General features: G+C 44.9%; 2 protein-coding genes across 4 annotated transcripts; both read left to right on the plus strand.

Annotated features, from left to right (window-relative positions):
* The first annotated feature begins 45,432 nt into the window (after positions 1 to 45,432).
* On the plus strand, positions 45,433 to 47,831 carry LOC542474 (protein kinase C inhibitor). The gene is made up of 5 exons (NM_001254774.2): positions 45,433 to 45,574; positions 46,116 to 46,173; positions 47,113 to 47,202; positions 47,312 to 47,429; positions 47,522 to 47,831. Exons 1-5 carry the CDS (start codon positions 45,519 to 45,521, stop codon positions 47,587 to 47,589), a joined length of 390 nt encoding a protein of 129 aa, NP_001241703.1. The 5' UTR covers positions 45,433 to 45,518; the 3' UTR covers positions 47,590 to 47,831.
* Positions 47,832 to 48,548: 717 nt separating this feature from the next.
* Positions 48,549 to 57,801, plus strand: LOC100278566 (uncharacterized). 3 transcript variants are annotated; one of them, NM_001151802.2, is made up of 9 exons: positions 48,549 to 48,892; positions 55,237 to 55,412; positions 55,488 to 55,592; positions 55,695 to 55,751; positions 55,852 to 55,932; positions 56,571 to 56,605; positions 56,711 to 56,800; positions 56,897 to 57,053; positions 57,274 to 57,798. In NM_001151802.2, exons 1-9 carry the CDS (start codon positions 48,757 to 48,759, stop codon positions 57,397 to 57,399), a joined length of 963 nt encoding a protein of 320 aa, NP_001145274.2. In that variant the 5' UTR covers positions 48,549 to 48,756; the 3' UTR covers positions 57,400 to 57,798. The 3 variants fall into 3 exon arrangements, with proteins under 3 accessions (NP_001145274.2, XP_035821816.1, XP_035821815.1); XM_035965923.1 differs by having other exon boundaries at positions 48,597 to 48,892; positions 55,260 to 55,412; positions 57,274 to 57,801; XM_035965922.1 differs by having other exon boundaries at positions 48,598 to 48,892; positions 49,256 to 55,412; positions 57,274 to 57,801.
* Positions 57,802 to 68,777: the final 10,976 nt, after the last annotated feature.

Genomic DNA, 68,777 nt, shown 5'->3' on the forward strand with positions numbered 1-68,777 from the left:
CTATGAGAAAAACCAAGATCCCCAACGAGCTATCACATTCGGGGATGGAAATCAAGGTTTGGTCAAAGGATTAGGTAAAATTGCTATATCACCTGACCATTCCATTTCCAATGTTTTTCTTGTAGATTCATTAGATTACAATTTGCTTTCCGTTTCACAATTATGTCAAATGGGCTACAACTGTCTTTTTACTGAGGTAGGTGTAACTGTCTTTAGAAAAAGTGATGATTCAATAGCATTTAAGGGTGTGTTAGAGGGTCAACTATACTTAGTAGATTTTGATAGAGCTGAACTCGACACATGCTTAATTGCTAAGACTAACATGGGTTGGCTCTGGCACCGCCGACTAGCCCATGTTGGGATGAAGAATCTTCATAAGCTTCTAAAGGGAGAGCACATTTTAGGATTAACAAATGTTCATTTTGAGAAAGACAGGATTTGTAGCGCATGCAAAGCAAGAAAGCAAGTTGGTGCCCATCATCCACATAAGAACATCATGACGACTGACAGGCCACTGGAACTCCTACACATGGATCTATTCAGCCCGATAGCTTATATAAGCATCGGCAGGAGTAAGTATTGTCTAGTTATTGTGGATGATTATTCTCGCTTCACTTGGGTGTTCTTTTTGTAGGAAAAATCTCATACCCAAGAAACCTTAAAGGGATTCTTGAGACGGGCTCAAAACGAGTTCGGCTTAAGGATCAAGAAAATTAGAAGCGACAACGGGACGGAGTTCAAGAACTCTCAAATTGAAGGCTTCCTTGAGGAGGAGGGCATCAAGCATGAATTATCTTCTCCCTACACGCCACAACAAAATGGTGTAGTGGAGAGGAAGAATAGAACTCTATTAGACATGGCAAGAACCATGCTTGATGAGTACAAGACTTCGGATCGATTTTGGGCCGAGGCGGTCAACACTGCCTGCTATGCCATCAACCGGTTGTATCTACACCAAATCCTCAAGAAGTCATCATACGAACTCCTAACCGAGCAAGTTGATCTTGATGAGATAGGTGATGAAGAGGCTCCGTGCATCGTGCTAAGGAACATGTCCATTGGGGATGTATGTCCTAAGGAATCCGAAGAGCCTCCAAATGCACAAGATCAACCATCCTCCTCCACGCAAGCATCTCCACCAACTCAAAATGAGGATGAGGCTCAAGTTGATGAAGAAGAAGATCAAACAAATGAGCCACCTCAAGATGACGACAATGATCAAGGGGGAGATGCAAATGATCAAGAAAAGGAGGATGAAGAACCAAGGCCGCCACACCCAAGAGTCCACCAAGCAATCCAACGAGATCACCCTGTCGACACCATCCTCGGCGACATTCAATAAGGGGGTAACCACTAGATCTCGTGTTGCTCATTTTTGTGAACATTACTCTTTTGTTTCCTCTATTGAGCCACACAAGGTAGAAGAAGCACTTCAAGATTCGGATTGGGTGGTGGTGATGCAAGAGGAGCTCAACAACTTCACTAGGAACGAGGTATGGCATTTAGTTCCACGTCCTAATCAAAATGTTGTAGGAACCAAATGGGTTTTCCACAACAAGCAAGACGAGCATGGTGTGGTGACAAGGAACAAAGCTCGACTTGTGGCCAAAGGATACTCCCAAGTCGAAGGTTTGGATTTCGGTGAAACCTATGCACCCGTAGCTAGGCTTGAGTCAATTCACATATTATTAGCCTATGCTACTTACCATGGCTTCAAGCTTTACCAAATGGACGTGAAGAGTGCCTTCCTCAATGGACCGATCAAGGAAGAGGTCTATGTTGAGCAACCTCCCGGCTTTGAAGATAGTGAGTACCCTAACCATGTTTATAAACTCTCTAAGGCGCTTTATGGGCTCAAGCAAGCCCCAAGAGCATGGTATGAATGCCTTAGAGATTTCCTTATAGATAATGGCTTCAAAGTCGGAAAGGCCGATCCTACGCTCTTCACTAAAACACTTGAAAATGATTTGTTTGTATGCCAAATTTATGTTGATGAGATTATATTTGGATCTACTAACGAATCTACATGTGAAGAGTTTAGTAGGATCATGACACAAAAATTCGAGATGTCTATGATGGGGGAGTTGAAGTACTTCTTAGGATTTCAAGTGAAGCAACTCCATGAGGGCACCTTCATTAGCCAAACGAAGTATACTCAAGACATTTTAAACAAGTTTGGGATGAAGGATGCCAAACCCATCAAGACACCCATGGGAACCAATGGGCATCTCGACCTCGACACGGAAGGTAAGTCCGTGGATCAAAAGGTATATCGGTCGATGATAGGTTCTTTACTCTATTTATGTGCATCTCGACCGGATATTATGCTTTCCGTATGCATGTGTGCAAGATTCCAAGCCGACCCTAAGGAAGCTCACCTTACGGCCGTAAAACGAATCTTGAGATATTTGGTTTATACTCTAAAGTTTGGGCTTTGGTATCCTAGGGGATCCACATTTGATTTAATTGGTTATTCGGATGTCGATTGGGCGGGGTGTAAAATTAATAGAAAGAGCACATCGGGGACTTGCCTGTTCTTGGGAAGATCCTTGGTGTCTTGGGCTTCAAAGAAGCAAAATTCCGTCGCTCTTTCTACCACCGAAGCCGAGTACATTGCCGCGGGCCATTGTTGCGCGCAATTGCTTTGGATGAGGCAAACCCTTAGGGACTACGGTTACAAATTAACCAAAGTTCCTCTTCTATGTGATAATGAGAGTGCAATCCGCATGGCGGATAATCCCGTTGAGCATAGCCGCACTAAACACATAGCCATTCGGTATTATTTTCTAAGGGGTCACCAACAAAAGGGAGATATCGAGATTTCATACATTAATACTAAAGATCAATTAGCCGATATCTTTACCAAGCCTCTTGATGAACAAACTTTTAACAAACTTAGGCATGAGCTAAATATTCTTGATTCTAGGAACTTCTTTTGTTAAATTGCACACATAGCTCATTCATATACCTTTAATCATATCTCTTTTATATGCTATGACTAATGTGTCTTCAAGTAATTTTCAAACCAAGTCATAGGTGTATTGAAAGGGAATTGGAGTCTTCGGCGAAGACAAAGGCTTCCACTCCGTAACTCATCCTTCGCCGTCGCTCCGAGCAACTCTCCATCTTTGGGGTAGAGAGCATGAGTCCAAAGCAAAAAGACTCCTACTTTGGTATAATCTTCACTCATGTTTTATTTGCCATAGGGAGAAAGTAGTTAGGAAAGGGCTCTAATGATTCTGTTTTTGGCGATTTATGCCAAAGGGAGAGAGAGCATGAGCCCAAAGCAAAAGGACCACACCACCACCAATTTCAAAATTTTGGTTTTTCAATTGGTACTAATTTTAGAAAGAGTTTTTCAATTGGTATGATTTTCAAATTGGTATCTCATTGTGTTCAAAAAGGGAGAGAGTAGTATTTTCAAAATCATATCTTAAAACCCTCGTGAACACTAAGAGGAGGAATTTATTAAGGGGGAGTTTTGTTTAGTCAAAGGAAAAGCATTTGAAACAGGGGGAGAAAATTTCAAATCTTGAAAATGCTTCTCAAAATCTTATTCATTTACCTTTGACCATTTGCAAAAGGACTTTGAAAAGGATTTACAAAAGAATTTGCAAAAACAAAACATGTGGTGCAAGCGTGGTCCAAAATGTCAAAAATTAAAGAAACAATCCATGCATATCTTATAAGTATTTATATTGGCTCAATTCCAAGCAACCTTTGCACTTACATTATGCAAACTAGTTCAATTATGCACTTCTACATTTGCTTTGGTTTGTGTTGGCATCAATCACCAAAAAGGGGGAGACTGAAAGGGAATTAGGCTTACACCTATTTCCTAAATGATTTTGGTGGTTGAATTGCCCAACACAAATGATTGGACTAACTAGTTTGCTCTAGTGTATAAGTTATACAGGTGTCAAAGGTTCATATTTAGCCAATAAAAAGACCAAGAAATTGGGTTCAACAAAAAGAGCGAAGGGATAACCGAAGGCACCCTGGTCTGGCGCACCGGACTGTCCGGTGCTCCACCGGACAATGTCCGGTGCACCAGGGGACTCCAAGCTGAACTCTTCACCTTCGGGAAAATCCAGATGCGCTCAGCTATAATTCACCGAACTGTCCGGCGTACACCGGACAGTGTCCGGTGCCCCAGGGGAGAGCAACTCTAGAACTCGCCAGCTTCGGGAATTCGCTCCGCTATAATTCACCGGACATGTCCGGTGTGCACCGTACTGTTCGGTGAGCCAGCGGAGCAACGACTACTTCGCGCCAACGGTCACCTGCAGAATCATTTAATGCACGCCAGAGCGCGCAGAAGTCAGGCACGCGCGAAGTGGCGCACCGGACACTCTACAGTACATGTCTGGTGTGCCACCGGACATCCAGGCGGGCCCAGCTGTCAGAGCTCCAACGGTCAGAACCCAACGGCCTGGTGACGTGGCTGGCGCGCCGGACACTGTCCGGTGGCGCACCGGACTGTCCGGTGCGCCATGCGACAGCAGCCTCCACCAAACGGCTAGTTTGGTGGTTGGGGTTATAAATACCCCCAACCACCCACATTCAAGTCATCCAAGTTTTCACACTTCCAACCACTTACAAGAGCTAGGCATTCAATACAAGACACACCCAAGTGATCAAATCCTCTCCCAATTCCACAAAAGCTTTAGTGATAAGCGAGAGTGATTTGTTGTGTTTCTTTGAGCTCTTGCGCTTGGATCACTTTCTTCTTTCTCATTCTTTCTTGTGATCAATACTCAATTGTAACCGAGGCAAGAGACACCAATTGTGTGGTGGTCCTTGCGGGGAAGTTTTGTTCCCGGTTGATTTGAGAAGAGAAAGCTCACTCGGTCCGAGGGACCGTTTGAGAGAGGGAAAGGGTTGATAGAGACCCGGTCTTTGTGACCACCTCAACGGGGAGTAGGTTTGCAAGAACCGAATCTCGGTAAAACAAATCCGCGTGTCACACTCTTTTATTCGCTTGCGATTTGTTTTGCACCCTCTCTCGGACTCGATTATATTTCTAACGCTAACCCGGCTTGTAGTTGTGATTAATTTTGTAAATTTCAGTGTCGCCCTATTCACCCCCCCTCTAGGCGACTTTCAAGAAGACATTAGGGGGAACCGTCGTTCGTCCCGAGGCGATTTTAGCCAGCTCATCCGCGGTCTCGTTGTACCGTCGAGCAACATGGTTGAGTTCTAGCCCATAGAACTTATCCTCCAAGCACCGAACTTCGTCACAGTAGGCCTCCATTTTTTTATCACGGCAGTGAGAGTTCTTCATGACTTGGTCAATAACGAGCTGTGAGTCGCCACAAGCGTCGAGGCGCCGAACCCCTAGCTCGACGGCGATGCGCAATCCATTAACCAAGGCCTCGTACTCGGCCACGTTGTTTGACGCCGGAAAATGGAGGCGTAGTACGTAGCGCACATGTTTTCCGAGGGATGAGATGAAGAGCAAGCCAGCACTTGCTCCTGTTTTCATAAGCGACCCATCGAAGTACATGGTCCAAAGTTCGGCCTGGATTGGAGCAGTCGGCAATTGGGTGTCGACCCATTCAGCCAGGAAGTCTGCCAAGACTTGGGATTTTATGGCCTTCCGAGGAGCGAATGAAAGTGTTTCCCCCATGAGTTCCACTGCCCATTTTGCTATCCTACCCGAGGCCTCTCGGCACTGGATGATCTCCCCTAGAGGGAAAGATGACACCACAGTCACCGGATGAGACTCGAAATAGTGTCGCAGCTTTCGCCGTGTTAGAATCACTGCGTACAGTAGCTTCTGGATTTGCGGGTAGCGGATTTTGGTCTCGGATAGCACTTCGCTGATGAAGTAGACTGGCCTCTGGATGAGCAGCGCATGCCCCTCTTCTTGTCTCTCGACTACGACCGCAGCGCTGACCACCTGAGTTTCTGAGGCGGGGGGCACCAAGATGGGCGCATTAGTAAGAAGTGCCTTTAAGTTTCTGAGGGCTTCTTCGGCCTCGGGAGTCCAAGTGAAGCGCTCGGCCTTCCTTAAGAGGCGGTACAAGGGCAATCCTTTCTCGCCAAGGCGCGAGATGAAGCGGCTCAGAGCCGCAAGGCATCCCATGACCCTTTATACTCCTTTTAAATCTTTGATGGGTCCCATGTTGGTGATGGCCGCGATTTTTTCCGGGTTGGCCTCAATGCCTCGTTCGGAGACGATGAACCCCAGGAGCATGCCTCGGGGTACTCCAAAGACACACTTCTCGGGATTGAGTTTTACGCTCTTCGCTTTTAGGCACCTGAATGTCACTTCAAGGTCAGAGAGGAGGTCGGAGGCTTTCCTTGTTTTGACAACAATGTCATCGACGTAAGCCTCGACCGTTCTGCCGATGTGTTCTCCGAACACATGGTTCATGCACCTTTGGTATGTTGCACCTGCATTCCTCAAGCCAAATGGCATAGTAGTATAACAATACATGCCAAAAGGTGTGATAAAAGAAGTCACGAGCTGGTCGGATTCTTTCATCTTGATTTGGTGATAGCCTGAATAGGCATCGAGGAAAGACAGGGTTTCGCACCCAGCGGTGGAGTCCACAATTTGATCGATGCGGGGCAGAGGGTAGGTAACCTTTGGACATGCTTTGTTTAACCCAGTGTAGTCTACACACATCCTCCATTTCCCACCTTTTTCCTTACAAGTACAGGGTTAGCTAACCATTCTGGATGGAATACCTCTTTGATGAACCCTGCAGCCATTAGCTTGTGGACCTCCTCGCCTATGGCTCTGCGCTTTTCTTCATCAAAACGGTGCAGGTGTTGTTTCATGGGTCGGGCACCGGCTCGGATGTCCAGTGAGTGCTCGGTGACATCCCTCGGTATGCCTGGCATGTCCAAGGGACTCCACGCAAAAATTTCGGCGTTTGCGCGGAGAAAGTCGACGAGCACTGCTTCCTATTTGGGGTCGAGCTCGGAGCCGATCCTGACTTTCTTGCTGGCGTCGTTGCTGGGGTCAAGAGAGACGGACTTAACCGCCTCGGCAGGTTCAAAGTTGCTGGCGTGCCGCTTCGCGTCGGGCGCCTCTTTGGAGAGGCAATCCAGGTCGGCGATGAGGGCTTCGAACTCGGCGAGGGCTTCGAACTCGGTGAGGGCTTCGGTGTACTCCACGCATTCCACGTCGTACTCGTAAGCATGGCGGTATGTGGATCCGACGGTGATGGTTCCCTTGGGGCCTGGCATCTTGAGCTTGAGGTACGTGTAGTTGGGGACGACCATGAACTTGGCGTAGCACGGTCTTCCCAACACCGTGTGATAGGTCCCTCGGAACCCGACTACTTTGAAAGTGAGGGTTTCCTTTCGGAAGTTGGAGGGAGTTCTGAAGCAGACGGGCAAATCAAGCTACCCAAGGGGCAGGACATGCTTGCCTGGGACGATCCCGTGGAAAGGTGCTGCACCAGCCCGGATCGTGGACAGATCGACCCCCAAGAGCCCTAGGGTCTCGGCGTAGATGATGTTGAGGTTGCTGCCTCCGTCCATGAGGACCTTGGAGAGCCTAGCGTTGTCGATGACAGGGTCGACGACAAGTGGGTACCTTCCTGGGCTCGGTACACAGTCGGGGTGGTCGCCTTAGTCGAAGGTAATGGGCTTGTCAGACCAGTCTAGGTAGACTGGCGTCGCTACCTTCACCGAGCAGACCTCCCGCCGCTCCTGCTTGTGGTGTCGAGCCGAGGCATTCGCTACTTGCCCATCGTAGATCATGAAGCAGTTGTGGACCTCCAGGAACTCCTCTTCCTTGTTGCCCCCTTCTTGTTGTTGCCTTGGTCCTTGCCACCTTCCGCCGGGGGCCCGACCTTATTGAAGTAACGCCGGAGCATGTCGCACTCTTCAAGGGTGTGTTTGACGGGACCCCTGTGATAGGGGCACGACTCCTTGAGCATCTTGTCGAACATGTTGGCCCCCCCCCGGGAAGTTTCCGAGGATTCCTATGCTCGGCATCAGCGACGAAATCCGCGTCAATGGCGTTGCATTTTGCTTGCGCCTTCTTCCTGGTCTTCTTCTTCGTGCCACGCTGGACGGACGCCTCAGGGACGTCTTCCTTCTGTCTTCCCTGAGGCTGCTTGTCCTTTCGAAAGATGGCTTCGACCGCCTCCTGACCAGAGGCGAACTTGGTGGCTATGTCCATCAATTCGCTCGCCTTGGTGGGAGTCTTGCGTCCCAGTTTGCTTACTAGGTCCCGGTAAGTGGTGCCGGCGAGGAATGCTCCGATGACGTCCGAGTCAGTGATGTTAGGTAACTCAGTGCACTGTTTTGAAAACCGCCGGATGTACTCTCGCAGGGATTCCCCTGGCTGCTGGCGGCAGCTCCTGAGATCCCACGAGTTCCTAGGGCGCACATACGTACCTTGGAAATTTCCAGCGAAGGCCTTGACTAGGTCGTCCCAGCCAAAGATCTGCGCAGGAAGCAGATGCTCCAGCCAGGCCTGGGCAGCATCGGAGAGGAAAAGGGGGAGGTTGCAGATGATGAGGTTGTCGTCGTCCGTCCCTCCCAACTGGCACACTAGCTGGTAATCCGTGAGCCACAACTCCTGCCTCGTCTCCCCTGAGTACTTGGTAATGGTAGTCGGGGCTCGGAACCGGGCCGGGAACGGCGCCCGTCGTATGGCCCGGCTGAAGACCCGCGGACCTGGTGGTTTGGGCGAGGGGCTCTGATCCTCCTCACTGTCGTAGCGTCCCCCGCGCATGGGGTGGTAGCCTCGGTGCACCTTCTCCTCGAGGCTGGCTCGACGGTCGCGGCGGTGTTGCTCGTCGCCGAGGCGATCCCGGGCGGAAGATGTCATGTCTCCTGTGTGCTCGGTGTGGACCGAGGCCTCGCACATGCGTCGGGAGGACGCTGCGTGATGCTCCGAGGGGCTTCCGTGCCTCCGGGGGGCAGAGCTCTCGACTCGTCGGACAACGACATTTTCCAAGAGGTCCTTGAGTTCGCCCTGGATACGTTGCCCCTCGGTGGTGGATGGCTCCGGCATTGTTCGAAGTAACATCGCCTCTGTAGCTAGGTTGTGGCCGGCCCCGCTGAAGGCTGGGAGCAGCCCTGCCCTGGCATCGTCAATGATACGACGCTGGACGTCCCGGGCCCGATGACGCGCTCCTCCGGCGAGTGCTCGGCCTGCCCAATCCTGCTCGATGTTTTGTCGGAGCTGCACAAGTCGCCCCGTTTCTTCGTCGAGTTTGGCCTGCATCTCGCGGAGTTGCTCGAGCTGTGTGCCCTGACCCCCCGCAGGGACTCGAACCACAGCTAGCTCCCGCGGGATCTCAACGCCAGACGCAGGCACAGGGGCGTCGTCATTTTCTGGCATGCCGAGGTGGTTGTCTTCGTCGTGATCCCCCTGATCAATGTGGAAACACTCGTGACTTGGGCCGTAACCCTCGTCGTCAAGGTTGTGGCCATCGTCAGAGTAGCCGGAGAGGCAGTGGTCACATGCGGACATGAAGTCTCGCATGGCACTGGGATCACTGAGTCCGAAGAAATCCCAACTGAAGTCGGGGTCGTCCTCTTCCTCGGAACCCACGGGTCCGGAGGTTGAGGCGGCTGCCAACAAGTCCCAAGTTGACCACATATGATACCCCGGGAGGTCAGGATATGCCCTTGCGAAAGCGTTCGCCGAAGTGGGGTCGCTTGGTGGATCGAAGCTGAATCTAAAGGGAACATGATGGGAAATGGATGTTACCTCCTGGTTGATGGACGGTGGTGAAGTCGCATTGGGGATGGAATGCACCGTTATCTTAGGCGCGAGACTAATGCCCAACAAGTCCCTCGCAAGGGTGCTGGCGTCATTAGTCCGCCTAGGGTTGGCACGTTGCTGGGAAGCGACACCCGTCGTTGTCTCAGGTGCGAGGATAATGCCCGACATGTCTCCCGCAGGGGTGTCGGCGTCGTCGACTCGCTCTGGTCCGACAGCCGACGAGGTGCTGCCTCCTGCCTAGCCATGGTTGCTCCGTCTCCTCCTCCTCCGGTGAGGAGGGTGGCGGGGCAAACCCGGGTGTTCCTCTTCCGCCATGGGGGGAAGTCGTCGTCGAGTTCGCCTTTGCCGGGCGAGCCGATGACCGTCGTTGTTGTCGTGCTGCAGGGAGAGGAGTACCATGTCATAGCTGCCGTCGGGGGACATGAACTCGAGACTCGCAAAGCGGAGCATCGTCCTAGGCCGAAGAGGTTGCTGAAGATTATCCATCTGGAACTCAACGGGAAAGTATTGCCAACACGCAGCTGAACCCCTACCTGGCGCGCCAACTGTCGGCGTTTTGAACCCACGAGGACCCTCAACCGACCAGTGAATTTGATGATGCGTGTCCCTGCCCAGATGGGTTGATGCAAGATGAAACACAAGAGGGAGGATGAGGCTTATATTATCTTGCACCAGGGTGCTCGTAGTAGGGGTTACAAGCATCGCGAGAGAGAGGGTTTGGCCTTGGAGTGAGCCTTCTGAGTTGGCCTCCTTCGCCTCCGCCCTCCTCCTCCTCCCCTTGGGAAGGTCCTGGACATCCCTTTTTATAAATACAAGGAGATGATCCAGCTGTACATATGGGGGTGTAGCTATGTACTAACGTGGCATGCGGAGAAGTGGTTGAGCCATGTAGAAGCGTAGCTGACGGTGCGGCCCGGGGTCCTGCTGACGTTTCTTTGCCTCCGTAGGGAGTTGAGGACAATCGACGTCATGGACGCATGTAGGGAACCATCATTACCTGTGGCCGGAGTAATCTAGATGGGACACTGGTCTTGTTCCTTCGTAGGCTGAGGCAGCTAGCTAGGGGTAGGGTAATGATGTATCCCCTGTGGCGCAGTCGGTCCGAGGCCGAGGTCAGGTGAGGCGGAGATTTCTCCTGAGGCCGAGGCTGAGGTCGGGCGAGGTTGTGACTCCTCCCGAGGCCGAGGCTGAGGCTGAGGCCCGAGGTCGAGCGAGGCGGAGACCTTCTCCCGAGGCCGAGGCTGAGGCCGAGGCCTGGGGTCGGGCGAGACGGAGACCTTCTCCCGAGGTCGAGGCTGAGGCCGAGGCCTGAGGTCGGGCGAGGCGGAGCTCCCTGTTGCGCCCGAGGCTGAACTCGGGGGAGGTCGTGACTTACTGTCGTTAGCTTTACCCTGGTGGTTGGCACAGTAGTCGGAACGGGGTGAATAGTGTTGTTTTCCTGTCAGAACGGTCAGTAAAGGGGGCGAAGTGATTGCAGTCATTTCGACCTTGCCAACTAAGGCGTGCGTGTCAGGATAAGATGACAGGTGATCCCTGCATTAAATGTGCATGTGATACGGTCAGTGATAAGGCGATATGGCTGAGGTTGCTGTACGACAAAGTTTGCCCGAGCTTGGCCTCAGGCGAGCCGGGGGTGCGCCCACTGCCTGGGGAGGCCCTCGGGCGAGGTGTGAATTCGTCCAGGACTACTATTCTTGCCCGAGGCCGGGCTCGGGCGAGACCAGATCGCGTCCCTTGGTAGACGAGGCCTTGACCTGAACCGTGCTTATCAGTCTTTATGGTTTGTTCTGAAGACGCTTTTCAGCCATGCTTAGGAGTATTGGGGGTACCCCTAATTACGATACCCGACAAGTAGCATTTAATGGAGTGCTAGATGGTCAGCTATACTTAGTTAATTTTAATGATAACTAAGCTGAACTAAACACTTGCTTAATTGCTAAGACTAATATGGGCTAGCTCTGGCATCGTCGGCTTGCCCATGTTGGAATGAAGAATCTTCACAAGCTTCTAAAGGGAGAGCACATTTTAGGACTAACAAATGTTCATTTTGAGAAAGACAGGATTTGTAGCGCATGTCAAGCAGGAAAGCAGGTTGGAGTCCATCATCCACACAAAAACATCATGACGACTGACAGGCCGCTTGAGCTACTCCACATGGACCTATTCGGCTCGATCACTTATAAAAGCATCGACAGGAGTAAGTACTGTCTAGTTATCGTGGATGATTATTCTCGCTTCACCTGGGTATTCTTTTTGCAGGAAAAATCTCAAACCCAAGAGACTTTTAAGAGATTCTTAAGACGAGCTCAAAATGAGTTCGGATTGAGAATAAAAAAGATAAGAAGCGATAATGGGACGGAGTTCAAGAATTCAAAAATTGAAGGTTTTCTTGAGGATGAGGGCATCAAGCATGAGTTCTCTTCTCCTACACACCTCAACAAAATGGTGTAGTTGAGAGGAAGAATAGAACTCTATTGGACATGGCAAGGACCATGCTTGATGAGTACAAGACATCGGACCGATTCTGGGCTGAGGCGATTAACACCGCCTACTACTCCATCAACCGGTTGTATCTTCATCGAATCCTCAAGAAGACATCGTATGAACTCCTCACTGGTAAAAAGCCCAATGTTTCATATTTTAGAGTTTTGGGAGCAAATGCTTTATTCTTATCAAAAGAGGTAGAAGTTCCAAATTTGCTCCTAAAGCTGTAGAAGGCTTTTTATTAGGTTATGACTCAAATACAAGGGCATATAGAGTCTTCAACAAATCCACTGGATTAGTTGATGTTTCTTGTGACATTGTGTTTGATGAGACTAATGGCTCCCAAGTGGAGCAAGTTGATCTTAATGAACTAGATGATGAAGAGGCTCTGTGTGTTGTGCTAAGGAACATGTCCATTGGGGATGTGTGTCCTAAGGAATCCGAAGATCCTACATAAGCACAAGATCAACCATCATCTTCCATGCAAGCATCTCCACCAACTCAAGACGAGGATCAGGCTCAAGATGATGAAGATGAAGATCAAGAGGATGAGCCACCTCAAGAGGAGGACATTGATCGAGGGGGAGATGAAGATAATGAAGACAAGGAAGATGATCAGGAAATTAAGGATCAAAGGCCGCCACACCCAAGAGTCCACCAAGCAATTCAACGAGATCACCCTGTCAACTCCATCCTTGGTGACATTAATAAGGGGGTAACCACTAGATCTCGAGTTGCTCATTTCTGTGAACATTACTCTTTGTTTCCTCTATTGAGCCATACAGGATAGAGGATGCATTAAGAGATCCGGATTGGGTGGTGGCAATGCAAGAGGAGCTCAACAATTTCACAAGGAACGAGGTATAGAATTTAATTCCACATCCTAATCAAAATGTTGTATGTACCAAATGGGTATTCTGCAACAAGCAAGATGAGCATGGTGTGCTGACAAGGAACAAAGCCCGACTTGTGGCTAAAGGTTATTCACAAGTCGAAGGTTTGGACTTTGATGAAACTTATGCACCCGTAGCTAGGCTTAAGTCAATTCGAATATTATTTGCCTATGCTACTTATCATGGCTTTAAGCTTTACCAAATGGATGTGAAAAGTGCCTTCCTAAATGGACCTATCAAGGAAGAAGTTTATGTTGAGCAACCTTCCGGCTTTGAAGATAGTGAGTACCCTAACCATGTCTATAAGCTCTCAAAGGCGCTTTATGGGCACAAGCAAGCCCCAAGAACATGGTATGAATGCCTAAGAGACTTTCTTATCGCTAATGACTTCAAAGTCGGTAAAGTCGATCCTACTCTCTTTACTAAAACTGTTGTAAAAGACTTGTTTATATGCTAAATTTATGTTGATGATATTATATTTGGGTCGACTAACAAGTCAACTTGTGAAGAGTTTAGTAGGATCATGATACAGAAATTCGAGATGTCTATGATGGGGGAGTTGAAGTATTTCCTTGGATTTCAAATCAAGCAACTCCAAGAGGGCACATTCATCAGCCAAACAAAATACATACAAGATATAATTAATAAGTTTGGGATGAAGAATGGCAAACCCATCAAGACACCCATGAGAACTAATGGGCATCTCGACCTCGACACGGGAGTTAAATCCGTAGATCAAAAGGTATACCAGTCATTGATAGGATCTTTACTCTACTTATGTGCATCTCGACCGGATATTATGCTTTCTGTATGCATGTGTGCAAGGTTTCAGGAAAATCCTAAGGAAGTTCACCTTAGGGTCGTGAAAAGAATCATGAGATATTTAGTTTATACTCCTAAGTTTGGGCTTTGGTACCCCAAGGGATCTACCTTTGATCTAATTGGGTATTCCGATGATGATTATGCTGGATGTAAAATTGATAGAAAGAGCACATTAGGGACTTGTCAGTTTCTGGGGAGATCCCTGGTGTCATGGGCTTCAAAGAAACAAAACTCAGTAGCTCTTTCCACCGCCGAAGCCGAGTACATTGTCGCAGACCATTGTTGTGCGCAATTACTTTGGATGAGGCAAACCCTTAGGGACTATGGCTACAAATTGAGCAAAGTCCCTCTCCTATGTGACAATGAGAGTGCAATCCGCATGGCGGATAATCCCATTGAACACAATCACACTAAGCACATAGACATCCGGTATCACTTTTTGAGAGATCACCAACAAAAGGGGATATCGAAATAGCTTATGTGAACACTCACAACCAATTAGCCGATATCTTTACAAAGCCACTAGATGAGAAAACCTTTAGCAAACTTAGGAATGAGCTAAATATACTTGATTCTCGGAATTTTGATTGAAACATTGCACACATAGCTCATATATATACCTTTGATCATGTCTCTTTCATTTGGTGCAAATTCATATTTCTTATTCTTCTTGTGCCAAGGATACGACTAATGTGCTTTCAAGTGTAATTCTATACTTAGTCGTAGATTGAAAGGGAAATGGAGTTTTCGGCAAAGACAAGGCTTCCACTCCAACTCTGATGGTATCATTTACCCTTTGCCATTACTCATGTCACTCTCAATGGTATGAATCTTCACTCATACTTATTTTATCATTTGAGAGAAAATATTAGGCCCCAAAGGGGGGGAAAATGCTCAAGGGCTCTCAAGTTCTCTGTTTTTGGCGCTTAATGCCAAAGGGGGAGACAATATTAAGCCCAAAGCAAAAGGACTGCACCACCATTTCAAAAAAAATTCGAAATAAATTTCAATTTGTAAATTTCAATTGGTGTATTTTCAAGTGGTATCTAATTTTCAATTAATATGAGAAAATAAGATTTCAAATTGGTATCTATCTCAAAACCCCCCTTGAAAGCTAAGGGGAGAATTTCATTCAGGGGGAGCTTTCATATAGTCAAAGGAAAAGCATTTGAAACAGGGGAGGAATTTCAAATCCTAAAAATGCTTCTTGCAATCATAATTCTATACCTTTGACTATTTGCAAAAGCTTTTGAATAGATTTCCAAAAGATTTGCAAAAACAAAACTTGTGGTGCAAATGTGCTCCAAAATATTAAATAAAAGAAAGTCAAACCATTCACTCTTATTCATATGTTTAAAATCTTTCATTGGTTTAATTCTAAGTAACCTATGCACAATCATCTCAAACTACAAACTAGTTACATTCCTACGCATTTCATTTGCTTTGGTTTGTGTTGGCATCAATCACCAAAAAGGGGGAGATTGAAAGGGAAATAGGGTCAACCATTTCCTATAATTAATTTTGGTGGTTGACAACCAACACAAACACATGGACTAACTAGTTTGTATAGAATTCAATTATTATAGGTGCCTAAGTTTCAACATAAACCAAGAAAGAAATCAAGTTAGGGACACAATTTAATTGGAGCAAAAGGACTTGAGTGTGCTGAAAAAATGGCGCCCCGGACAGTGTCTGGTGTGCACACCAGGGCCGTATAGAGTTGAACCAGCCACTCTCGAAAAAATGGAGGCGCGCTCCGCTATAATTCACTGGACTGTCCGGTGAGCCAGCGGAGCAACGACTCCCTGCGCCAACGGTCGACTCTGCAAAAGGAACAGTACGCAACAGTGCCACGATAGAGTCAGAAGCGCAGAAGTCAGAAGGCACCGGACTGTCCGGGTGGCATTGGACTGTCCAATGCAGCTAGAAGACAAAGGTCTCCAACGGTCAACTGCTCAGAACCCTAACGGTTGCGCTGACGTGGCGCGCATCGGACAGTGCATAGTGGTTGTCCGGTGCGCCCGTTGCCAGCAGAATTCAGCCCACGGCTAGAAGTGGTTGGGAGGCTATAAATACCCCAACCACCTCAGTCACTCCCATCCAAGAATTCTGAATTCTACATTCATTGCAAGAGCAAAAACCCAACACTCCAAGACACAATCAAAGCAATCAATCCACTCAAAGCCCCAAAATCAACTCTAGTGCATTAGGGCTTGTGAGAGGATCACTTGTGTTCTTTGTTGCTCTTATCGCTTGGTTTGGCCTTTTTCTTTTCCCTTCTATTTCTCAAGTGACTTGTAATCGAAGCAAGAGACACCTATGTGTGTGGTGGTACTTGCGGAGTCTAAGTGACCCGGGAGATTAAGGAAAAGGCTCACTCGGTCTAAGTGACCGTTTGAGAGGGGGAAAGGGTTGAAATAGACCCAGTCTTTGTGACCACCTCAACGAGAACTAGGTTCTTTGGAACCGAACCTTGGTAAAACAAATCATCGTGTTCACTCACCTTGAATCTTGTTTGATTTGTTTTCCCCCTCTCTAATGTTTCCTTGCTAGTGTGAATTTGAGTTGGCTCCCATACGTCATCCACTATCCTTGAGCAACTCCTAGCAAGAGAGATATTCTTTTGGACTTGAATTTAATTCTAACGCTAACCCCCGGCCTTAGTGAAAGGGAAATGTGCCCTTGGGCCATTTCTAAGTATTTTGGTGATTAAGTGTCCAACACAAGTGCTTAAGTGTTAAATTGTGCCAAGGACTCAAGAAGTGCAAATCAAGATTAAAGGTATGTTTCTAGACTTAGTACATTGTTTTTAAGACTAATGTATTGTGTCTAAGTGCTAGAAACAGGAGAAACAATTTTTGGAGAAGTTGGTTGTGCACAGCCAAAAGGCTGCTCGGTCTGGGTGCACCGGACAGTGTCCGGTGGCGCACCGGACAGTGTCCGATGCGCCAGGCTGGCGGCTGTCAACTGGCTGCTCTCGGGACTTCGACGACGGTGTACAGCTATAAATCACCGGACTGTCCGGTGGTGCACCGGACTGTCCGGTGAGCCAACAGTCGACCGGGCCAACGGTCGGCCGCATAATCCGCGCGCGACGCGTGGCTAGAGCCAACGATCAGAAGGGGCACCGGATTGTCCGGTGTGCACCGGACAGTGTCCGGTGCGCCAACGGCTTCAAAGCGCTAACGGTCGGCTTCGCCAAATAAGGAAAGAAATCCACACCGGATAGTGTCCGGTGGTGCACCGGACTGTCCGGTGCGCCAAGCGACAGAAGGCAAGAATTGCCTTCTTGAAATGCTCTCAACGACTCCTAGCTGCCTTGGGCTATAAAAGGGACTCCTAGGCGCATGGAGGAGCACACCAAGCATTCCTTGAGCATTGTTGATCACTCACACTTCATTCTTGCGCACTTGTTCGACATTCTTAGTGATTTGAGCTCTGTTCTAGTGAGAACCTCGAGATATTGTCTTGAGCTCAAGTCTTGATCTTGTGTGTGTGTATTTGCTGTGGATTTGAGTGTGTTGCTTCCCTCCCTTACTCTTGTGCTTCATTGAGATTCTTATTGTAAGGGCGAGAGACTCCAAGTTGTGGAGATTCCTCGCAAACGGGAAAGAATAAAGTAAAGAAGAACACCGTGGTATTCAAGTTGATCATTGGATCACTTGAGAGGAGTTGAGTGCAACTCTCGTCCGTTGGGACGCCACAATGTGGAGTAGGCAAGTTTTGTACTTGACCGAACCACGGGATAAATCCTCGTGTCTCTTGTGCTTATCTTTATTGTGTCTATTATGCTTCACAAGAGCTCTCCTCTCTACTCACTTGATTTCATTGTTCTAACTCTTAATCAAGTCTGTGGTGTTAAGTTTTAAGTTTTATAGGATCACCTATTCACCCCCCTCTAGGTGCTCTCAATTGGTATCGGAGCCGTTCTCTTCAAGAAAGGGACTAATCGCCCGAAGAGATGGATCCTAAGGGCAAGGGGATGGTGGTCAACAATAAGGAGAAGGAGTCTTTCGTCAATGATCCAAAAGATGACAAGCCTACCGACTCGGGCTCAAGCCACAAAAGAAAAGACAGGAAGAAGAAGAAAACAAGGCGCATCAAGGAGATCGTCTACTACGACGACAGCGACGAGTCCTCTTCTTCCCAAAAGGACGACGACAACTACGAGAAAAAGAAAACGGTCAATTCAAACTTTTCTTTTGATTATTCTCGTATTCCGCAAAATACAAATGCTCATTTACTCTCCATTCCACTTGGTAAACCTCCTCACTTTGATGGAGAGGACTACGGATTTTGGAGTCACAAAATGCGTAGTCACTTGTTCTCTCTCCATCCAAGCATATGGGAGATAGTAGAGAGTGGAATGCAATTTGATAGTAGTGATAGTCCCATGTTTATCAATGAGAAAATTCACAAAAATGCACAAGCTACTACTGTTCTTCTAGCATCATTGTGCAGGGATGAATACCATAAGGTGAGCGGCTTGGATAACGCCAAGCAGATTTGGGACACCCTCAAGATCTCACATGAGGGGAACGACGTCACCATGCTCACCAAGATGGAGTTGGTGGAGGGCGAACTTGGGAGATTCGCAATGATCAGGGGCGAGGAGCCAACCCAAACGTACAACCGGCTCAAGACCCTCGTCAACAAAATAAGGAGCTATGGAAGCACGCGATGGACGGACCACGACGTCGTCCGCCTAATGCTAAGGTCGTTTACTGTTCTTGATCCACATCTTGTGAACAATATTCATGAGAATCCTAGGTACACCAAGATGACGCCCGAGGAGATCCTTGGAAAGTTCGTAAGCGGGCGGATGATGATCAAGGAGGCAAGATACGTTGACGATGCGTTGAATGGCCCAATCCAAGAGCCTCAAACCATTGCTCTCAAAGCAACGAGAAGCAAGGAGGCGATACCTAGCAAGGTGGCACAAATTGAGGCGGTTGGGCTTAATGATGAAGAAATAGCCCTCATCATCAAGCGATTCAAGACGGCACTAAGTGGTCGCAAGGAGCATCCAAACAAGACCAAGACGAAAGGGAAGCGCTCATGCTTCAAATGTGGTAAGATTGGTCATTTTATCGCTAACTGTCCCGATAATGATAGTGACCAGGAAAAAGGGAACAAGAGGGAAAAGAAGAAGGCTTACAAGAAGGCTAAGGGTGAGGCACACCTTGGAAAGGAGTGGGACTCGGATTGTTCGTCGTCCGACTCCGACAACGAAGGACTCGCCGCCACCGCCTTCAACAAGTCGTCCCTCTTCCCCAACGAGCATCACACCTGCCTCATGGCAAGGGAAAAGAAGGTAAGCACTCATAATACTAGTACTTACGCTTCATCAAGTGATGAAGAATCTAGTGATGATGAAATAGACTACTCATGTTTATTCAAAGGCCTAGATAGAACTAAGGTTGATAAGATTAATGAATTAATTGATGCATTGAATGATAAGAATAGGTTATTAGAAAAGCAAGAGGATCTTTTGTATGAAGAACATGATAAGTATGTAGAGGCACAAAAATCCCTTGCTTTAGAAATTAAAAGGAATGAAATGCTTTCTTGTGAGTTGTCTACATGCCATGACTCTATTTCTAGCCTAAAGAGCATAAATGATGATTTGAATGCTAAGTTAGAAATAGCTAATAAATCAACATCTTGTGTAGAACACGTTGCAATTTGCAATAGGTGTAAAGATTTTAAAGTTGATGCTTGTAGTGAACACCTAGTTTCAATTTCTAAATTGAATGATGAAGTGGCTAGTCTTAATGCCCAACTTAAGACTAGCAAAAATGATTTTGATAAACTAAAATTTGCAAGGGATGCCTACACGGTCGGTAGACACCCCTCAATTAAGAATGGGCTTGGCTTCAAGAGGGAAGCCAAGAACTTGACAAGTCATAAGGCTCCCATCTCCATCAAGGAGAAAGGGAAGGCCCCTATGGCAAATAGTGTGCAAAAGAACCATGCTTTCTTATACCATGATAGGAGATATTCTAGGAATGTTCATCATGATAGAAGTTGCAATGATATTGTTTCACATGCTTATGATTCAAATGCAATGTTTGCTTCAAGTTCTTCTATGATGTATGATAGAAGTTTGGCTAGGAAAAATGTCATTCATCATGTGCCTAGGAGAAATACTCATATGCCTAGGAAAACAAGTAATGAACCTTCTACAATTTATCATGCTTTAAATGCTTCCTTTGCTATTTGTAGAAAGGATAAGAAGATAGTTGCTAGAAAATTAGGGGCAAAATGCAAGGGAGATAAAACTTTCATTTGGGTCCCTAAGGCCATTTGTACTAACCTTGTAGGACCCAACAAAAGTTGGGTACCTAAGACCCAAGCCTAAATTGCCTTGCAGGTTTATGCATCCGGGGGCTCAAGCTGGATTATCGACAGCGGATGCACAAACCACATGACAGGGGAGAAGAGGATGTTCTCATCCTATGTCAAGAACAAGGATCCCCAAGATTCAATCATATTCGGTGATGGGAACCAAGGCAAGGTGAAAGGGTTAGGAAAAATTGCTATTTCATCCGAGCACTCTATTTCTAATGTGTTCTTAGTTGAGTCGCTTGGATATAACTTGTTATCTGTGAGTCAACTGTGTAATATGGGACATAACTGTTTATTCACAAATGTAGATGTGTCTGTCTTTAGAAGAAGTGATGGTTCATTACCTTTTAAGGGTGTACTAGACGGCAAACTTTATTTAGTCGATTTTGCAAAAGAGGAGGCCGGTCTAGATGCATGCTTAATTGCTAAGACTAGCATGGGCTGGCTGTGGCATCGCCGTTTAGCACATGTGGGGATGAAGAACCTTCACAAGCTTCTAAAGGGAGAACACGTGATAGGTCTAACTAATGTAACTTTCGAAAAAGATAGACCTTGTGCAGCTTGTCAAGGAGGTAAATAGGTGGGAAGCTCTCATCATGCCAAAAATGTGATGACAACATCAAGACCCCTGGAGTTACTTCATATGGACCTCTTTGGACCCGTCGCCTATCTAAGTATAGGAGGAAGTAAGTATGGTCTTGTTATAGTTGATGATTTTTCCCATTTCACTTGGGTATTCTTTTTGCAGGATAAATCTGAAACCCAAGGGACCCTCAAGCGCTTCCTAAGGAGAGCCCAAAACGAGTTTGAGCTCAAAGTGAAGAAGATAAGGAGCGACAATGGGTCCGAGTTCAAGAACCTTCAAGTGGAGGAGTACCTTGAGGAGGAAGGGATCAAGCACGAGTTCTCCGCTCCCTACACACCACAGCAAAATGGTGTGGTAGAGAGGAAGAACAGGATGCTCATAGACATGGCGAGGACGATGCTTGGAGAGTTCAAGACCCCCGAGCGGTTTTGGTCGGAAGCCGTGAACACGGCTTGCCACGCCATCAACCGGGTCTATCTTCACCGCCTCCTCAAGAAGACTTCGTATGAGCTTCTAACCGGTAACAAACCCAATGTTTCGTATTTCCGAGTTTTTGGGAGTAAATGCTACATTCTAGTGAAGAAGGGTAGGAATTCCAAATTTGCTCCCAAAGCGGTAGAAGGGTTTTTATTAGGTTATGACTCAAATACAAAGGCGTATAGAGTCTTCAACAAATCATCGGGTTTGGTTGAAGTCTCTAGCGACGTTGTATTTGATGAGACTAATGGCTCTCCAAGAGAGCAAGTTGTTGATCTTGATGATGTAGATGAAGAAGACGTTCCAACTGCCGCAATACGCACCATGGTGATTGGAGACGTGCGACCGCAGGAACTCAAGGAGCAAGATCAACCTTCTTCCTCAACAATGGTGCATCCCCCAACTCAAGACGATGAACAGGTTCATCAAGAAGAGGCGTGTGATCAAGGGGGAGCACAAGATGATCATGTAATGGAGGAAGAAGCTCAACCGGCACCTACAACTCAAGTTCGAGCAACGATTCAAAGGAATCATCCCGTCGACCAAATTTTGGGTGACATTAGCAAGGGAGTAACTACTCGCTCTAGATTAGTTAATTTTTGTGAGCATTACTCCTTTGTCTCTTTGAGAGCACCTAGAGGGGGGTGAATAGGTGATCCTGTAAAAACTTGAAACTTAATCCACAAAACTTGATTAGGAGTTAGCACGAATAAGCCAAGTGACTAGAGAGGAGAACTTGCACAACACGATAACCACAAAGAGATCAACACAGAGATGGCACAGTGGTTTATCCCGTGGTTCGGCCAAGTCCAACACTTGCCTACTCCACGTTGTGGTGTCCCAACGGACGAGGGTTGCAATCAACCCCTTTCAAGCAGTCCAAAGACCCACTTGAATACCACGGTGTTTTGCTTTCACTTTACTATATCCCGCTTGCGAGGAATCTCCACAACTTGGAGCCTCTCGCCCTTACACTTGATGTTCACAAAGAAGCATGGAGCAAGGGAGGGATGAGCAACGCACACAAGATACGAAATCAGAGTACCAACACGCACACAAGTCACAACAAGAGCTCACAACACAACCCGGCGAGTTCACAACTCAAATGGAGCTCTAGTTGCTATCACAAAGAATCAAATGCGCGGAATCGAAGTCTTGGTGCTTAGGAATGCTTAGAGAATGCTTGGTGTGCTCCTCCATGCGCCTAGGGGTCCCTTTTATAGCCCCAAGGCAGCTAGGAGCCGTTGAGAGCATTCCAGGAAGGCAATTCTTGTCTTCTGTCGCCTAGCGCACCGGACAGTCCGGTGCACCACCGGACACTGTCTGGTGCGGATCTCTTTCCTTATTTGGCGAAGCTGACCGTTGCAGTCTTGGAGCCATTGGCGCACCGGACACTGTCCGGTGCACACCGGACAGTCCGGTGCACCATCCGACCATTGGCACTTGCCACGCGTCGCGCGTGGATTCCGTGGCCGACCGTTGGCCCGGCTGACTGTTGGCTCACCAGACAGTCCGGTGCACCACCGGACAGTCCAGTGAATTTTAGCCGTACGCCGCCGACAAAGTCCCGAGAGCAGCAAGTTCGCAGATGCCAGCCTGGCGCACCGGACACTGTCCGGTGCACCACCGAACAGTCCGGTGCACCCAGACTGAGCAGACTCTTTGCTGCTTCGAGCCACGCTTTTTCAATTGCATTTTCTCTGATTCTAACACTTAGACAAACATGTTAGTATACAAAAACCAATGTACTAAGTCTAGAATCATACCTTTGTATTGATTTGCACCTTATCCATCATTTGGCATAGTTTATCACTTAAGCACTTGTGTTGGACACTAAATCACCAAAATACTTAGAAATGGCCCAAGGGCACATTTCCCTTTCAATCTCCCCCTTTTTGGTGATTTATGCCAACACAACATAAAGCAACTAAAAGAAGTGCAACATCAATTCAAATGAAAACACAAATTTGTTTTGATTCAAATTTGGCATATTTGGATCATTCTTTGCCACCACTTGGTTTGTTTTTGCAAATCAAACTCAATTTCCTATCTCTAAGTCAAACACACTTGTTGAGACATAAAGAGAGTTGTTCCAATAGAAATTGATCAAAGATTGCAAAAACTCCCCCTTTTCCCATAATCAACCATTTTCCCACAAGAGGCCAACTTTTGACAAAAGAGACAATAGGAGATTTTTGACAAATCAAAAGCTCTATTCTACTATTTTCAAAATTCAAATCAAAAGCTCTATTCTACTATTTTGAAAATTTTCAAGTGGTAGCTGATCCATTTGTTGCTTTGGCCTTATTTTCTCCCCCTTTGGCATCAAGCACCAAAATGGGATCAATCTTGGCCCTTTAACCCCATTGCCTCACCAAAATCTTCAACAAGGAGTAAAAAGGCAATAAGAGTGCAAAGATGAACTTGGAATTAGTTACTCTTTCATCGGAGTGCAGTGGAAGTGGTGCATGGTCCAAGTCCACCTTTTCCCTTTCAAACCTCTTTTAAGACTAAATTAAGCAAACTCAAGCACACAGTTAGTCGCAAAGGGTCAAGTTGTAGCACATCTCCCCTAAATTTTTTCATCACTTGCAAATGGACTTGTAAGGTCCGGGGAGTGCTTGTACAACTTGAGCACCATAATTAAACAACAAAATGCTTAAGGAACATGATCAAGGCATAAAACACACGTATGCTATAAATCAATCCAAGTTCCGTGAATCTAAGACATTTAGCTCACTACGCAGCCTGCAAAAGGTCTTCTCATCTAGAGGTTTGGTAAAGATATCGGCTAGCTGGTTCTCGGTGCTAAGATGGAACACTTCGATATCCCCCTTTTGCTTGTGGTCTCTCAAAAAGTGATGCCGGATGTCTATGTGCTTTGTGTGGCTGTGTTCAACAGGATTATCCGCTATGCGGATAGCACTCTCATTATCACATAGGAGTGGGACTTTGCTCAGATTGTAGCCAAAGTCCCTGAGGGTTTGCCTCATCCAAAGTAGTTGCACGCAACACTATCCTGCGGCAACATACTCGGCCTCAGCGGTGGATAGAGCAACGGAGGTTTGTTTCTTAGAACTCCATGACACCAGGGACCTTCCTAAGAATTGGCACGTCCCCGATGTACTCTTCCTATCGACCTTACATCCAGCATAGTCGGAGTCTGAATATCCAATCAAGTCAAAGGTAGACCCCTTTGGATACCAGATCCCGAAGCAAGGCGTAGCGACTAAATATCTAAGAATTCGCTTCACTGCCACTAAGTGACATTCCCTTGGATCGAATTGAAATCTAGCACACATGCATACGCTAAGCATAATATCCGGTCTACTAGCACATAAATAAAGTAAAGACCCTATCATAGACCGGTATGCTTTTTGATCAACGGACTTACCTCCTTTGTTGAGGTCGGTGTGTCCGTCGGTTCCCATTGGAGTCTTTGCGGGCTTGGCGTCCTTCATCCCAAACCGCTTGATCAAGTCTTGCGTGTACTTCGTTTGGGAGATGAAGGTTCCATCCTTGAGTTGCTTCACTTGGAATCCGAGGAAATAGCTTAACTCGCCCATCATCGACATCTCAAACTTTTGAGTCATTACCCTGCTAAACTCTTCACAAGACTTTTGGTTAGTAGAACCAAATATTATGTCATCGACATAAATTTGGCACACAAAAAGATCACCATCACATGTCTTAGTAAAAAGAGTTGGATCGGCTTTCCCAACCTTGAAAGCATTAGTAATTAAAAAAGTCTCTAAGGCATTCATACCATGCTCTTGGGGCTTGCTTAAGTCCATAGAGCGCCTTAGAGAGCTTACACACGTGGTCGGGGTACCGTTCATCCTCGAAGCCAGGGGGTTGCTCTACGTACACCTCCTCCTTGATTGGCCCATTGAGGAAAGCACTCTTCACATCCATTTGGAACAACCTGAAAGAATGGTGAGCGGCATATGCTAGCAAGATACGAATGGACTCTAGCCTAGCCACAGGAGCAAAAGTCGAGCCTTGTTCCTTGTCACCACCCCGTGCTCGTCTTGTTTGTTGCGGAACACCCACTTGGTTCCCACAACATTTTGCTTGGGACGAGGCACCAGTGTCCAAACTTCATTCCTCTTGAAGTTGTTTAGCTCTTCCTGCATAGCCAACACCCAATCCGGATCTAGCAAGGCCTCCTCTACCCTGAAAGGCTCAATAGAAGAGACAAAAGAGTAATGCTCACAAAAATTAACTAATCGAGAACGAGTAGTTACTCCCTTGCTTATGTCACCCAATATTTGGTCGACGGGATGATTCCTTTAAATCGTCGCTCGAACTTGGGTTGGAGGTGCCGGTTGTGCTTCTTCCTCCATTAAATAATCATCTTGTGCTCCCCCTTGATCACACGCCTCCTCTTGATGAACCTGTTCATCTTCTTGAGTTGGGGGATGCACCATTGTTGAGGAAGAGGGTTGATCTCGCTCATTTTGTTCCTGTGGTCGCACATCTCCAATCGCCATGGTGCGTATTGCGGTCGTTGGAACATCTTCTTCATCTACATCATCAAGATCAACAACTTGCTCTCTTGGAGAGCCATTAGTCTCATCAAATACAACGTCGCTAGAGACTTCAACCAAACCCGATGATTTGTTGGAGACCCTATACGCCTTTGTATTTGAGTCATAACCTAACAAAAACCCTTCTACCGCTTTGGGAGCAAATTTGGAATTCCTACCCTTCTTCACTAGAATGTAGCATTTACTCCCAAAAACTCGGAAATACGAAACATTGGGTTTGTTACCGGTTAGTAGCTCATACGAAGTCTTCTTGAGGAGGCGATGAAGGTAGACCCGGTTGATGGCGTGGCAAGCCGTGTTCACGGCTTCCGACCAAAAGCACTCGGGGGTCTTGAACTCTCCAAGCATCGTCCTCGCCATGTCTATAAGCGTCCTATTCTTCCTCTCTACCACACCATTTTGTTGTGGTGTGTAGGGAGCGGAGAACTCGTGCTTGATTCCTTCCTCCTCAAGATACTCCTCCACTTGAAGATTCTTGAACTCGGACCCATTGTCGCTCCTTATCTTATTCACCTTGAGCTCAAACTCGTTTTGAGCTCTCCTTAGGAAGCGCTTGAGGGTCCCTTGGGTTTCAGATTTATCCTGCAAAAAGAATACCCAAGTGAAGCGGGAAAAATCATCTACTATAACAAGACCATACTTACTTCCTCCTATGCTTAGATAGGCGACGGGTCTGAAGAGGTCCATATGAAGTAACTCCAGGGGTCTTGATGTTGTCATCACATTTTTAGCATGATGAGAGCTTCCCACCTGTTTCCCTGCTTGACAAGCTGCACAAGGTCTATCTTTTTCGAAAGTAACATTAGTTAGACCTATCACGTGTTCTCCTTTTAGAAGCTTGTGAAGGTTCTTCATCCCCACATGTGCTAAGCGGCGATGCCACAGCCAGCCTATGCTAGTCTTAGCAATTAAGCATGCATCTAGACCGGCCTCCTCTTTTGCAAAATCAACTAAATAGGGTTTGCCGTCTAATACACCCTTAAAAGCTAATGAACCATCACTTCTTCTAAAGACAGACACATCTACATTGGTGAATAGACAATTATATCCCATTTTACATAATTGACTTACGGATAACAAATTATATCCAAGCAACTCAACTAAGAATACATTAGAAATAGAGTGCTCATTTGAGATTGCAATCTTGCCTAAGCCTTTAATCTTGCCTTGATTCTCGTCACCGAATATGATTGAATCTTGGGAATCTTTATTCTTGACGTAGGAGGTGAACATCTTCTTCTCCCCCGTCATGTGGTTTGTGCATCCGCTGTCGATAATCCAGCTTGATCCCCCGGATGCATAAACCTGCAAGGCAATTTTAGGCTTGGGTCTTAGGTACCCAACTCTTGTTGGGTCCTACAAGGTTAGTGACAATATCCTTAGGGACCCAAATGCAAGTTTTGTCTCCCTTGCATTTTGCCCCTAATTTCCTAGCAATCACCTTTCTATCCTTTCTACAAATTGCAAAGGAAGCATTGCAAGCATGATAAATTGTATAAGGTTCATTAGTCTTCTTAGGAACATGAGCAACATTTCTCCTAGGCATGTGATTAATAACATTTTTCCTAGCTAAATTTCTATTATGCATAATAGAAGAACTAGAAGCAAACATTGCATTTGAATCATAAGCATTACAACTCCTATAAGCATTTCTAGAATGTCTCCTATCATGGTACATGAAAGCATGGTTCTTTTTAGTATTACTAGCCATAGGGGCCTTCCCTTTCTCCTTGTCGGAGATAGAGGCCTTATGGCTTGTTAAGTTCTTGACTTCCCTCTTGAAGCCAAGACCATCCTTAATTGAGGGGTGTCTACCAATCGTGTAGGCATCCCTTGCAAATTTTAGCTTGTCAAATTCACTTTTGCTAGTCTTAAGTTGGGCATTAAGACTAGCCACTTCATCATTTAATTTAGAAATGCAAACTAGATGTTCACTACAAGCATCAACATTAAAATCTTTGCACCTATTGCAGATCATAACATGTTCTACACAAGAGTTAGATTTATTTGCTACTTCTAGTTTAGCATTTAAATCATCATTAACACCTTTTAAAGTAGAAATGGTTTCATGACAAGTAGATAGTTCACAAGAAAGCATTTCATTCCTTTTAACTTCTAGAGCAAGAGAATTTTGTGCACTAACAAATTTATCATGCTCTTCATATAAAAGGTCATCTTGTTTTTCTAGTAATCTATTCTTATCATTCAAAGCATCAATCAATTCATTAATCTTATCAATCTTAGTTTTATCTAATCCCTTGAATAAGCATGAATAGTCTATTTCATCATCATCAGTAGACTCACCCTTGCTTGAAGAAGCATAAGTAGTATTGTTTCGAGTACATACCTTCTTCTCCTTTGCCATAAGGCATGTGTGATGCTCGTTGGGGAAGAGGGATGACTTGTTGAAGGCGGTGGCGGCGAGTCCTTCGTTGTCGGAGTCGGACGAGGAGCAATCCGAATCCCACTCCTTTCCAAGATGTGCCTCGCCCTTCGCCTTCTTGTAGTTCTTCTTCTTTTCCCACTTTCCACTCTTCTTTTCCTGGTCACTATCATTATCGGGACAATTAGCGATAAAATGACCAATCTTACCACATTTGAAGCAGGAGCGCTTCCCCTTCGTCTTGTTCTTGTTGGGGTGCTCCTTGCGACCCTTTAGCGCCGTTTTGAACCGCTTGATGATAAGGGCCATTTCTTCCTCATTAAGCCCGGCCGCCTCAACTTGCGCCACCTTGCCCGAATTTTTTGTATTTTAGCCCTTAAACAGAAGTAAATTCACGTTTAGACCTAAAAAAATTTTAAATGCAGTTTTGGACCCTTAGCTCGGCGCCATAGCCTGTGGCGCCGAGCTAACACAGCTCGGCGCCACAGCCTATGGCGCCGAGCTGTGACGTGGCCGCAACAGCTAGCTGCGTCCAGGGCTGACCTGGCGCTGACGTGGCGGCGGCACGGCCTCGTAGCTCGGCGCCACAGATCTTGGCGCCGAGCTACGAATTCCTATAAAAACGCCCGCGCGGCTGGCCGAGAGCAGCTCATTTCATCCCATTTCCAAACTTCGTAAAATTTCCTGGATTCAAAGATTTGAGTTGGTTCACTTCGTAGACCAAGGTATGATTTCGAACTGATTCGTTTTGTATATTAGGTTTTTAGTTTAATAATTTGTATACACCTATTATATTATCATTTCGATTATTAGTTTGTGTAAACTTATTATAAAGCATAATAGGTACAAGTGATAATTATAATCGTTTATTAGATGAAAGACATGTACCGAGAGGCCTTGTGGCAGAAGAGAGGTCGTCCTCGGGAGTTATATCCGGACGTATCTAGTAAGGATGCTCCTGTTCCTCCTGAACTCCCCGTGCCTAACTGTGACTGTGGCAGACTGGCTTGGGTACATCAATCACAACATCCAGACACGGCTGCTCGCTGCTACTACCTTTGTGGCACTTTGGACGTACGTAGCTTATGACTTATCACTTAATTTTGTTCGCATTCATTTTTTTGTAGATATGTAATAGTGCATCTTTCCATTATTTTAGGGACATCAGAAGTGTTTCTTTTTCCAGTGGATCGATGGTCCTGATAAATTTGACCCGCGATATCTTCTTTTCGTTAATTGGTTGAGTGGAAAGACCAGTCATGAGCGTTTTAAGCGTTGGGTACCTCCTCCCCCGAATCCTCCACCAATGACGGATGAGAAGAAGGAGGTAGCAACAGAAAGACGGATGGACTCACCGCCTCGATGCGATTGTGGAGACCGTGCTGTCATCGACGAAGACTATGACAAGCAGTTCTGTTGTCCGAACATTGATTATGTGAGCCCATTGATACGCTAAATGTATAAACTAGTTTTTATTTACAATAAATTACTAATTTTTTCTCTTGCAGCCATACGGGTGGCGTAAGTGTCGTTTCAGAGAGTGGTTGTATGGTCCTTTGTCCCATTGGCCAGAGCCAGAGGTAAAGGAAAAGAGATACATGGGGTGGGCGGCAGAAGAGGTCAAATTTGATCCAGTACTCTGCAAATGTGGTATTGAAGCTAAGTATGGATTAGTTCCTTCGGAGCTTGGCGTTGGATATTTTTGTGGACATATGGTCGATTACGATGAGGTTGGTATTTTTTTTGCACCAGATCTAATGTTATAGCGGTACTTACTATTTTTTTGTAGGAGACGAGGAAATGCAGTTGGGAGAGTTACGACGACAAAGGAGAGGTGATGCGCACAATAGAGTCCAAGAGAATAATGGGACAGAAGATGCGTTGTGGATCTCGACTCGTTGATTCGTACATTAACGATCGCATACGCGACATGCGTAGGGAAGCAAAATCTGCCTTTTATGATAGCCCGAAGCGTGCAGAGTATAGGAGGTTGAAGGCGGCAGATGAGAAGAGAGCACAGGATGCAAGGGAATGGGAAGCGGCTCAAGCCGAGAAACAGATGTTGTATAATCTTGCTGATCGCCTCAAGGGAAGTAAGTGAGATAAATGATATTATAATTATGTTAGTACAATTTATAATTGTCTAGGTTTACCACATCCGCACCAGAATGCATCAAGTAACACGACATGAGTCCTCGAAGGTCGCACCTCACCGTCGGAAGTTATGCCGCCTAGTGTTGTTACCTCGTATTTACCCAGCTCCTCATCAAAGCATTGTACGTCATGTCTATGGGCACGTTCCTTTGCATTATTAAGGTGTGATGTTGGTTTAGGTGCCCATCTCTGCCCTCGGGTCTGCATTGCCTTGGCCTGCGCGTGTCTATCATTAAACCAAGCCACAAGCCTATAAAAAGTGAATGTTACTATAGCATTGACTGGCATGCCCCGTATACCCTTGAGCACATTGTTAAATGACTCGGCCATGTTGCTAGTCTGAAACTCGAACCGCCAGCCACCTTCGTCGTAGGCCCTTGTCCATTTCTGCGGTTCCCTCAGCAATCCAGCAATCCAGTTCTTACCTTCAGCATTTGTTGCATCTTTTAGTTCCTTCAACTTATCCTCGAAAAACGAAACCTCCAACTGACGACATACCTCCTCAAAAAGGGGGAAGTTAGCCTTGCTATGATCCTTTCGAAGAAGATTTTCTGCTAGATGTCGAGTGCACCATCTGTGGTGCATGGGTGCGTAGCCAGGAATCTGCTCTTGCACTGCATTAAGAATACCTTGGTGTCTGTCAGATATGACACCAACCTCGCGTCCAGGGCCTACGACATGGATGCGTACAAGCCGCAAGAACCAAGACCAACTATCTCTGTTCTCCCTCTCCACCAAAGCAAATGCCAAAGGAACCAGTGAGTTGTCTGCGTCGCATGATATGGCAACCAACAATGTGCCCTTATACTTCCCAAGCAGAAAAGTACCATCAATAGAGAGCACGGGACGACAATGCCTGAAGGCCTCTACGCACTGCGAGAAACACCAAAAAGCACGATAAAATATCTCTTTGTCGTTCCTCCATTCATTAGGTTTGGGGATGTACTCGTAATGCATGCCTGGGTTTTTTGCTTTCATTGCATTGAACAATGCTGGTAACTTCTCATAACCCTCCTCCCAATCCCCGTATATCATCTTCCATGCTCGCTGCTTTGCCCTCCATGCCTTCCCATATTTGATCCTGTAACCAAACAGCTCCGAAGTCATGGTCATAATTGACTTCACCTTCAAGTTTGGCTGACCCTTCAATATCCCCAATATCCTTTTCGCAATCAGGGTAGATGTCAACTGACGATGCTTAGAGCTCAGCTCTGTCTGGGCACAAGTGTGTGGACCTACAATTTTGGTGATCTTAAACTTTCCGGTGTCCTTCTGCCTTCGGGCACATACCCTCCAATTACATTCTGGCACCTCGCACACAACAGTGTAACGACGCTGTGCATACGAATGCCTCACCTTGAACGGCCTCTTCCGGTTCACAGAATATTCCTGTAGCCATCGTCTCAGTGTAGGCAGATCCTTGAAAAGTAAGCCAACCTTAATCTCAATGCTGTCGGCGTTATCCGGAGCCTCTAGCAGTTCATCGTCACGTCCTTCAGCATACGCACGGGTGGAATGACTTAAACTGCTAAATTCATGTACTGCAGGGTCTCGCTCCGGACACAAACGTCTTATGAGTTCAATTTCTTGCTCGGTCATTTCTTGAACCGGACGGTCATCATCAGAATCTACGGCCCGTGCAGCCTCATATGGCTCCTCCTCATCCTCAATCTGAACATCAACACTATTGGATGCCCTGCATATGTTGTCCATATTATATGACACAGGCACATCAATCTGAACATCAGCATTATCGATATGTGGAGATCCTGCATTGGGTCGGAGCAAGAAAAACCACATTAAAAAGTCTAATCAAACGAAATAATGATGGATACGAACAATGTGTCGAAGACACTTACTAGGATGATCGTGAACTGGATCCTGGGTCAATGGGATCTCTTGGGGGGGTACCACCGCATTAGAAGCCCCACAAACGCCGGGAATAGGACGAGAAATCCCATACTCGTGCGGACCCGATTGAGCATCGGGCACAACAACGACTTCTTCATGAAGCTCTACCAAGGGAGCTTCAATACGAGATGCATTTGGCATTTGTGGAGATAACCCGACTGGACCTTCGCAATGACTAACAGGTAACTTTTGAACAACCACATCCAAACATGGTGGAACCATCGTCTTCACAATTCTTAAATATATCACCCAATCATCTTCTGAGGTAATGGAGATCAACCGTCGGACAACTGTTCCATATGTAATATGGGACAACAAACCCTGAATTGATATTCTAGGGTCGTTTATGTCGCAACTAATCTCCTCACAAGCTCGAGCCAAAAGCTGGTCAAAAGATGGTCTTTCAACGAACAACATGGTCACGATCTTCATACCATCAAAAGTAACACTCCCATAAGCATCTATCTCCACCCTTCCTCCATGGTATAGTGTTACTAGGTTGTCCATCTATTGCAAAAATGGATTACTAACTCAATAATGGCTACATACTTAAGCCTACTAACTTACTAAGTAATAAATAGATATTAACTAATAACTATACAGTAAATATTAAATGAACACATCAAACGAAATTACATAATCTATAAATAATGTACGAAAACTATGTATACCTGATAACGCGTAGAAGTCCAGCTAACGGTGGAGAAGGTCAAGTCGGACGAACACCTACGTACAAAAAAAACCAATTGTCAGTAAAAAATTGGGCAGCACCTCCCCTGTAAAGTGATGTTTATAGAACCTGCGAATAAACGACAACACGATGGTTGCCAACACATAAAACATGTAATATCAATGCGCTAAACAAAATGGTAACTATATCAATGCACTAAGAATTTACTAAACACTAACAATATACTACGCAACAAACTAGCTAACTATTTTAATAAACACTAACAACAAAATATCTAACTATTTACTATACAATCAATAAGTAGATACCTAACTAATTACTACTAGTTTACAAACTAAGCAATTAAAAAAATGGTCGGCAGTGGGGGCGGGAGCTACCAGGCGAGCTCGGGCGGTGGGGAGCGAGCTCGGGCGGCGGCGATCTCGGGCGGCGGCGACCTCGGGCGGTGGGGAGCGAGCTCGGGGCGAGCTCGGGCTCTGGTGGCCGCGACCTCGGGCGGTTTGGAGCGGGCTCGGGGCGACCTCGGGCGGGCGGGCGACCTCGGCCGGGCGGGCGGCAGCGGCGGGCGGACCTCGGACGACCGCGGGCGGCGGCGACCGGAGACGTGGAAGGCGGCGGCGATTTGAGGAGAACACGGCGGCGCGGATGTTTGGAATGAGCGCAGAGAGAAGAAACGCGCGCAGAGAGAAAGCGTTTTTCGGTTTTTTCCTAGCTCGGCGCCAAGATCTGTGGCGCCGAGCTAGGTGCCACGCGGGCATGCCACGTCAGGAAGCTCGGCGCCACAGCCTGTGGCGCCGAGCTGTGTTACCTCGGCGCCACAGCCTGTGGCGCCGAGCTTCGGGTCCAAACGTGCAAATAAAATTTCTGGGGGTCTAAACGTAAATTTTTGACTCGAAAGGGGCTAAAAAACAAAAAATTCGGCCACCTTGCTAGGTAGTGCCTCCTTGCTTCTTGTTGCTTTGAGAGCAATGGTTTGAGGCTCGTGGATTGGGCCATTCAATGCATCATCCACGTATCTCGCCTCCTTGATCATCATCCGCCCGCTTACAAATTTCCCAAGGATTTCTTCGGGCGACATCTTGGTGTACCTAGGATTTTCACGAATATTGTTTACCAGATGTGGATCAAGTACAGTAAAGGACCTTAGCATTAGGCGGACGACGTTGTGGTTCATCCATCGCGTGCTTCCATAGCTCCTTATCTTGTTGATGAGGGTCTTGAGCCTGTTATACGTTTGGGTTGGCTCCTCCCCTCTTATCATCACGAATCTCCCGAGTTTGCCTTCCACCAACTCCATCTTGGTGAGCATGGTGACGTCGTTCCCCTCATGTGAGATCTTGAGGGTGTCCCAAATCTGCTTGGCATTGTCCAAGCCGCTCACCTTATGGTATTCGTCCCTGCACAAAGAGGCTAACAACACAGTAGTAGCTTGTGCATTTTTATGAATCTGTTCATTGATAAACAAAGGACTATCCAAGCTATCAAATTTCATTCCACTCTCTACTATTTCCCATATACTAGGATGGAGAGAGAACAAGTGACTACACATTTTGTGACTCCAAAATCCGTAGTCCTCTCCATCAAAATGAGGAGGTTTACCAAGTGGAATGGAAAGCAAATGTGCATTTGAGCTATGCGGAATACGAGAATAATCAAAAGAGAAGTTTGAGTTAACCGTCTTCTTTTTCTCGTAGTCGTTGTCGTCGTCCTTTTGGGAAGAAGAGGACTCGTCACTGTCGTCGTAGTAGACGATCTCCTTGATGCGCCTCGTCTTCTTCTTCTTTCCATCTTTTCTTTTGTGGCCCGAGCTCGAGTCGGTGGGCTTGTCATCTTTAGGCTTGTTGACGAAGGACTCCTTCTTCTTATCATTGATCACAATCCCCTTGCCCTTAGGATCCATCTCTTCAGGCGATTAGTCCCTTTCTTGAAGAGAACGGCTCCGATACCAATTGAGAGCACCTAGAGGGGGGTGAATAGGTGATCCTGTAAAAACTTGAAACTTAATCCACAAAACTTGATTAGGAGTTAGCATGAATAAGCCAAGTGACTAGAGAGGAGAACTTGCACAACAAGATAACCACAAAGAGATCAACACAGAGATGGCACAGTGGTTTATCACGTGGTTCGGCCAAGTCTAACACTTGCCTACTCCACGTTGTGGCGTCCCAATGGACGAGGGTTGCAATCAACCCCTTTCAAGCAGTCCAAAGACCCACTTGAATACCATGGTGTTTTGCTTTCACTTTACTATATCCCGCTTGCGAGGAATCTCCACAACTTGGAGCCTCTCGCCCTTACACTTGATGTTCACAAAGAAGCACGGAGCAAGGGAGGGATGAGCAACGCACACAAGATACGAAATCAGAGTACCAACACGCACACAAGTCACAACAAGAGCTCACAACACAACACGGCGAGTTCACAACTCAAATGGAGCTCTAGTTGCTATCACAAAGAATCAAATGCGCGGAATCGAAGTCTTGGTACTTAGGAATGCTTAGAGAATGCTTGGTGTGCTCCTCCATGTGCCTAGGGGTCCCTTTTATAGCCCCAAGGTAGCTAGGAGCCGTTGAGAGCATTCTAGGAAGGCAATTCTTGCCTTCTATCGCCTGGCGCACCGGACAGTCCGGTGCACCACCGGACACTGTCTGATGCGGATCTCTTTCCTTATTTGGCGAAGTCGACCGTTGCAGTCTTGGAGCCGTTGGCGCACCGGACACTGTCCGGTGCACACCGGACAGTTCGGTGCACCATCCGACCGTTGGCACTTGCCACGCGTCGCGCGTGGATTCCGTGGCCGACCGTTGGCCCGGCTGACTGTTGGCTCACCGGGCAGTCCGGTGCACCACCGGACAGTCCGGTGAATTTTAGCCGTACGTCGCCGACGAAGTCCCGAGAGCAGCAAGTTCACAGATGCCAGCCTGGCGCACCGGACACTGTCCGGTGCACCACCGGACAGTCTGGTGCACCCAGACTGAGCAGACTCTTTGCTGCTTCGAGCCACGCTTTTTCAATTGCATTTTCTCTGATTCTAACACTTAGACAAACATGTTAGTACACAAAAACCAATGTACTAAGTCTAGAATCATACCTTTGTATTGATTTGCACCTTATCCATCATTTGGCATAGTTTATCACTTAAGCACTTGTGTTGGACACTAAATCACCAAAATACTTAGAAATGGCCCAAGGGCACATTTCCCTTTCACTCTTCTAATGAGCCTTTCAGGGTAGAAGAGGCCTTGCTAGATCCGGACTGGGTGTTGGCCATGCAGGAAGAACTCAACAACTTCAAGCGTAATGAAGTTTGGACACTGGTGCCGCGTCCCAAGCAAAATGTTGTGGGAACCAAGTGGGTGTTCCGCAACAAACAGGACGAGCATGGGGTGGTGACGAGGAACAAGGCTCGACTTGTGGCAAAAGGTTATGCCCAAGTCGCAGGTTTGGACTTTGAGGAGACTTTTGCTCCTGTGGCTAGGCTAGAATCTATTCGTGTATTGCTAGCATATGCCGCTCACCATTCTTTCAGGTTGTTCCAAATGGATGTGAAGAGCGCTTTCCTCAATGGGCCAATCAAGGAGGAGGTGTACGTGGAGCAACCCCCTAGCTTCGAGGATGAACGATACCCCGACCACGTATGTAAGCTCTCTAAGGCGCTCTATGGACTTAAGCAAGCCCCAAGAGCATGGTATGAATGCCTTAGAGACTTTTTAATTGCTAATGCTTTCAAGGTTGGGAAAGCCGATCCAACTTTATTCACTAAGACTTGTGATGGTGACTTATTTGTGTGCCAAATTTATGTCGATGACATAATATTTGGTTCTACTGACCAAAAGTCTTGTCAAGAGTTTAGCAGGGTGATGACTCAGAAATTCGAGATGTCGATGATGGGCAAGTTGAACTACTTCCTTGGGTTCCAAGTGAAGCAACTCAAGGATGGCACCTTCATCTCCCAAACGAAGTACACGCAAGACTTGCTAAAGCGGTTTGGGATGAAGGACGCCAAGCCCGCAAAGACTTCGATGGGAACTGACGGACATGTCGACCTCAACAAAGGAGGTAAGTCCGTTGATCAAAAGGCATACCGGTCCATGATAGGGTCTTTACTTTATTTATGTGCTAGTAGACCGGATATTATGCTTAGCGTATGCATGTGTGCTAGATTTCAATCCGACCTAAGGGAGTGTCAGCTTGTGGCCGTTAAGCGAATCCTTAGATATTTAGTCGCTACGCCTTGCTTCGGGATCTCGTATCCAAAGGGATCTACCTTTAACTTAATTGGATATTCAGACTCCGACTATGCTGGATGTAAGGTCGATAGGAAGAGTACATCGGGGACGTGCCAATTCTTAGGAAGGTCCCTGGTGTCATGGAGTTCTAAGAAACAAACTTCCGTTGCCCTATCCACCGCTGAGGCCGAGTATGTTGCCGCAGGACAGTGTTGCGCGCAACTACTTTGGATGAGGCAAACCCTCAGGGACTTTGGCTACAATCTGAGCAAAGTCCCACTCCTATGTGATAATGAAAGTGCTATTCGCATAGCGGATAATCCTGTTGAACACAGCCGCACAAAGCACATTGACATCCGACATCACTTTTTGAGAGACCACCAGCAAAAGGGGGATATCGAAGTGTTTTATGTTAGCACCGAGAACTAGCTAGCCGATATCTTTACCAAGCCTTTAGATGAGTCGACCTTTTGCAGGCTGCGTAGTGAGCTAAATGTCTTAGATTCGCGGAACCTGGATTGATTTATAGCATATATGTGTTTTATGCCTTGATCATGTTCCTTAATGCATTTTGTTGTTTATTTATGGTGCTCGAGTTGTACACGCACTCCCCGGATCTCACAAGTCCATTTGCAAGTGATGCACACATTTAGGGGGAGATGTGCTACAACTTGACCCTTTGAAGACTAATTGTGTGCTTGAGTTTGCTTAATTTAGTCTCAAAGGAGGTTTGAAAGGGAAAAGGTGGACTTGGACCATGCAAGACTTCCACTGCACTCCGATGAAAGAGTAACTGATTCCAAGTTCATCTTTGTACTCTTATTGCCTTTTTACTCTTAGTTGAAGATTTTGGTGAGGCAATGGGGTTAAAAGGGCCAACATTGATCCCGTTTTGGTGCTTGATGTCAAAGGGGGAGAAAATAAGGCCAAAGCAAGAATTGGATCAGCTACCACTTGAGAATTTTGAAAAAGTAGAGTTAGAGTTTTTGTTTGTCAAAATACTCTTGTTTGTCTCTTAATTGTCAAAAGTTGATCTCTTGTGGGGAGAATATTTGATTATGGGAAAAAGGGAGAGTTTTTGAATCTTTGATCAATTTCTCTTAAAATATCTCTCTTTATGTTTCAACAAGTGTGTTTGACTTAGAGATAGGAAATTGAGTTTGATTTGCAAAAATAAACCAAGTGGTGGCAAAGAATGATCCATATATGCCAAATTTGAAACAAAACAAATTTGAGTTTTCATTTGTATTGATGTTGCACTTCTTTTAGTTGCTTTTTATTGTGTTGGCATAAATCACCAAAAAGGGGAAGATTGAAAGGGAAATGTGCCCTTGGGCCATTTCTAAGTATTTTGGTGATTAAGTGTCCAACACAAGTGCTTAAGTGTTAAATTGTGCCAAGGACTCAAGAAGTGCAAATCAAGATTAAAGGTATGTTTCTAGACTTAGTACATTGTTTTTAAGACTAATGTATTGTATCTAAGTGCTAGAAACAGGAGAAACAATTTTTGGAGAAGTTGGTTGTGCACAGCCAAAAGGCTGCTCGGTCTGGGCGCACCGGACAGTGTCCGGTGCACCAGGCTGGCGGCTGTCAACTGGCTGCTCTCGGGACTTCGACGACGGTGTACGGCTATAAATCACCGGACTGTCCGGTGATGCACCGAACTGTCCGGTGAGCCAACAGCCGGCCGGGCCAACGGTGGCCGCATAATCCGCACGCGACGCGTGGCTAGAGCCAACAGTCAGAAGGGGCACCGGACTGTCCGGTGTGCACCGGACAGTGTCTGGTGCGCCAACGGCTTCAAAGCGCCAACGGTCGGCTTCGCCAAATAAGGAAAGAAATCCGCATCGGACAGTGTCCGGTGCGCCAAGCGACAGAAGGCAAGAATTGCCTTCTTGAAATGCTCTCAACGGCTCCTAGCTGCCTTGGGGCTATAAAAGGGACCCCTAGGCGCATGGAGGAGCACACCAAGCATTCCTTGAGCATTGTTGATCACTCACACTTCATTCTTGCGCACTTGTTCGACATTCTTAGTGATTTGAGCTCTTTCTAGTGAGAACCTCGAGATATTGTCTTGAGCTCAAGTCTTGATCTTGTGTGTGTATTTGCTGTGGATTTGAGTGTGTTGCTTGCCTCCCTTACTCTTGTGCTTCATTGAGATTTTTATTGTAAGGGCGAGAGACTCCAAGTTGTGGAGATTCCTCGCAAACGGGAAAGAGTAAAGTAAAGAAGAACACCGTGGTATTCAAGTTGATCATTGGATCACTTGAGAGGAGTTGAGTGCAACTCTCGTCCGTTGGGATGCCACAACGTGGAGTAGGCAAGTTTTGTACTTGATCGAACCACGGGATAAATCCTCGTGTCTCTTGTGCTTATCTTTATTGTGTCTATTGTGCTTCACAAGAGCTCTCCTCTCTACTCACTTGATTTCATTGTTCTAACTCTTAATCAAGTCTGTGGTGTTAAGTTTTAAGTTTTACAGGATCACCTATTCACCCCCCCCCCTCTAGGTGCTCTCACTTAGTGTGTGTTTAAGTTTGTAAATTTCAGGTTTCACCTATTCACCCCCTGTAGGCGACTTTCAGAAACCGAGGAGAAAAGATATGTTTCATACACTTAGTCAATTGGATTAAGTACTAACTGAAAGTAGGCTAGAGGGGGAATAGGCTAAACCTGAAAAAAAATATCACCACAAAATTCGAGATAATGTCAAATCAATAGTTCAACTGGTGTTCAACTGTTATAGAGGCAAGTTGAACCACTCTGATCGTGCTATGCCTGTTATGCATCACGATGCAATTTATTCTTCATAAGCCATGAATGCATCTTCTAGTTATTCACAGGTGATATCAGCAAGGGAGTAACGACTCGATCTCGTATTGCTAATTTTTGTGAGCAATACTCCTTTGTCTCTTCTATTGATCCTTTCAAGGTAGAAGAAGCACTGCATGATCCAGATTGGGTGATGGCCATGCAGGAAGAGCTCAACAACTTCAAGAGAAATGAAGTCTGGAGCCTGGTGCCATGTCCAAAGCAAAATATTGTGGGAACCAAGTGGATGTTCTGCAACAAGCAAGACGAGTATGGGGTGGTGACAAAAAACAAGGCTCGACCTGTGACAAAAGGTTATGACCAATTCACAGGTTTGGATTTGAGGAGACTCTTGCTCCTGTAGCTAGGCTAGAATCTATTCATATTTTATTAGCCTATGTTGTTCACCATTCCTTTAAGCTCTTTCAAATGGATCCAAAGAGCGCCTTCCTCGATTGGCCAATCAAGGAGGAGGTGTACGTGGAGCAACCCCCTGACTTCGAGTATGAACGGTATCCCGACCATGTTTACAAACTCTCTAAGGCGCTCTATGGGCTTAAGCAAGCACCAAGAGCATGGTACAAATGTCTTAGAGGTTTTCTTATTTCTAATGCTTTCAAGGTTGGGAAAGTTGATCCTACTCTTTTCACTAAGACTTGTAATGGTGATTTGTTTATATGTCAAAATTATGTTGATGACATAATAACTGATTCTACTAATCAAAAGTTTTGTGAAGAGTTTAGTATGGTAATGATGCAAAAATTCGAGATGTCGATGATGGGTGAGCTGACCTACTTTCTCAGATTTCAAGTAAAACAACTCAAGGAAGGCATCTTCATCTCCCAAACGAAGTATACGCAAGACATCCTCAAGAAGTTCAGAACGAAGGATGTGAAGCCCATCAAGACACCAATGGGAATAAATAGACACTTAGACCTCAATGCAGGAGGTAAGTACGTATATCAAAAGGTATACCAATCTATGATAGGATCATTGCTTTATTTATGTGCAAAGAAACCGAAAATTATGCTTTCTGGTTGCATGCATGCTAGATTTCAATCTGGCCCTAAGGAATGTCACCTTGTGGTTGTGAAGAAAATTCTAAGATACCTGGTTCATACGCCTCATTTCGGGCTCTGGTATCCTAAAGGATCCACCTTTGACCTAATTGGATATTCGGATCCCGATTACGCCGGGTGCAAGGTACATAGGAAGAGTACATCAGGGATATGTCAATTTCTATGGAGGTCCCTGGTGTCTTGGATTTCAAAGAACCAACATTTCATTGCCCTATCCACCGTCGACGCCGAGTATATTGTCGTAGGCCAGTGTTGTGCGCAGTTACTTTGGATGAGGCAAACACTCCGAGACTTTGGCTACAATTTGAGCAAAGTCCCACTCCTATGTGACAACAAGAGTGTGATCCGCTTGGCAGATAATCCTATTGAGCACAGTCACACAAAGCACATAGACATCTAGCATCACTTCTTGAGATACCACAAGCAACAAGGAGATATCGATATTTGTCATGTTAGCACTGATCACCAGCTAGCTGATAACTTCACCAAGCCTTTATTTGGGAGGAGGTTTTGTGAGTTGCGTGGTGACCTCAATGTCTTAGATTCGTGGAACTTGGATTGATTTGTAGTATACATTGTTAATTTATGGCTTTGATCATGTTTCTTAAGCTTTATTGTACATTATTGCTTATTTTGGTGCTCATGTTGTATGATTCCATCCCCGAACCTCACAAGTCCTTGTGCATTGATGCATATGTTGAGGGGAGGATATGCTATAACTTGAACCTTTGAGACTAATGCTTTTGTGTGAGTCGAGCTTATGAAGTCTCCAAGGAGGATTGAAACAGAAAAGGTGGATTTGGACAAAGGAAAAGTCTTCCACTCCATAATAGTGTCATTATACTTTGTTTCAATTTCCCTAGTTTTTTCATTGCCTTTTGTTTTCATTTGCTACTTTTGGTGAGGTAATATGGTTTCAAGACCACTAGTTTCTCAGTTTTTGTGCTTAATGCCAAAAGTGGAGAAAATTAAGGCCGGAGCAACGAGATCAACCACCACTAAGAATTTTAAAAGATTTTGAGCTTTTAACTTGTCCTTTTGATCAAAACCCCCTTGATTGCAAAAAGGAGCTCTCTTACTGCAAAATCTACTCTCTTGTGCGAGGATGGTTTGAAAGAAAGGGGAGTATTTTGGAGTTTAATCAAAACAAGTGTTTTAAAATGATTTATTGTGCAAAACCAAGAGTTTTAACTTAGAAGTTAGAAAAATGAGTTTGATTGCAAAATTCAAAACAAGTGGTGGCTAAATGACCCAAATATGCCAAATCCTATCTATCTTCATCTGGTTTTAGTTTCGACTTCAATTTGCTATCTTTATGTCATATTTGGTTAAAAGTTAGTCAGTTTTGAGTTGTTTTAGGTGTGTTGGCATAATCACCAAAAAGGGGGAGATTGAAAGAGAAATGTGCCCCTGGACCATTTCTAGTTGTTTTGGTGATTAAACTCTTAACACACCACATTGGACAAACCACTTTGATATGAGTATGAGCACACGGTCTAGCAAAAGCACGTTGAAGGCAAAAAGTTCATATGAGGTGAATTAATGGGCCAAAAGTGTAACTTTGAGCAAACCAACATAAACATGAGGTTTAAGTGTTTGGATAAGTTGCACATACCCTACTCTATGTTTCTAGCCCTTTGTTTTAGCTACTAACTCCGTTTTGAAAAGAAATGCTTTTTGGACTTAGTTTTAGGCATATTGCAAATCCTGGTAAAACCGAGGAGAAAAATTATGTTTCTACACTTAGTCAATTAGATTAAGTACTAACTATGTTTGTCTAAGTCGTAGGGAAGCTACCAAGAAGAGACAAAAGAGTTGAAGGAGTTTGTCTCAACAGAGCCAAACTTGTGTTGAACTAGGCAACATCAGACGACCCGGTGCCATCACCGTACAGTCCGGTGTGCACTGGACAACCTAGTGGCCTGTACGGCTAAACTCACCAGCCTTGGGATTTTTGTTATAATTCACTGGATGGTCCAGGCCCCTATCACCGGACAGTTCGGTGATCCCTGGCAACTACTACTTTGACCTCCCTCCTCGATGCCCAACGGTCATCTAGGGTCGCCAGACGACCCGGTGCCCCCACAAATGGAAATCGAAGCAATCACACGATTTTTTTATCCGTTAGTGTGCGTTGTACGGTGTGTCGTGCATACATAGATAGGGAAGTTTTGGAGCTTTCAAATGAAGCTCCAACGGCTCCTAGGCCCCTTGGGTTTATAAAAGGGACTCTGAGGCACCTCCATTTAGTACCTAAGTATCTCAAAAGCAAACCAACATTCTAATACTCTGTGACCTCATCTTCTAGTGATTTGAGAGAGATTCGAGCACCAATTTTGAGATGTTCTTGTGTGATATTGTACTCGTGCTCTTGTCTTTGCTTCTTATGCGTGTGTTGTTATGTTGTTCTTTTGTGTGTGTGTTCTTTCTCCCTCCCTTACTGTAGTCTTGATTGTGTTCATCTTTGTAAGGTCGTGAGAGACTCCAATTTGTGGAGATTTTTCACAAACAAGATTGTGATATAAGGAAAAAAATCGTGGGACTCAAGCTGATCTTAGTGATCACTTAAGAGGGGGTTGATTGCAACCCCATTCCGAAGGAGGATACCATAACGTGGAGGTAGGCTTTGGCTGAACCACATGATAAATTGGATGTCTTGTCTCATTACTTTATTGTGATTTTTCCTCTTCCTAAGTTCTCTATTCTCACTTGTGATATTTCCCTAAGTTTAGTTCATATTTTGATAGAGCAATCAAGTGAGGGGAACTTGTCTCGCTTCTCCTTCTCTCAAACTTGTCTCTCAGTTGGTCCGACGGATGCCGTCAGAAAGTTAGACAATCACAAATTTTGCACAGAGTTATTATAATGGCTAGTTGGATGGCTGGGAGTTATAAATAGCTTATCAACCAGGTCATATTAATTCTCTTGTCCAATTTAATAGTTAAAATAACCTATTTGAAGTGTGTGAAAGAGGCATTGCAATTGAGGGTCTTGAGAGTTATGTATTGCTTGATTAGTGGCCTTACAGTGCATAAGATAGTAATTTCTGTGCACACAATGATCTTATTGAGCTTTAAAGAGTCAAGTGAGTTTGTTTTCATTACTCTTGATGATCGATGCCACCTAAGCAGTTCGGTGGTGACAAGAGTGTGGTGATCATCCGAAAAGCTTATGGGTGCCCCAACTCGGGATTGTACACAATGTTTCACTGTGATGGAGCGACGAATAACCATATCATAAAGAGCACTTGGTCTCAAGGGGGCAACACTCTTGCGCGAATGCTTCAACAAGAATTAGTGGGGAGTATTGACTTTCTGAGACTTCAACAAAATATTGAAGAGTTTTCTAACCCTTGCTTTACTATACACATTTATATTTGAGAAATTTACTTTAAGTATTTACCTTCTTATATTTGCCATGGCAATATAGTATTGAAAACTAGGATGTAAAACTCTCTCCTTTTTTTATTTATCACGGTTTAGTTCTATAATAAACTACCAAGCGACAAATATTCAAGAATGAAGGGAGTATTAAGCACTTGATTGAAGTTGGTCTTGCAATTAGAGATTAATTCATGTATTCCCTTCGTTCATAAATATATGACACTGTTGACTTTTAAAAAAACTTTGACCACTCGTCTTATTCAAAAAGATAATAAGTTATCGTTTACCTTTTTTGATTTGTTTTATCACTTAAGGTAGTTTGTGCTTGACTTAAAATTTTATATTTTTGAATAAATATTTTGAATAAAACGAGTGATAAAGTTTTTGAAAAAAGTCAACAGTGTTATATTTTTTGAACGGAGGTAGTAAAAATTATTAAAGAAGGCCAATTCATCTCTTTTTTAGTCATCATGATCATTTCGACTAGAATCCGTGCAAGTTAAACTATCTTAAATTTAACTAACTATAGAAAAGTGTAACGATAAAATAAACATATTATGTAAATACTACCTGATGTTACTAATTCATAAATTTTGACAACGCATTCAAAAAAATATAGTCAAAATTTAACTTAAGATAAAGTAAATGCATGTTATGTAGTAATATTGAACCTGCAACTATTTAAATGCTTAATTTTTTCTTGCATGAGTTTTTGATCAAACAAAATCCATAAATGTGCATACATGATTGCATTCTATATCAGCATTATACATTGGTTTGGATTTTTCATGCATCGGTTTAGGCGAAGTAAACCATGGTTTGACCCCCAAAAAACGGACAGAAATGGCAAAGGGGCAAGGGGCATGAAGCAGAAGCACAGCTTTTGCCTCACCTCTCATGAGGGTAAAATGGTAATGTTCCGGAGAAAGCCAGGGTTTCTTCGGAGGCTTTATTTATCGTTTATCCACGGAACTTCCGGTGCCGGCGGCGACCACTTGTGGCGATCCATCCCTCACCATGTCGTCGGAGAAGGAGGCGGCGCTCGCCGCCGTGCTCGATGACAGCCCAACCATGTAAGCACCCTTCCCTTATCACGCGCCTTCTGTTGCAAGACCCACTTAGTAGACACCGTAGCAGTACAGTTCGGTGGTAACCGCTCCATCTATCATTTAGAAACTGAGACTCGGGAGATTGTTGATCTGGTAATCCCAACGTCAGATCGTGATTTGGCTCCCCAGTCTGTAGTAACTCGGGGGGCGTAGATTTGTCCCCGTATGCGGAGACTCTTAGGTCTAGATCCTACTTTATAGTGAATATAATAATGCATTATGATAGACTGTTCTTCTAAGCATTTGAGGCTAGTAGTTTCTCTATGGGAAATTTGGGCTGCTGAATTGGTCAGCTCATACTAACTAACCCGATGCACAAAGAAATCATCTGAGTTTAATGAATACTGAGATATGGTGCTTGTAATCATTGAGATAGGTTGTTTGGCTATAACAAGTTTGGGGTTGAAAATGACAAAAAAGGGGTTCAAGTTCAAGTACCTGCATTGTGCACATTCCATAGACTTCGGACAAGTGTATTAGTTCCTGATGTTTGTTGCATCTGCAGATTTGACAAGATCATCAAAAAGGAAATACCTTCTACTGTGGTTTATGAGGACGAGAAGGTATTGCATAATGTTTTCTTTATATTCAGTTGGATTGAAAAATATTTTCTTAGATGATTTGTTGGTTGCTTTGCTTGCAATTATTCCATTATATGCTTTATGTTTAGGACACGACACTATTAAAATTAATTTCGTGATAAGTGATAACTGATAAGCATGTGAAATTGTGTTGTCGGAAATTGTGAGGGGGTTGTTCCCAATAAGTGGTAAAATGCTGTTGGTGCCTATTTGTTGAATTGATATGCTGGAAAAATGTTAGTACCTCTGTGTTATGTGTATGCAAGTAATCCCTTAAAACTTGTTTAGTATGCTGTAAGAATATTTAATTATCAGGTGGACTATGTGCTGATGTGTGCATATTTAGATATTGATGATTAACATTTTGTTAATGAAATGGAAAACTGGGTGACTGACTGAGCCTTACTGCTTAGAACTTAACCCTGTCTCGTTGTTTGTTTAATATTTCGGCTGCTTCCGAAATTGATGAACTTTACTATTTCATAGTAGAAAGCATATTATGTTAAGGAAAACTGTAATAAATCAGATCTGCATATTCATTTGTTTTCTAAGCTTTACACCTTCTATACAAAATTATCCTATTCGAATGAGAACAAACAACCTGGTTCTTTGCCGAGTAGCGGTTCTTGTAAATTATCATGTTACAGGAGTATGTGAATCGAAGATTCTATGTTGTCAATGGCTACTGTGCTAGATTTATAAATGGCAACTGTGCTGAGTGAACTGAGCGCTTAGTTGAATTCTGCTGTTTGCTGCTTTGTGTGAATGCCTAAACCTTCAGCCCAGTATGTGGTTCTTATTTTGCTACAGATTATATAATGCCCGGGGGACTGTCTTACCCTCGCAGGTCGAGTTTTTTTTACTACAGATTATGAGTATTTGTAATCTATGAAGCACATCGATCTGATGTTTTGGTTCCAGGTACTGGCTTTCAGGGACATAAACCCTCAAGCTCCAACACACATTCTCATCATCCCCAAAGTCAAGGATGGACTAACTGGCCTGGCAAAGGTAGAGTTTACTGCTCATCAGTTACAGTGTGCTGTACTTGTCTAAAATCTGTAATCCTCATAAGCCAAAAGAAATACATTTCATCTTGGGCTATTTTCCCACTTCATAGGCTGAAGAGAGGCACATAGAAATACTTGGCTATCTCCTCTATGTTGCCAAGGTTGTTGCGAAGCAGGAAGGACTTGAAGATGGCTATCGCGTCGTCATCAATGACGGCCCAAGTGGATGTATGTGCAACTGAATGAATGCCCTTAAAAGCACATTCTCTGCCCCTTTGGCAACTTCCGTACTAACCATCTGCGGGTTTCTTCGATTGCAGGTCAATCTGTTTACCACATCCACGTTCATCTCCTCGGAGGCAGGCAAATGAACTGGCCCCCAGGCTAAGAATATCTTGTGATTGATCAGTGCTAATGCCAAGGACTGCTACTCCATTTCTCTAGAATAATCCCTGTAATTTCCATAAAAGCTAGTGCGCAGTGCGCTGACCTTGTGCTATATTTGTGGAATTACCGGAAGCATGCTGCTGTGATCTATGATTGGACACAAGAAACTTGTAACTGGTACTCCTATCATCGATTGACTTGTCCTTATTGATCAGCTGATGGGGGTTGCCCACTGGCCTTGCTGATCTGCAGAATCTTCTTGCCAGTCTTTCTACCTTTTTTTTAATCTAAGAACAATAGCTTCGATACCTGCATGGCTGCATTCGTTTCGTTTATATTGGTTTAACAGCAAGGCTGTCGAAATAGCCAAATCCAAATATAGTATTAGAAGGGCATACTTGAAGCACGTCATTAGGTCAGGTCGCGTGCTTGAAGCAGCCTACGTGAGTGAAGGCTTATCTCTTTTGTAGATTAGTTACTGCATTACTGGGAGTGGGACCTTAAACCTAAACGCACGGTATAAGTGTGATTTGACAACCAAGCTTAGGTCTATTTGGTACATTTTTTTCTTGAGAATCTATATTCTTGATCTTGTTGTCATGAGAATCTGAATATCACAGGTTTAGGTTTGTAGGAAGATGGAGTCACCAACATTGATTTGAGACCATGCTTAGATGCATTTCTCCCTCCCCTAGGAATCTAGATTCGTGAATAATCTAAGTTTCACGAGAATTTGGATATCGTGGGGTTTACGTTTGGAGTTGGAGGAGGAGGAAGAAGAAGAATGAATCGCGAACTATACGTTCACATTGATTTGAGGGATTTTCAATTCTCACAAGTGAAGCTTTTGGATGTGAGAATACGTTTCTGACGGTTAGAATCTAGCCAGAAACCGATCCAAAGCCTCATAGCACACTGAAATGAATCGTTATGTAAGGACTCCTTTTTCTGTAACCATACAAGATGAATGTTTAACTGGAACTAGCGAGTGTGATAAAATGTTCCTTATCGGCGGAAGGGGCAGATATTTTTCGGTTCTGTGACGGCTTTCCGAGTTTGGTGGATTGTGTCGAGAGAGTCAGAGAGGGACACCAAAGCCGGCTACGGCCAGTCCCCAGTCAGCCTAGCTTCGCTCGCTGTTCGTTCGTCCTGATAGCTTGAAACCGCCATGGCCATGGGGCTCCCCGGCCACCGCTGCTGCCGCCTTCCCGCTCTCGGGTCGGTCACTCCACTCTGTCCCGCCCTCGCTCGCAGGCCCCTCCCGCGGACCTCGGATCTCCGCTACTCCTCCCTCGAAGCCCAAGGTATTCTTACCCACCTTTGCTTCATAATCTCCTGCGTTTTCGATTTTCTTCTACCTCTTCGTTGCTGGGGTACCGAATGCCTAGCGCTTAAACGACCAGTACAAATTTCGTGTTTTTTTTGTTGGTATTGAACTATCGATCATTTAACCTGCTGCTAACTGTTGAACAATTAGACAAATTCCAAATTAAATTCCGAATATAAATCATGACCAAATCAGAAGAACTGAAATAAAAGCCAAATCAGATGATGCGTACTGATTAGACTTACTGATTGTTGGCGCGCGCCAGGATCAGCTGGGTCAGATCACGAGCAGTCGCGTGAAGACGCTTCCCAAAAACCTTATTCGCCCTCTCCCGGTGCAGGATCTAGAAGACGAAGGGTTCCGGAGACCTGCTCTCCTGATCGCAGATGCACCTCTGCGGTCGGGACGAAGGGAACTAAAAGACGGCTCAGCTATGAAGAGAGGCGAAAGCGAACTGGGATCTGGGATGAATTGGAGGCTGGCTGCCGGGCTCCTTTTATAGGGCCGAGTCCGCGACCCCGTGCTTATCCACCCACGAAAATCTCGCAATCAGTTGAGATTTTGTAGCGATCGGTTAGGATAAGCGTAACAGCCAAGAAACCAAAAAATCAAACGGCAAAAGGTAGTCGCGCCCCCGCAAGGCGAGGGGCCGGATTTCGGCGGACCATTCACGCGCATGTCGTGCGCCCGCGCCCTTCGCCCCGCCCCGCCCCGGCCAGGCCAGGCCAGGCCAGGCGAGGCGAGGCGAGGCGAGCGAGCGCGCGCGCGCGTGTGGCTCTCCACACTCTCTCCTCTCATCCATGACTTGGTGAGTGAGTGTGGCTTCCATATTTAAGTTAGCTCTACTCCACAAGAGCTAGCAATATGGTGCTATTGGTTCCACCTATCCCTTTGCCATCCACTTATATGGGCTTTTGAGATTTTCCTGGGATTTATTTGAATAACTTAATTGGGCCAAGCCCATAAATCCTAACAATCCCCCACCAGATCTCAAATGCCCATCTGCAGTTTTCGCCACTGTTCACTACTGTTTAATATACTAGTTTTTCAGCAGAGACTGTTAAGTTGAACTTCCGCCTAGAACTCCAAGTTACACCAACCCACAACTTGGACAATGGACTATGCCTTGAATTGCAAGTTTTGCGTGAATGGGTTTCACTTGAAGTCATGACCAGTACTTGGCTACCAGTAGTCCCCTTCTCGGGTGGAGCATATACGTCGTACTCCAAGGTCTCTTCATGAGTTTACTAGAGATCACCCAAATCTCATAGACTGCGACGTTAGACAGTCTAACTCATATAGGTGTGTTTTTTCAAAGAATGTTCTGCAGGACAACATCTTCGCTAATACAAGCCAACAGAACACATTAAGGCACAAAGCCAACCTGCCTTACAGCATTTGAGAGTATTGCATCTTTACTTAGAGAGGGTCAAAAGTTACTCTCCTCAGTTCACCAATGGCTTGTTCTTCCCAGGACCTAATTCACGGGATCTCCGATCACATAGACTGGGTTTCCACCATGGCAACTTTATTCGGGTCTCATACCCATCTCTCTCGATGCGATTTCTATCACATTACGTGGTAGTCCCTTGGTAAAAGGATCTGCCAGATTTTTATCTGTTGAAATATAAGTCACACTTATAACTCCGGAGTTTCTCAACTTTCTGACAGACTTCAATCGTCTTTTGACATGTCTTGATGACTTTCCATTATCCTTAGAACTCGTCACTTTAGCAATCACTGTCTGATTGTCACAGTTCATAAGGATAGCTGGTATTGGTTTCTCAACCACCGGCAAGTCCATCAAGAGTTCACGCAACCATTCTGCCTCAACGGTTGCTGTGTCAAGTGCAGCTAGCTCGGCTTCCATGGTTGACCTCGTCAAAATGGTCTGCTTGCATGACCTCCATGATACCGCACCTCCACCAATAGTAAAGACATAACCACTGGTGGCATAAAGCTCGTCTGCATCAGATATCCAGTTTGAATCACTATATCCTTCAAGTACTGCATGCTGACCAGAATAGTGAATTCCATAACTCATTGTACCTTGCAGGTAGCGCATAACCCGCCCAAGTGCATGCCAATGATCAGTCCCGGGGTTTGACATGAACCTACTCAATTTGCTCACAGCAAACGAGATATCGGGCCTTGTTGCACCAGCAAGATACATGAGTGAACCGACAATCTGAGAGTATCTCAATTGGTCTAAACCAATTCTCTTGTTCTTTCGCAGTGTCACACTGGGATCATAAGGTGTTGGAGAAGGTTTGCACTCAGAGAAGCCAAATCGCTTCAAAACCTTTTCAACATAGTGAGATTGCGAGAGAGTAATCCCACCATCTGCCTTAATCAGCTTGATGTTTAGAATCACATCAGCTTCTCCCAGATCTTTCATATCAAAACTCTTTGATAGAAAAGACTTGACTTCATTGATCACATCAATGTTTGTGCCAAATATCAATATATCATCAACATATAAGCACAATATAACTCCTTCGCCCCCACCACAGCGATAATATACACACCTGTCTGCCTCATTAATGGCAAAGCCTGCAGACGTTAGAGTAGTGTCAAACTTCTCATGCCACTGCTTTGGTGCTTGCTTCAGACCATACAAAGATTTCAATAACTTGCACACCTTGCTTTCTTGACCCTTTACTACAAATCCATCAGGCTGTTCCATATAGATTTCCTCGTCCAGCTCTCCATTAAGAAAAGCTGTCTTTACATCCATCTGATGAACAAGGAGACCATACGAGGCAGCCAAAGAAAGTAGTACTCGAATAGTGGTCATTCTAGCAACAGGTGAGTAAGTATCAAAGAAGTCTTCTCCTTCTTTCTGAGTATAGCCTTTAGCCACAAGCCTAGCCTTGTACTTTTCAATTGTACCATCAGGCTTGAGCTTCTTTTTAAACACCCACTTACAACCCACGGGTTTGCATCCATAGGGTCGATCAGTGACTTCCCACGTACCATTTGAAAGAATAGAGTCCATCTCATTATGAACTGCTTCTTTCCAATTATCTGCATCTGGAGATGCAAATGCTTCTGCAATGGTAGTAGGAGTATCGTCCACAAGGTACACAATGAAATCATTACCAAAGGATTTTTCAACCCTTTGTCTCTTGCTCCTTTTAGGAGCATCATTGTCATCCTCCTCTAGGACAATTTCATGTGGTTGTTCAAAACTCTCAATAGGTGTATTATGTTCAGGAATTATCTCAGAAGAGTATCTAGAATTGCTATGAATGTCTTTCATTGGAAATATATGCTCAAAGAAAGTAGCATCACGTGATTCCATAATAGTATCAACATACACATCAGGAACTTCAGATTTAACTACTAAAAATCTATATGCTATGCTACACGAAGCATATCCAAGAAAGACACAATCCACTGTCCTTGGACCAAGCTTGCGCTTTTTATTAATTGGTACATTGACTTTCGCCATGCACCCCCAAGTGCGCAAGTATGAAAGTGATGGTTTTCTCCCAACCCACTTCTCATAAGGGGTTTTCTCTTCTTTGCCCATAGGAATTCTATTCAGAACATGACATGAAGTCAGGACTGCCTCCCCCCACCATGCCTTAGATAAACCACAAGTGTCTAACATGGCATTCACCAGGTCAGTCAACGTACGGTTTTTCCTTTCAGCAATCCCGTTTGACTCGGGTGAATAGGGAGGAGTCCTCTCATGAATAATGCCATGTTCTGCACAGAAATCATCAAAGACTTTGGGAAAGAACTCGCCACCACGATCTGATCTAAGACGTTTGATCTTTCTCTCTAGTTGGTTTTCAACCTCAGCCTTATAGATTTTAAAGTAGTCTAAAGCCTCATCTTTAGTTTTTAGCAAGTATACATAGCAAAATCTAGACGCATCATCAATCAATGTCATGAAGTATCTCTTACCACCTTTTGTCAACACACCATTCATCTCACAAAGATCAGAATGTATGAGTTCTAGTGGTGCCAGGTGTCTCTCCTCAGCAGCCTTATGAGGCTTTCGAGGTTGCTTCGACTGCACACAACTATGGCACTTAGAACCTTTGACTATGGTGATATTCGGAATTAAACTCATGGTTGCAAGCCGAGACATAGAGCCAAAATTAATATGACACAAACGAGAATGCCAAATACTCGCAAGATCATCAACATTAGCACAAATATGGTTCACAGACTTATTATTGAAATCTAACAAAGAAAAGCGGAACAAGCCTCCGCAATCATAGCCTTTACCAATAAATTGTCCAGACTTGGACACAACTAATTTATTGGACTCTAAAACTACCTTGAACCCATCTCTACATAGAAGGGTTCCGCTAACGAGATTCTTGTGTATAGAAGGGACATGATGCACGTTCTTCAGCTGCACGATCTTTCCCGAAGTAAACTTCAGATCCACCGTGCCAGTGCCATGAACAGAAGCATGTGACCCATTCCCCATTAGCACGGAAGAATCCCGGGCGCCCTGATAAGAAGAGAACAAGTTGATGTCAGAACACACATGAACATTAGCACCAGTATCAAGCCACCAGCTAGGTGATTGAAATACTGAGAAGATGAAAGGTAAATTACCATACCCTTTGTCTTCCTCATTGCTAGCGACCACTGTGTTGACATTGCCCTTTTTGCCACGGCGATCCGCTCGATCGGGACAATCCTTGGCAAAATGACCCGCCTCGCCACATGCGAAACATGTCAATTCAGCCTTGTTCTTCTTCTTCTTGAAGTTGGTAGTTTTGTTGGGCTTGTTAGATTTTGGCTTTCCTTTGCCCTTGTTGTGGTTCTTCTGAACCATGTTGGCGCTGGAGTGGCCCTCGCCTCCTTTAGATCCCGTGTCCTTAGCCCGAGCTTTCTCCTCAACATCCAGAGACGCTATCAGATTTTCAACTGATATCTCCTGTCTCTTATGTTTCAGAGCTGTGGCGAAGTTCCTCCATGTAGAAGGCAACTTTGCAATAATGCATCCGGCCACAAATCGGTCAGGAAGGACTATCTTAAGGTGGTCGAGCTCCTTGGCTATACACTGTATTTCATGAGCTTGCTCTACAATAGAGCGATTATCAACCATCTTATAATCATGAAAGCTCTCCATGATATACAGGTCACTGCCAGCATCTGATGCACCATACTTAGTAGTAAGTGCATCCCACAACTGTTTCCCGTCTGTGTACTGCATATTCGCATCAACGAGACGGTCAACAAGGGCGCTAAGAACGGCTCCCGTGAACATAGTATTGGCATGGTCGTACTCTTTCTCCTGTTCAGGAGTCAGTGGACCCTCAGGTCTGCCTTTACTAACATGGAAGACATTCATAGCAGTAAGCCAGAGCGTGGCCTTGACTTGCCATCTCTTAAAGTGCATACCATTAAACTTTTCTGGCTTCAGCGCGTCGGCAAAAGCAGCCATAGAAAAACTAGGAAATTGTCTACAATAAGGTTTTTGGATTGTTGAACAATTAGACAAATTCCAAATTAAATTCCGAATATAAATCATGACCAAATCAGAAGAACTGAAATAAAAGCCAAATCAGATGATGCGTACTGATTAGACTTACTGATTGTTGGCGCGCGCCAGGATCAGCTGGGTCGACGAGGTCAGCAGATCACGAGCAGTCGCGTGAAGACGCTTCCCAAAAACCTTATTCGCCCTCTCCCGGTGCAGGATCTAGAAGACGAAGGGTTCCGGAGACCTGCTCTCCTGATCGCAGATGCACCTCTGCGGTCGGGACGAAGGGAACTAAAAGGCGGCTCAGCTATGAAGAGAGGCGAAAGCGAACTGGGATCTGGGATGAATTGGAGGCTGGCTGCCGGGCTCCTTTTATAGGGCCGAGTCCGCGACCCCGTGCTTATCCACCCACGAAAATCTCGCAATCAGTTGAGATTTTGTAGCGATCGGTTAGGATAAGCGTAACAGCCAAGAAACCAAAAAATCAAACGGCAAAAGGTAGCCGCGCCCCCGCAAGGCGAGGGGCCGGATTTCGGCGGACCATTCACGCGCATGTCGTGCGCCCGCGCCCTTCGCCCCGCCCCGCCCCGCCCAGGCCAGGCCAGGCCAGGCCAGGCCAGGCCAGGCGAGGCGAGGCGAGCGAGCGCGCGCGCGTGTGGCTCTCCACACTCTCTCCTCTCATCCATGACTTGGTGAGTGAGTGTGGCTTCCATATTTAAGTTAGCTCTACTCCACAAGAGCTAGCAATATGGTGCTATTGGTTCCACCTATCCCTTTGCCATCCACTTATATGGGCTTTTGAGATTTTCCTGGGATTTATTTGAATAACTTAATTGGGCCAAGCCCATAAATCCTAACACTAACAGCTGGGGACACTATTGGGGAGGAGGTCCTGCGCATGTTCCTTGAGGAGAGGCAACTGCACGGCGATTTCGTCACCAAGATCTCTGACATGGTCTGGAGGAGGAATGGCGGCAATGTTGATGCGGTTGAGGCGACCACAGACCAAGGCAATGCTGTAGATGTTGCTCAGCCTGAAGACGTGAGTTCTGCTAGTCATGATGTCTGTATTTTCGACTTTAATAACAAAGATTAACCGATCGAATTTGGGATGTAGGTGCGGGAAGATGTTGTGGACGACGGAATGTTGAGACTAGCGGCAACCAGAGGTTGGGTGCCCGGTGACAGCAGCCCTCCTTTGAGCAAGAGGCTTTCAGCTAAGGTGTGACATCCTTGCTGTTCACTGCCCACTGTTCAGGATCGTGAGGATGCTATTGCAATAGTAGCTGATGGAGAAATGGAAATGATTTTCAAATGATGACAGGATTGGCAGAATGAGAGAGACAAAAGGAAGGAGCTGAATCTTTTGAAATATGAAGCAGTATGATTCCTTTCCGGCGTTCTTTTTTCCCCCATTTTCTATGCATTGCTTAGAAGTGTAATTACATTTTCACCTACTAATACCCTCGTTTTTCTTGCAGCTCAAGGATGAATTGCTGCTCTTGACCACAGGGATTGGAGCAGCATGTAGTTTATACTGTCTCCTGGTTTTCTCTCTCGAGGTACGTCCTCATATCAAAAGAAAGAAACATAACTTAAATGTTTCCGTGTCTAATCTAAAACTCTTGTAGCAACTGATGTTTACCCACAAAACAACAGCTTGGTTGCCTGGATAATAAAATGCATTACCATAAATATGTTCCTGCATAATTGGCTGAACTGGGTTATATCAGCAATTAAGTGTCCATAAAGGGTAGAACTAGTGCCAGAGGCTCCTACATAAGTAGGGTCTGATGAAAGAATAAATCGAAGCAAGTATTCTCCGTAAATTTGGAGAGACTGCTTCAAACCGTGACCTGGTGATCAACTTTCACTATTGCACCAAGTCCACCCTTTGCAGTGCCCATAGTTTGTCATTTATGCATTCTGGACCTTGCATCATATTTGTTAGTTTTTGATTCATGATTAGAGCGCACCAAACATACAGCCTGATGTATGTATTTTTTTCTTGTATCAAGTGTTCTTTGGTAAGTGATTTATTAATCATCTCATCATTAATTGGACATCCAGACACCTAGCGAAGACCATCAGGTCTGCCTTTTCTTTAAAAATATTTAATGTTAGTGAACATAAAATAATTTAAAGGTGCCTAAATGTGAGTAACTAATGTGATTAAATCATCAATTTTCTTATCGAACAGACTGCTGTCAGTTATGCTTTGGGGGTTGGTTTCAGGTAAGCAAGCCCTTCACAGCTTAGGAGTTTTTTTGCTCATGATTTCAGCTGAAGTTTTAACAAGTGCTTTAAGTATTCTGAAACTTGTTGCTCCATGTGGAATAGCTGCTTGTATCTTCAACTTCTGTGTCAACATGCTGATAACCTATCAAAGCAAGATATTCCACAAGTTTTTCTAAAGAAGAAAGTGAAGAAGTAGGTTTCAAGATTCCACCTGCAGTCTGTATCCCATTGTTTGATTCCTCACATTTTGATTGTTTAAATAAATATGCCTATTTACGCAAATGCTAGAATTGGCATTACAAGTGAAGATTTGAAGAATACAATAGAGAAGACATTGGGTGGTGGAAGAGTAGCTCTTTCATCCCCAAGGCTTGTGATTCCTGCCGTGATTTTTGGATTGTCAGCTTTATCAGACCACTTCAAAAATAGTTTTTTCAGTTTTGAGGTGAGAGCACCACTCTGCTACTGTCCAGATGTCATTTAATTGGCATATTATGCCCGTATATGTCGTCACGTTATGAACACACATTTCAGAACTCGTTTCTCCTATTATAATAACTATGCTTATTATATTCTAATATGAAGAGCTGTTATAATAAATACCTTAGTCTAGATTATATTCTTCCACACATATTTCCTGAATGACTAACTGTCTTTAAATGCAGGTTCTTCCAGGGATGATGGGTTTCCTCGCATACAAGGCTGCAGCTTTGGTTCAGGTCTACAGAGATAACGAGGATCTCCGCTTGATACTTCCTGAGGAAGAGGATGCTGACAGTGAAAGCACTTGATGCATACAAATTAGAGATTATGTTAACCTGTTGATAAAAACAGAACGGTCTGATTTACTGAGTCATGCTTCAGTTCTGAAAAAAAATCTCTTAAGGATATCCTAAAATTCGTTTGCTTGAACAGCCTAGTGCCAGGAGTCCAGGACAGCTCACTACTATTAAAATGAGATGTAAAATTACCTGATAATGTCATAATTTTTCACAAACCAAACAACTTCAACTCGTCATAGCAAGGCTTCTGATTGTTAACCCAGACAAGAGAGTTTTTTTTTACTATTATGATACTCATAAGAAGTGGCTTCTCTACAATAGTATCAATAGATTGGAATTCTCTATAATGATATTTGTAAGCGAGGAACTTCTCCAAAACGGTATTTCACCAATACTTATTGTATTTTCTTATTTTCTTTTCTACCATCTAAAACGAGCACAATTCCTATAGTTTTATTGGTGCACACTCAAGATAATTGCTCCTGTATGCCTCGCAAAGATGGAGGTGCTTATTACAATAGACGTGCTTAGGTCCTGATGCTAGTGGCCAACGGCGAGATGGTGCTCATGATCATAGACACTGTGGTCGTCGTCGCGCGCCACAGGACGAGGGTCGTCGCTGACGTGCTGCTGCACGACGTCGTGGCGTCGTGCCGGCAAGTCGTCGTCTGCTCTGCAGCCTCTGCTCCTCGGACGCCACGACGCAGGTGCTGGAGCCTCACGGGCCCATCTGGGGCATGATGGTGATGACGTGTGCGTCCATGACAGGCCCTAGCGAGTGCGGGAGTAGGGTGGTGATGGACGGAACCTGGCCAGTGGCCACAACCACGAGCAAGAGCACCGGGGCCATGGAGTCCGCACTAGCCATCGTGGAGAAGCTGCTCGTGCCACCTCGACCACTCCCAGCGAGGCTGCCGGCGAAGAGGAAGCCCATGCTCTTCGCGAGTTTTTTCTCTACTCCTTAGACTTGTCTGCATTAGTACTAACAGATTAAGGGCGTGTTTGGTTGAAGAGTCAAACAGAATGGAGTAGTTTCATTCCAGTATTTGAGAATGAAACCGTTCTATCCTGCATTTGGTCAGAAGAACCGGTTACCTCAATTTTTTTGTTTGGTCGAAGAGTAGAATAAAGTGGAGCCGCTCTATTCTTTGTTTGGTTAGAGAGACATTTCTATATATTAAAGCCGAGAGCAATTCAGCTCTCCCATTGCGCCACGTCACTGTTTTTCATTTCAGCCCCACGATCCTGAATTAATGGTCACAAATGCATCTAGGCAAAGGAATGAATACGGACGCAGCATATCCACTAATCCGGATCTTTCCAGACGTACAAAGGGGTAGTAGGAAAATAAAAACGGAGACCGTTTCGTCGTCGATGCTACTCTAGATCTTTCTAGACGCACGAAGGGGCAGTAGGAAAATAAAAACGGAGGTCACTTCGTCGCTAGCTCGGCGCCGTGAGGACGTGACGTCGCTAAACTCAACATTGGGTACCGCCTCACCATCGGGCCAGCATCCAGTAGAAGTGGTTGAACCTCCTGCGACGGGTGGCACGAACCTCCTGCGACTGGTGGCGCTGTCCACGGCGAAGACAAACAAGGAAGCTACTGAGGAAGAAGCCCATGGAGAACGTGATGAGAAGGGCTGGTGCTCATGGACTTCATTCGCTCGGGCGCCTCGCGGATGAAGAACTCCAGCTGTGGCGTGCCCGAGGGACAGAGGTCTTCACGGCACCATGAATTTCGGGCGTTGGTGGCTGGGTTAGCGGCACTAGCGCGATTTACGCCAAAGGCACGTTCATGTGTGACACCGGTGTGAGGCACCTAGAACTGGATGGGCCGATAGAGCTGAAACTTACTAACAACCAGTATGGTAGCCTCACATCGAGTTCCATATACCTTCGATGAGTGGAATCACTTTCACCCGTCACTGTCAATGTTCCCAATTTTGCTTCCGATCCCAAATGGTTTTTCTTGCATGTTATTTTTTCAAGTAAAAGATTGGTGTAAAAGTAGTGTTCAATGAATTGAATTAGCATCAGCTATTATTGTAGAAGTATATCTTCACCTGTATATCTCCCTCTTCGTGCAGACTTTTTAGATTGTGCTAAAAATGTTGCAGCTAGGGGTTTACATTTTGGTTTGTAGTCAATCATGTCAGCTGTCAATTTCCAATAGATGCTATATTTCTTTTGTCCATTACATCTGTACGTTTGGATTATTGTCATCCTTTCAATTCTTTTTCTGTCTATAGATTGAGCACAGGATTGCTGAATTCGCCACCCACCTTGCTCGACGATGAAACAAGCAGTTTTCAGACTGCATATATCTAACACTTTCTTTATGCATATGAACTTAAGAATAGTTTTAGATATTCGCTCTTTGTCTATTCATTTGTACGTTTGGATTATTGGCCCATCAAATATGTTGTTCTTTCAGTTCTTTTATGTCTACAAATTGAGCAGAGGATTGTTGAATTCGCCACCCACCATGATCAGCAATGAAACATGCATTTTTGAGACTTTGCCCATATCTAACACTTTCTTTGTGCATATGAACTTAAGAATGGTTTCGGATATTCACTTTCAATTACATTGACGCCCCGTTTGGACCATTGGAATTGAATTCCATTCTAATAATAGTAATTTAGGCATATATCAATTAAGATAATTCGGTTTTATACAAAATATATTTGTATACTATTATTAGCAAGATGTCGGAGATATTTATGTACTACATTTTTACTATAGAAGAGTAAGACGAAGAGTGTCATATAAGTTACAGAGTAGCAACAAATTCTATTAATGCATAAAATCATTTGTCATCCTCCACCCCATGAATTTGAGATAGGCTTATATCTGAACTTTGGAAAGTGATAAAATGTCAAATTACAAACTAAATAAGTTACTTTATTGAGTGAATTCCAATTCCTCTAAAATGAAGGGATCCAAACGCCCCGTGAATGAATATCATAGTTTTTTACTAAACACGTGTTGAATCATTCATGCTACTCAATTTTCTCATGAAATTCCTGATGTACGTACCAACATTCATTTGGGTTTTCTCGGTTTTTTAATGTAAGCAATATAACCATTATATAATAATATAAACTGCCATATGGATGGAATTTGTATGTGTGCATCCAAACTCCTCTCATGGTTTGAGGATGAAATTTCTGGTGCTCATTGCAGGCTATAGTATTGGTTTCCTTTTGCCTGGTTGACAGTTCATGCATGCACACTTTATTTTTTTAGTCACCCCGGTTATACACTTAATCAATTCGGTTAAGATCAGACTCCTCTCATGTTTTGAGGATGCAAATTTCTGGTGCTCATTGCAGGCTACAACATGGGTTTTCTTTCCCCTGGTTGATAGTTCATGCATGCACACTTTATTTTTTTAGTCACCCGGGTACACACTTAATCAATTTGGTTAAGATTTGTGTTTCCATACTCATCTGTCCATTAGGATAATAAAATATGTTAGTATAGTGATACTTTTTCCTAGGTTGCAATGTGTTTACTAATGATTTCATTTTCGGTACCGAGATGCAATGTCTATACATTAGTACACTCTTGGTTAGACTCTTAAACTTTGACCGGCAAAATCAGAAGTAAACCCACTTAAGCCTCCTCTACACCATCTCACTACCTGTTTGCTACTCAGTTAAACCTTCTATATTCAAAATTGGTTTCTGTTAGTGTTTTTAGATACTCCCTAATGTGCTTTTCCAAAGATTACAAATTATATTTTTCTCACAAGTCCTACCTTTATGTATTTCTATACCTACAAATTATTATTTTCAGTTACTAACTTTGTCGTATTACAATTGTCGCCACCAAAATTCAGGTCCCACCACACTCATCTTGAAAGGGAATTAGGCTTACACCTAGTTCCTAAATAGTTTTGGTGGTTGAAATTGCGCAACACAAATAACTGGACTAACTAGTTTGCTCTAGATTATATGTTCTACAGGTGCCAAAGGTTCATCTACAACTATACTAAGTCGATTGTCCGGAATACCGTAGATTATTCCGGACAGGAGAAGCTTTTTGGAAAAACAGGCCAAGCGCGGACCGTCCGGAACCCTACGGCGGACCGTCCGCAACACGAGGATGACACTCGGACAGAACCAATGCAAAAATCCAAGTCTGCCTATGGACCGTCCGGAGGAAAAGAGCGGACCGTCTGAGCCCTCGCACGGACCGTACGGCCTCTAGCGTGGACCGTCCGGTAGGCAAGAAACCGAAAAACCCGAAGGTGACGGGTTCAGGGAAATGAATTATAGCGGCCTCGCGGACCGTCCGGGCCAGGCGGGCGGACCGTCCGCGACTGGCTTCATCTGACATCTGACAACGCATTAAATGCGATATAGCCGTTGATATAGCCGTTACTGCTGACCGTTGCATTTTCAGCCGTTGATCTACAGGGGCGGACCGTCCGGACCTGGCTCGCGGACGGTCCGCGCTCAGCAGAATGGAGCAACGGCTAGGAAGTGGTTGGTGGCTATAAATACAACCCCAACCACCTCCATTCACATCATCCAAGCATTCCAACCTTCAACATTTAATACAAGAGCTAGCAATCCATTCCAAGACACATTCAAAGCCTCCATCTCTCCAAGTTTCACAATTGAGAAAAGAGATCATTAGTGATTAGTGACTTGAGAGAGAAAGTGATCCGTGTGTTATTTGTCGCTCTTGTCGCTTGGCTTTTGCAATCGTGCTTTCTTTCAATCTTTCTTGCGAACAACTCAATTGTAACCAAGGCAAGAGACACCAATTGTGTGGTGGTCCTTGCGGGGAAGTTTGTTCCCATTTGATTGTGAAGAGAAAGCTCACTCGGTCCGAGGGACCGTTTGAGAGAGGGAAAGGGTTGAAAAAGACCCGGCCTTTGTGGCCTCCTCAACGGGGAGTAGGTTTGCGAGAACCGAACCTTGGTAAAACAAATCCGCGTGTCACACTTCTTATTTGCTTGTGATTTGTTTTCCACCCTCTCTCGCGGACTCAATTATATTTCTAACGCTAACCCGGCTTGTAGTTGTGTTTATATTTGTAAATTTCAGTTTCGCCCTATTCACCCCCCCTCTAGGCGACTATCAATTGGTATCAAAGCCCGGTGCTTCATTAGAGCCTAACCGCTCGAAGTGATGTCGGGAGATCACACCAAGAAGGAGATGGAGACCGGCGAAAAGCCCACTACAAGCCACGGGAGCACTTCATCGGAAGAGTCCCGCACCAAGAGGAAGGAGAAGAAGAAGAGCTCCTCCAACAAAGGGAAGGAGAAGAAATCTTCTTCTCACCACAAAGAGAAGAAGGAGAAATCTTCTTCTCACAAGCCGCATCGGAGTGGGGACAAGCACAAGAGGATGAGGAAAGTCGTCTATTACGAGACCGACACTTCATCAACATCCACCTCCGAATCCGACGCGGCATCCGTCACTTCTAAGCGCCAAGAGCGCAAGAAGTATAGTAAGATCCCCCTACGCTACCCTCGCATTTCTAAACATACACCTTTACTTTCCGTCCCATTAGGCAAACCACCAACTTTTGATGGTGAAGATTACGCTAGGTGGAGTGATTTAATGCGATTTCATCTAACCTCGCTCCACAAAAGTATATGGGATGTTGTTGAGTTTGGTGCACAGGTACCGTCCGTAGGGGATGAAGACTATGATGAGGATGAGGTGGCCCAAATCGAGCACTTCAACTCTCAAGCAACAACAATACTCCTCGCCTCTTTAAGTAGAGAGGAGTATAACAAAGTTCAAGGGTTGAAGAGCGCCAAGGAAGTTTGGGATGTGCTCAAAACAACGCACGAGGGAGATGAGCTCACAAAGATCACCAAGCGGGAAACGATCGAGGGGGAGCTCGGTCGGTTCCGGCTTCGCAAAGGGGAGGAGCCACAAAACATGTACAACCGGCTCAAGACCTTGGTGAACCAAGTGCGCAACCTCGGGAGCAAGAAGTGGGATGACCATGAAGTGGTTAAGGTTATTCTAAGATCTCTCATTTTCCTTAACCCCACTCAAGTTCAATTAATTCGTGGTAATCCTAGATATACTAAAATGACCCCCGAGGAAGTTATCGGGAATTTTGTAAGTTTTGAGTGCATGATCGAAGGCTCGAGGAAGATCAACGAGCTTGATGATCCATCCACATCCGAAGCTCAACCCGTCGCATTCAATGCGACGGAGGAAAAGAAGGAGGAATCTACACCAAGTCGACAACCAATAGACGCCTCCAAGCTTGACAATGAGGAAATGGCGCTCGTCATCAGGAGCTTCCGCCAAATCCTCAAGCAAAGGAGAGGGAAAGACTACAAGTCCCGCTCCAAAAAGGTTTGCTACAAGTGTGGTAAGCCCGGTCACTTTATAGCTAAATGTCCATTATCAAGTGATAGTGACAGGGGCGACGACAAGAAGGGGAGAAGAAAGGAGAAGAAGAGGTACTACAAGAAGAAGGGCGGTGATGCCCATGTTTGTCGGGAATGGGACTCCGACGAAAGCTCAAGCGACTCCTCCGACGACGAGGACGCCGCCAACATCGCCGTCACCAAGGGACTCCTCTTCCCAAACGTCGGCCACAAGTGCCTCATGGCAAAGGACGGCAAACAGAAGAAGGTTAAATCTAACTCCTCCACTAAATATGAGTCTTCTAGTGATGATAATGCTAGTGATGAGGAGGATAATTTGCGTATTCTCTTTGCCAATCTTAACATGGAGCAAAAAGAAAAAATTAAATGAATTGATTAGTGCTATTCATGAAAAGGATGACCTTTTGGATTCCCAAGAGGATTTTCTAATTAAAGAAAACAAGAAACATGTTAAGGTTAAAAATGCTTATGCTCTAGAAGTAGAAAAATGTCAAAAACTATCTAGTGAGCTAAGCACTTGCCGTGAGATGATTGACAACCTTAGAAATGAAAATGCTAATTTAAATACAAAGGTTGATTCACATGTTTGTAATATTTCAATTCCCAATCCTAGAGATAATAATGATGATTTGCTTGCTAGGATTGAAGAATTGAACATCTCTCTTGCTAGCCTTAGAATAGAAAATGAAAATTTAATTGCTAAGGCTAAAGACCTAGATGTTTGCATTGTTACAATTTCCGATCTTAGAGATAATAATGATATCTTGCGTGCTAAGATTATTGAACTTAATTCTTGCAAACCATCTACATCTACTATTGAGCATGTCACTATTTGTACTAGATGTAGAGATATTGATGTTGATGCTATTCATGGTCACATGATTTTAATTAAACAACAAAATGATCATATAGCAAAATTAGATGCTAAAATTGCCGAGCATAACTTAGAAAATGAAAAGTTTAAATTTGCTAGAAGTATGCTCTATAGTGGGAGACGCCCTGACATCAAGGATGACATTGGCTTCCAAAGGGGGGACAATGTCAAACTTAATGCCCCTCCTAAAAGATTGTCCAACTTTGTTAAGGGCAAGGCTCCCATGCCTCAGGATAACGATGGTTACATTTTATACCCTGTCGGTTATCCCGAGGGCAAAATTAGGAAAATTCATTCTAGGAAGTCTCACTCTGGCCCCAATCATGCTTTTATGTATAAGGGTGAGACATCTGGTTCTAGGCAACCAACCCGTGCTAAGTTGCCTAAGAAAATTCCTATTGCATCAAATGATCATGACATTTCATTTAAAACTTTTGATGCATCTTATGTTTTGACTAACAAATCCGGCAAGGTAGTTGCCAAGTTTGCTGGGGGCAAACACAAGGGCTCCAAGACTTGTGTTTGGGTACCCAAAGTTCTTGTTTCTAATGCCAAAGGACCCAAAACCGTTTGGGTACCTAAAGTCAAGAACTAAAATTGTTTTGTAGGTTTATGCATCCGGGGGCTCAAGTTGGATCATCGACAGCGGGTGCACAAACCACATGACAGGGGAGAAGAAAATGTTCTCCTCCTATGAGAAAAACCAAGATCCCCAACGAGCTATCACATTCGGGGATGGAAATCAAGGTTTGGTCAAAGGTCTTGGTAAAATAGCTATATCTCCTGACCATTCTATTTCAAATGTTTTTCTTGTAGATTCTTTAGATTACAATTTGCTTTCTGTATCTCAATTATGCAAAATGGGCTACAACTGTCTCTTTACTAATGTAGGTGTCACTGTCTTTAGAAGAAGTGATGATTCAATAGCTTTTAAGGGTGTTTTAGAGGGCCAGCTATACTTAGTAGATTTTGATAGAGCTGAACTCGATACATGCTTAATTGCTAAGACTAACATGGGCTGGCTCTGGCATCGCCGACTAGCACATGTTGGGATGAAGAACCTTCACAAGCTTCTAAAGGGAGAACACATTTTAGGACTAACAAATGTTCATTTTGAGAAAGACAGGGTTTGTAGCGCATGCCAAGCAGGAAAGCAAGTTGGTGCCCATCATCCACACAAGAACATCATGACGACCGACAGGCCGCTTGAGCTACTCCACATGGATCTATTCGGCCCGATTGCTTACATAAGCATCGGCGGGAGTAAGTATTGTCTTGTAATAGTGGATGATTATTCTCGCTTCACTTAGGTATTCTTTTTGCAGGAAAAATCTCAAACCCAAGAGACCTTAAAAGGATTCTTGAGACGGGCTCAAAACGAGTTCGGTTTAAGGATCAAGAAAATTAGAAGCGACAACGGGACGGAGTTCAAGAACTCTCAAATTGAAGGCTTTCTTGAGGAGGAGGACATCAAGCATGAGTTCTCTTCTCCCTACACGCCACAACAAAATGGTGTAGTGGAGAGGAAGAATCGAACTCTATTGGACATGGCAAGGACCATGCTTGATGAATACAAGACTTCGGATCGGTTTTGGGCCGAGGCGGTCAACACCGCTTGCTACGCCATCAATCGGTTATATCTTCACCGAATCCTCAAGAAGACATCATATGAACTCCTAACCGGTAAAAAGCCCAACATTTCATACTTTAGAGTCTTTGGTAGCAAATGCTTTATTCTTGTTAAAAGAGGTAGAAAATCTAAATTTGCTCCTAAGACTGTAGAAGGCTTTTTACTAGGATATGACTCAAACACAAGGGCATATAGAGTCTTTAACAAGTCCTCAGGACTTGTTGAAGTTTCTTGTGACGTTGTGTTTGACGAGACTAACGGCTCTCAAGTAGAGCAAGTTGATCTTGATGAGATAGGTATTGAAGAGGCTCCGTGCATCGCGCTAAGGAACATGTCCATTGGGGATGTGTGTCCTAAGGAATCCGAAGAGCCTCCAAATGCACAAGATCAACCATCCTCCTCCATGCAAGCATCTCCACCGACTCAAAATGAGGATGAGGCTCAAGTTGATGAAGAAGAAGATCAATCAAATGAGCCTCCTAAAGATGACGGCATAGATCAAGGGGGAGATGCAAATGATCAAGACAAGGAGGATGAAGAGCAACGACCGCCACACCCAAGAGTCCACCAAGCAATCCAACGAGATCACCCCGTCGACACCATCCTCGGCGATATTCATAAGGGGGTAACCACTAGATCTCATGTTGCACATTTTTGTGAACATTACTCTTTTGTTTCCTCTATTGAACCACACAGGGTAGAGGAAGCACTACAAGATTCGGATTGGGTGGTGGCGATGCAAGAGGAGCTCAACAACTTCACTAGAAATGAGGTATGGCATTTAGTTCCACGTCCTAATCAAAATGTTGTAGGAACCAAATGGGTCTTCCGCAACAAGCAAGACGAGCATGGTGTGGTGACAAGGAACAAAGCTCGACTTGTGGCCAAGGGATACTCCCAAGTCGAAGGTTTGGATTTCGGTGAAACCTATGCACCCGTAGCTAGGCTTGAGTCAATTCGCATATTATTAGCCTATGCTACTTACCATGGCTTTAAGCTTTATCAAATGGACGTGAAAAGTGCCTTCCTCAATGGACCAATCAAGGAAGAGGTCTATGTTGAGCAACCTCCCGGCTTTGAAGACAGTGAGTACCCTAACCATGTCTATAAGCTCTCTAAGGCGCTTTATGGGCTCAAGCAAGCCCCAAGAGCATGGTATGAATGCCTTAGAGATTTCCTTATTGCTAATGGCTTCAAAGTCAGAAAGGCCGATCCTACGCTCTTTACCAAAACACTTGAAAATGATTTGTTTGTATGCCAAATTTATGTTGATGATATCATATTTGGGTCTACTAACGAATCTACATGTGAAGAGTTTAGTAGGATTATGACACAAAAATTTGAGATGTCTATGATGGGGGAGTTGAAGTATTTCTTAGGTTTTCAAGTGAAGCAACTCCAAGAGGGCACCTTCATTAGCCAAACGAAGTACACTCAAGACATTTTAAACAAGTTTGGGATGAAGGATGCCAAGCCCATCAAGACACCCATGGGAACCAATGGGCATCTCGACCTCGACACGGGAGGTAAGTCCGTGGATCAAAAGGTATATCGGTCGATGATAGGTTCTTTGCTATATTTATGTGCATCTCGACCGGATATTATGCTTTCCGTATGCATGTGTGCAAGATTCCAAGCCAACCCTAAGGAAGCTCACCTTACGGCCGTAAAACGGATCTTGAGATATTTAGCTTATACTCCTAAGTTTGGGCTTTGGTATCCTAGGGGATCCACATTTGATTTAATTGGTTATTCGGATGCCGATTGGGCAGGGTGTAAAATCAATAGGAAGAGCACATCGGGGACTTGCCAGTTCTTGGGAAGATCCTTGGTGTCTTGGGCTTCAAAGAAGCAAAATTCGGTCGCTCTTTCCACCGCCGAAGCCGAGTACATTGCCGCAGGTCATTGTTGCGCGCAATTGCTTTGGATGAGGCAAACCCTGCGGGACTACGGTTACAAATTAACCAAAGTCCCTTTGCTATGTGATAATGAGAGTGCAATCAAGATGGCGGATAATCCCGTCGAGCATAGCCGCACTAAACACATAGCCATTCGGTATCATTTTCTTAGGGATCACCAACAAAAGGGAGATATCGAGATTTCTTACATTAATACTAAAGATCAATTAGCCGATATCTTTACCAAGCCACTTGATGAACAAACTTTTAACAAACTTAGGCATGAGCTAAATATTCTTGATTCTAGGAACTTCTTTTGTTGATTTGCACACATAGCTCATTTGCATACCTTTGATCATGTCTCTTTTATATGCTATGACTAATGTGTTTTTCAAGTCTATTTCAAACCAAGTCATAGGTATATTGAAAGGGAATTGGAGTCTTCGGCAAAGACAAAGGCTTCCACTCCGTAACTTATCCTTCGTCGTTGCTCCATGTCACTCTCCATCTTTGGGGGAGAGAGCAAAAGGACTTCGTCTTTGGTATAATCTTAACACTTTTATTTATGACCAAAGGGGAAGAAAGTAATTCTAGGGCTCTAATGATTCCGTT

This window comes from Zea mays, chromosome 1, assembly GCF_902167145.1.
Source record: "Zea mays cultivar B73 chromosome 1, Zm-B73-REFERENCE-NAM-5.0, whole genome shotgun sequence".
In the NCBI taxonomy this organism is placed as follows: Eukaryota; Viridiplantae; Streptophyta; class Magnoliopsida; order Poales; family Poaceae; genus Zea; species Zea mays.

What these genes read in the sequence shown, in the direction of transcription:
- LOC542474 (NM_001254774.2), top strand. Translation starts at nt 45,519, where the DNA reads ATGTCGTCGGAGAAGGAGGCGGCGCTCGCCGCCGTGCTCGATGACAGC. An exon ending in GACTAACTGGCCTGGCAAAG is followed by an intron (nt 47,203 to 47,311) that starts GTAGAGTTTACT and finishes CCCACTTCATAG; the next exon opens with GCTGAAGAGAGGCACATAGA. An exon ending in CAATGACGGCCCAAGTGGAT is followed by an intron (nt 47,430 to 47,521) that starts GTATGTGCAACT and finishes CTTCGATTGCAG; the next exon opens with GTCAATCTGTTTACCACATC.
- LOC100278566 (NM_001151802.2), top strand. Translation starts at nt 48,757, where the DNA reads ATGGCCATGGGGCTCCCCGGCCACCGCTGCTGCCGCCTTCCCGCTCTC. An exon ending in ATCTTTTGAAATATGAAGCA is followed by an intron (nt 55,752 to 55,851) that starts GTATGATTCCTT and finishes TTTTTCTTGCAG; the next exon opens with CTCAAGGATGAATTGCTGCT. An exon ending in ATAGTTTTTTCAGTTTTGAG is followed by an intron (nt 57,054 to 57,273) that starts GTGAGAGCACCA and finishes CTTTAAATGCAG; the next exon opens with GTTCTTCCAGGGATGATGGG.